Here is a 72,089-nt window from a genome sequence, read left to right as displayed (position 1 = left end):
ATTCGTTCTGAATCGTTGGGTGTTTAGGTACTTTTATGAGGTCCGGCATATTCGAGACCAACCGTACTACTATCTCATGACCAGAGACAAGAACTCTCCGATTGTTTTTTTCGAGGGGAAGCAGAGTGATGAAGGTTAGGCTGATCACCACTTCCGTGTGTTGGGTGATACATGGGGTGTTCGTCCTTCTGATGTTGACAGTGAGCCTGTGGGAATTCCTGTTCCCAGAAAACACACTCATGCTCCAACCAATAAGTCTCCTTCCTTACGAATTTTGCAATCACCATAAGAGTCTTTCGACTGAGTTTCTTTGCTATTTTTTCCTTAGATGACTCTTCCCCCTGGAATTAACTATCTGCAACTGATGTTGCTATGGTGGACTTCATCAAGGAGATCCCCAAGGAACGGAAGATACCTTGGGTGATAGTTCCTGATCCCACCCATCTTTTTGAATATTTCAACATGTCTGCTGAAGAATTGCTGCAACTTGCCCCCGGCTTTTCCCCCTTTGGGATAAACACTGTGAATTATGGGCGCACAACTCTTCCTCCTCTTATGGATTAGGATGCTGGACTTTTTCCTCCCCCAGTTCAGGATGAATCCTCTTTGATTACTAGAAGAAGAGGAAACTGTAAGGAGAAGAGTTCTGTGGCCGCTTCTAGTGATGCTGCGACATCGGGCTCAGTTCAGGAGCCTGCTGTCAGTGATGATTATGTGATCACTGGCGGGAGAGGCCCTGAACTGCCCCATGAACTACTGGTGGCTAGTAATTTTAAAAGGGAAGTACATGCATCTAACCGTTCAAGAATGAAGAGAACTGATCCTGCTCCTACTTCTGATGTTGCCCCTATCTGGCAGGAAAATGAAATTTCATCCTCTCACTGTGAATGAAGGAACACTTTTCAAGGTTCCCGATAGTATTCCCCATCCTGGTAAGTCTTTTGAGAAAGTAACTGCATCCCTACTAGTTCTAGATCCTCTTATAGGTTCTGAACAAACTGGTGACAATGTCCCTCTGACTGTTGACCCTTCCCTCCCTGATAATCATAAGGGGAAGGGCATTACTGAAACAACTGTTGTAACTGTCGCTCTCCCTCCCCCTCGATTCAGTGATAGGAGGAGGGTGATTGATGACATTCCCTTTCGCCACAATCTCCAGATTCTCCTGAAAGGGAGATGATCGTGGAGATGAGGCGTTGGGGACGAACTGATGAACTACATGTTACCAACAAACATTCTATTAATGATGTTGATATCGCACTTGGAGTTCTAGAAGTTGCACGACTTCCTGTTAACATGGCTGAAGCCAACATGGCTGGGAGCCTAGACTTGTCCTTTCACCGATTTGTTGTTCACCTTGCCAAGGTAAGACTTTTCCTCTTTGTTCAATGTTCTATTTCTCTCATTGTGTCACTTACACACTCTGTATCATTTTCCAGTTAGTGAATAAATTTTTAGCCATGAAAGAGCCTATCTTTGCGGCCTCAGCTGGTATAGCCACTGATGACATGGCTACTGGTGAGCTGATCTAGGCGAAAGAGGCTGCTGAGAAAAGAGCTGAGGAGCTGCAGATCCAGGTTGACCAGCTATTGGTCAGAGAGAGGAAATCTAATAATGGTTTCAAGAACATGAGAGATACGATCTCCAACCTCCGGGGATCTCTAGAAAAAGCCCAAAAAGGAGCTGCTGATGCTGCCACTTGGAAAGTGAAGTTCTTGGAACTACTCTCCCACTTCACCACCCTGTAAGCAAATCATGACCAGGTCCAAGGGGAACTTCACCGTAAGAACACCGAGATGAGAACCCTTGGCCAAGTCATTGCCCATGCAAATGAGGTCATGTCAGGATATGAGAGGGCCCTAAAAGAAAAATGTCTTCGCTCTGATAAGAAGGATGGTGACCTCTTGGCGGAGACCTCTGAGTTCTATTCCCAAGTGGTGAAGGAGGTGAAGAAGAGGTCAGCTAAAAATGTCATTCGCTTTGCTCTGAGAGTGCTTGATGTTTCTGAAAAGTCTTTTAATGCAACCAAACAAGTTAAGTTTGAGGAGGCTATTGAGGATACTGGGTATTTTTTCCCAGTTAGATGATCAGGGGCATGTAACCAACCCTTTCATCCTATTTCCTGATCTAGACACCAGTATCTCTGCTATTCAAAATGAACTTATGTCTGATGCCTCCTCATCTTCTAAAGAAGATACCGATGATGATATGCCTCCCATTCAGCTTTCTTTTTTGCCAGTACCAGCTTCAGGTCAGTGTTATGTTCAGCCTTCAACCATTCCAGCTAATCTAACCACACAGTCTGTTCTTGAGAGTGAACCAGAAGTTCTTGATGATGGTGTAGCAGCAAGCACTGATGGTGAACCAAAGTTTGATTCTACCGCTGCCTAACAAGCTAAGTAAAGACTTAGCTATTCAGTTCATGATTTGGAAAACAATTTTTTTTAAACAATTATTCTATGGGTCTGTAATATTGAGTTATGTAACTCACATACCATTTACAAACTAAGCTCTGCATCTCTTCTAGTTTATGCATGCATACTACTTACTTACTGAACTCTGCAGCTCTTCTAGTTTATGCATATATTTAAAGCATTTTATGTTATATGACATGTACTACTATGCATACTCTACCCCTGATGCTCCCAAAGTTCATTTAGAACAACAATAGGTGACCCTAGTAGGCTAAACAGATTAAAATGAGGCATAACCAAAATCTAATCAGGATATCATGGGAGTCATTCAAGTTAACTGTAATTAAGAGTTCGATCGCAATAGAGACATATGTCTTTGCGAAAGTAATTTGGTGCCATGAGCACGACACTGTGTTTAATAACGACAGGTCCTATTTATTTAAAAAACTAAATAGGGTATCACAAGAATGACAATGGGGGAGTCTTCCTCAGCGCCATCATGCCGATGTTCCAGGCCAATGATTGCGTGCTAGGATCTGGATCCAACCCAAATCTTCCCAGCAACCTTTATGTTTGATGTTTTGAAAGCTCTAGGAACTAGCATATAGTTCAGGCTCTCAAGAACACTATCTCTTGTTCCAAGTCAAACTGGTGTACAGTTTACTGAACAGTTAGTGTGGTCAGATTCTCTAAAGGCTTAACCCATCGAGAATAATCGCAGTTTAAAAGAATTGATGTACAGTTCCAACTATATGGGGATGAGAGAGGAACTGGCATATAGTTCAACTTCCCCATACTCATTATCACTAGTTTTAAAGCAAATTGGCATACAATATTCTTGAACAGATAGTGAGAAAATAATTCCCTAAAGGCTTAGTCCATTGTGGATAATCAAATAAAAAACGTGCAAGGAATAAATTCGATTGCAAGGTGAAGAACTTTATTGATGACTGGAGATAATAAACAATGCATAACAAAGCATGAAATAACAATTTTATTGATAGTACTTGCGAAGGTGCTGTGTGTTCCATGGTTTGACAAAAATGTCACCTTCGACAGTGCGTAGGTAGTAAAAACCAGTTCGACCAACCTTGTCGATGATGTATGGTCCTTCCCAGTTGGGTCCAAGCATGTCATTGGGCTCTGGGATCTCGTGGAGAACCAGATCTCCAGATTTGAAAGATCGAATCCGGACTCTCTTGTCATATGATCTTTTCAGAATCTGCTGGTTGGCAGCTAAGCGCAGTGCGACACCTTCTTGATTTTCATCTAGGAGATCCATTTCGCTACATAACAACTCCTCATTATCTAGGGTGTGCACAACGTCGGACTTTTGAGTGGGACTTACCAGTTCGGGAGGTATGACAGCTTCAGTTTCATAGGTCAGTGAAAATGGAGACTCACCAGTTGATCGTCTAAGTATAGTTCGATATGCCCATAAGACCTTAGGTAGCTCCTCGACCTATAAATCTTTTGCGTCATCTAATTTACACTTCATGTTATCCAAAATAACCCTATTAGAGGCTTCAGCTTGACCATTGCCTTACGGATACCTTGGAGTTGAAAGTAGATGGGTAATGTGAAACTCCTCACAGAGTTCAACGACCAATCCTCCAGCGACCTGTTGCCCATTATCTGAGATGATAACTTTGGGTATGCCAAACCTGCAGACAATGTTGTTCCAAATAAACTCTCTGACATCCTGTTCTCGAATGAAGACCAGGGGAACTGCTTCTATCCACTTGGTGAAGTAATCCATTGCGACCAGTAAGAATCTGACATTGCCGGGCGCAGGTGGTAGAGGTTTTACAATGTCAGTTCCCTGCTGTGAAAATGGCCATGGCCTTGCCAATGGGTGTAGTTTCGTTGTTGGAGCATGGATAAGCGAAGCATATCGTTGACACTTTTCACATTTGCGGGCGAAAACCTATGCATCCTTTTGCATATAAGGCCAAAATTATCCTTATCTTAGGATCTTGAGAGCTAGCTAGTGTTCTACCCCCAGCGTGGTTGCCACAAATTCCTTCATGAGCCTCTCGCATAACCTGTTCAGCGAGGTCTGGGGAGAGACATTTGAGATGAGGTCCTAGAAAGGACTTCTTGTATAGATCATCTTCAACGAGGGTGAATCTCTGTATCTTTGCAAGCAGACGCCTTGCTACATTCTTATCCTCAGGGAGTGTTTTGTCTTTGAGGTGGGACTTGTATGGATCCATCTAATTTGGAGTGGTGGCTGAAATAACACAAACTATTGTAATTATGAGTACCCGGATGTTGGATTTCTCTTGAAACTTTATAGGGATGGAACGAGACTCGCTGTTGCCCAACATCGAGGCAACATACGCCAAAGCATCTGCGTGCCGATTTTCGGATCGAGGTAGCTGATAAAACTGAATGTTCTCAAACTTGCCCTGAATACCCCGCACCAGTTCTAGGTATTTGGCCATTCGTTTGTCTTTGGCCTCATATCCTCCATCAACTTGGAACACAACCAGCTGTGAGTCACTAAAAACTGTGAGGTGTGTTAGGTGATAACCGGTAAAAACAAAACTAGATTACTCTAACTTCATTCTTTTGGTATCAATTATTTATTTCCTACTCTCACATATATATATTAATTCAATATATAGAGTACGGAATCGTTCCACTCTTAAACTAGCAAGACATAAGTGAATTCAATTAATCAAACACAAGGAAACAATGGTGAGAACAATAAGAGTAGTGTTGTGATTTATTTAAACTAAAACTAATTATAAATTAAACTAATTTAACTAAATAATTAATATGTGAATTTAATGAATCGGAAGAACATAGATGAGGGAAATTCCACCATGTAATTCGATTGGCTATTAGTTAGTCATCGAATCGAATATTGATCCATAGTGAATACCAAGTCCTCCCGAATCAAGGTTCCACTAGCATGAGAGTTTAGCTCCACCACAAATCTCTTTGATGACAGCTCTAAACTCTAGTTCATCATTATGAGGTTTATTTCTAAACACTCATAATAATGAACTTGAAATTCTATTCTAAATAACAACTATTCTAACAAGCAATCATCCTCACATGACTTCTTTAATCTCCTCTAATGGAGTTTTTAGCCTAGTTTCATTGGATGAACAATATCAAAACAATAAGATGAAGACATTAAATTAAAGTGACAAGAATTGAATATTAAACTAAGGGTTTTTATTGAAGGATTTAATGGAGGCTACAAACTAAATTATTCTAACCTAAACTAAACTACAAAAAGAGAGAGAGAGAGAGAGAGAGAGAGAGAGAGAGAGAGAGAGAGAGAGAGAGAGAGAGAGAGAACCCTAAATTATTCTAAACTAAAGAGGGAGTAGCTAATCTTTATTTTAGTCTTAACCCTCTTTATATAGGAGAGGGTTAGGTTACAATTTCGTGCATGAGCTTTTAGGCTAGGTTATGGACCCATAAATCAAGTCCATAACCCAATTGGATAAATCCAAGACTTTCAATTATGGTCATGTTACGGTAGCACGCGATTTCACCAACTTATACTACTCTGATTGAGTCAAGGCCTAAACTATTGGAAAGAGCTTTTTGAGCCGGTCATTTTGATATAAAATGGGTCTAATTACGAAACCTGAGTCCAAATATATGGCCTTTTGAAGTTCTGTTGATTTTTCTTCAGCTTTCTAATCCGGTTTGACTTTCACTTAACAGCTTTGACTTGGGCTTTTTAAAGACTTTTTCTCCATGAAACTTGGGCTTTCTTCATAGAACTTTCATAGTAATCACTTTAGCTCCTTTTAGCGCCTACTTAGTAACGAATTGATATTTATCCAACTCCGAAGCCTGAAATACACAAAAGCATGATAACAGTACTAACTCTTACTTATTAATCACATAATTGGTCTAAAGCAATATTGTTAAAGGGGTTAAAACTACAGTTTTGGGCTCTTATCAAACCACCCCAAACAGCATTTTGCTTGTCCTCAAGCAAATATGAGAAATTAGAATAAGTGACCAAAAATGGAGTTCTAACTAATCTCGTTTCGCCGAGTGTGATTGCATTGACCATATGCAACAAGGTCTTAAACCACTAGGAATTTCCTAGTAGACGAGTTATAGCCTCATGAGAGTTTTCCAGTGAAAGTACTCACAAACTTCATCTATACTACAACGACTAAGAAATAAAACTATTGTTTCCTTATTTATGTCTCAATGATCTATACATCTCATTATTATTTAAACAAGAATGATCATTCTAAAACTTAAACTAATACATGCATAATAATCAAATCATCTTAAGATAAACAACTATATAATGAACTATGATATGAAATGCAATGGCAGGTCCGTTTCTGAAACTTTTGGGTAGCGTGCCTAAGTAGGTTCTCACAAGGAATATGTCAAAACACATAACACTCTGATTTTTCCACTCAAGTTTGCTAACTCGTGTGTGCAGTAGGCACATGTTTTCTCACAATCTCAATGACAATCCAAGGAAGCCGAGGTTGATCAAACACATCTACCACTTACTATCACACCAACCTATTCCTAATTGAGCTAGATGTCTTTATTAGGTGATACGGGAAGTAGGTGTTGGTTAAAGAATGAAGGAAATGGATATTCAAAGGCAAGTCTGAGAAAGTAGGGTCTTCATATTATGTAACTAGAGAAAACCTTGTTCTTTTGCTTCTACACTTTGTTTCCATCTTTAGCCTTTTTATTTTGACTTTTTGACTCCTTTTATTATATTTTTTGGAGTTTTTATTTTATTTTTATTTTTATTTTATTTTCTTTGGATGGAAACTTCTTTTCTTTTTCTTTTTCTTTTTATTTCTATTTCCTCACTCTCGTCCTCTAAAACAATATAAGTTTCCTCAATGGCATCATGGTCATCCGAAACAAGTCCTACAGAGTCGTCTTCAAGAATTTCCTCATCTAGGTTATGTGTGTAGTTAATATAATAATTAATGGGAGGGTCATGGGAAGGTAATGGTTCATGAAATTCATGGCAGGTCTTAACTAGGTCGAATGGTTTGGTTATGGGAATAGGTTGTTCTACTTGTGTGTCGATCTCTAGCAAGGTTGAAAATTCTGTGTTAGGTGAGGAGATCATGGAAATCATTTTGGCTAGATTTTGAAGCATAGTTTGGGTTTCTATATTTTGTTCTTTAAACTTTTTTCCATTATTGGCTATTTGTGGGAAATTTGGTCTGGGAAGGGTGGCGAGCTAGATGGGTGGGTGATTTCTGGTATGGTGGAAAGGTCTTGCGTAGGTGAGGTTAGCATCAATCTTGTCCGTTCTAGGTTCTAAAGTATTATTTTGTTTTGGGCCATTATTTTATCAAATGTTGTTAGCGGAGGGGAAACTTGGTGGTGTGGTTCTGGTTGGTACGGTGTTTGATAGTCATAGTTATTGGCGTTTGAGTAACTCTGGTTGATTTTGTACGGTGTTGGGTTAGGTTGACTCCATGTATAGTTTGGATGACTAGAAAACTCTTGATTGTATTGGTTACTATGAATGTTTGAAAATTACAGTTCATAATTATTATTATATCCTATAGTAGGCTCAAACTTTTGATATGATGGGCAATGAGAAGCCCAATGGTAAGGACTACCACAGCATGAACATGGTGAAGGGTTTGCATAATAATCATATGATTGTTGGTCTACATATTGATATGCCATATTGGTTTTACAAATATATTATAGGACAATTAATATGCAACCAAAACTCTTCTAGATAGGCATGTACGTTGATGTTTACGATAAACAAGCCTGATTATACTAGAATTGAAACTCCTCTGACAGAAGAGGCAAGGAGTGGAAGAAGGAGTACATGAATACCTCCTTGCTACACGTTTGAATAGCGTCTTGTATACGCGATCTCAGTATTTGTATAATGTTAGAAATACTGAACAACTTGAAGAAATGAAAATTTGGACTGACGGAAAAAATCTCCGGAAGGGTCGCTTCTTAAATGGCCTTGGTAGGTCAGCTCTGTCTAACTTAAGTTCAGTGGTGGTTGGTTGGCGGCATTTGGAAATAGGCTACCTAGGGCACGGGTTACGCTCATGCTTGACACAATGTCTAGGCGGTTGAGCGTAGGGCGCGCTTGGAAATAGGCTATCTAGGGCGCGGGGCGCGCTCGTGCTTGACACAATGTCCAGGCGGTTGAGCGCGGGGCGCGCTTGGAAATAGGCTATCTAGGGCACGGGGCGCGCTCCAAAAAATTTGAAATTTTTATAGTAGTTTGCTAAGATGTCTATCAAGTAGCTTGTACAAGTTCAGATCAATCGGAGCTATGAAAGTCCTTCTACTGCCCTTCAAAGTTTGTGAAATAGTTTTCGGACAGAATACAAACAACTGAAAGGTTAACCAATCAAAACAGAGAAAAAAATCTTCAAAATTTTACTGGAGACTCCTAACAGATCATGGCTATTCCTGTAAAACTTTTAGAGCAATTGGAGTTCTATAAACCCTCCTTATCGGCTGTTGTTCTAGAAATTAAGTGTTTGCAAAACTGTAGAAACACACTAGAAACACTCCACTAGTTAGGAGGTCAAAACAAATAAAAAACTCATCAAATTTTTACTGAAAACTCCTGACTTAGGATAGATACTCTGGTAAAAAGTTTAGAATTTTTGGAATTGCCTAAGCAACCTTACTCGTCTATTTTTCAAGAACTTACGGTTTGAAAACTGAAATGCAGCACTATAAAGATCATATTTGTTCACAAGGTAAAACAATTAGGACAAATCTGAAAACATTACAGTAAATCAATAACACCTTAAGGATTGCGCCTGTAAATTTTCAGAATTTTTCGAAATTTATAAATACCTTTACTACAGTGTTTTCCTCTGTGAATCCGCAGCCCCTATGCCTAAAACAGTGAACAGTTTCGAAAATTCAAGAAATAAGAATGAAAAATTAAAAGGGTGGGTGGGTAGAGAATGGGGGATTGGCCCTTGGATTCAAGAAATTGAATTCTTGTCTTGAACGAGATTAAGATGGCAGCGACGCCATTTGATAACCGGTAAAAACAAAACTAGATTACTCTAACTTCATTCTTACGGTATCAATTATTTATTTCCTACTCTCACATATATATTCATTCAATATATAGAGTACGGAATCGTTCCACTCTTAAAATAGCAAGACATAAGTGAATTCAATTAATCAAACACAAGGAAACAATGTTGAGAACAATGAGAGTAGTGTTGTGATTTATTTAAACTAAAACTAATTATAAATTAAACTAATTTAACTAAATAATTAAAAGGTGAATTTAATGAATTGGAAGAACATAGAGGAGGAAAATTCCACCATTCAATTCGATTGGCCATTAGTTAGTCATCGAATCGAATATTAATCCCTAGTAAATACCAAGTCCTCTCGAATCAAGGTTCTACTAGCATGAGACTTTAGCTCCACCACAAATCTCTTTAATGGTGGCTCTAAACTCTAGTTCATCATTATGAGGTTTATCTCTAAACACTCATAATAATGAACTTGAAATTCTATTCTAAATAACAACTATTCTAACAAGCAATCATTTTCACATGACTTCTTTAACCTTCTCTAATGGAGTTTTTAGCCTAGTTTCATTGGATGAACAATATCAAAACAATAAGATGAAGACATTAAATTAAAGTGACAAGAATTGAATATTAAACTAAGGGTTTTTATTGAAGGATTTAATGGAGGCTACAAACTAAATTATTCTAACCTAAACTAAACTACAAAAAGAGAGAGAGAGAGAGAACCCTAAATTATTCTAAACTAAATAGGGAGTAGCCAATCTTTGTTTTAGCCTTAACCCTCTTTATATAGGAGAGGGTTAGGTTACAATTTCGTGCATGAGCTTTTAGGCTAGGTTATAGACCCATAAATCAAGTCCATAACCCAAATTGGGTAAATCTAAGACTTCCAATTCTGGTGCTATGGTAGCACTCAATTTTACCAATTTATACTACTCTGATCGAGTCAATGCCTAAACCATTAGAAAGAACTTTCCGAGACGGTCATTTTGATATAAAATGAGCCTAATTCCGAGGCCTGAGTCCAAAGATATGGCCTTTTGAAGTTTTGTTGACTTTTCTTCAGCTTTCTAATCCAGTTTGACTTTCACTTAACAGCTTTGACTTAGGCTTTTTAAGGGCTTTTTCTCCATGAAACTTGGGCTTTCTTCATAGAACTTTCATAACAATCACTTTAGCTCCTTTTAGCGCCTACTTAGTAACGAATTAACATTTATTCAACTCCGAAGCCTGAAATATATAAAAGCATGATAACAGTACTAACTCTTACTTATTAATCACATAATTGGTCTAAAACAATATTGTTAAAGGGGTTAAAACTACAGTTTTGTGCTCTTATCATTAAGCCCAAGTTGAGACTCATTGTGAGGCCAGCAAGTGTCACCTCATACTCTGCCTCATTGTTAGAGGCGTTCTAACCTAATTGGATGGATTTCTCCAGTCGTATGTTGTCAGGAGTAACTAACACAGCTCCCACTCCCGCGCCTCTATCATTTGAAGATCCATCCACAAACAGTCGCCATCCGGAACTCGACTCCCATGGGTCTGGACGGGTATTTGGAGATTCAGGCAGGATGCCATCATCTGAACTGCGGGTGGTTGAGTTGCACCCAGTGTAGGTCATTGGAAAATCTCCTAAGAATTCTTCTAGTGCCTGACCCTTCTCTGAGATTCGTGGGACATAGATAATGTCATATTCTGACAATTGCATGGACCATTTAGCTAACCTCCTTGACCTGTTCGGCCTTTCCAGATTTGATCATAACTGGTATTCTGTGATTACCCAGATAGTATGGGACTGGAAGTACGGTCGTAATTTCTCTGCTGCAAAAACAAGGGCTAAAACGACTCTTTTGAGTTTAGGATATCTTGTTTCTACTGGTAGAAGCGTTCGGCTCAAGAAATAGACAGGTTTTTTAACCTTATTTTCATCCACACGTATCAATACAGAACTGATACCATAGTCAGATGAACAGAGATAAAGACCCAAGACTTCTCCCTTAACTGGTTTGGAAAGGATTGGTGGTGCCCCCAGGTACGTTTTGAGCTGATCGAATGCTTTTTGGCATTCTTCTGTCCATGAAAATGAGGTATTCTTTTGTAGTAACTGAAACAGAGGTTTGCACTTATCTGAACTCTTGGAGATGAACCTGTTCATAGTTGCTAGCCTGCCTGTAACTTTTTGAACCTCTTTCATACTTTTAGGTGAAGGCATTTCTATGAGCGCCCAGATCTAATCTGGGTTTGCCTCGATTCCTTGCTTAGTAATCAGATACCCTAAAAACATCCCTGATGAGACAGCGAAAGCATATTTCACAGGGTTGAGTTTCATGCGATACTATAGGAGAACGTCAAATGCACGTTTCAAGTGGGAGAGATGATCTCCCCGTTTCAGGCTCTTGATCAAGAGAGCATCTACATACACCTCCATAATGTCACCTATCAATCTTTCAAACATTTTGTTCACCAAACGCTAGTACGTGGCCCCTACATTTTTCAGTCTGAACGACATGACCTGATAACATTACAAGCTATCCTCGGTTATGAAACTTGCATGCTTGTGGTCTTCCTCATTCAATGAGATATGGTTGTAGCCAGATGACCCATTTGTGAAAGATAACAGTTCATGTCCAGCCGTTGTATCTACCAACTTGTCAATCCGCGGTAGAGGGTAACTGTCTTTTGAACATGCGCGGTTTAGATCCGTGACCCATTCGATACATATTCTCCATGACCCATTCTTCTTACGTACTGAGACAATATTAGAAATCTTGGTGGGGAAATTGATTTCCCTAACAAAATTAGCTGCCTTTAGTTTTTCAACTTCAGCTTTTACCGCTTTGGATATGTGAACACCTATCTTTCTTGGTTTCTTTGAATGACCAAGCAAACACGTCTTTGTGTTCTCGAAGGAAATGTATTAGAGCCTGATGCTCTTCAGAACTCAACAAGGTACCGATAAAAGTGGTTTTTGGTGAGCTGCCTCCGACAATTTCCACTTCCTCTAACGGCTCCAGTGAGGGGGGATCTTCTCTCTCTCTTAGGACCAGGTCCGGGAGAGGTGGATCTAACTGTAATTGCTATTTGGCGAGTTGCCCCACCTCCATTGGTTCAAAAGGGAGTGGGGACTGCTTTGGCAGCCACATGATCTCCTCTGATTGTCTCAATTGTCCTATTATACGGGAACTTTAGACATTGGTGATAGGTGCTGGGAACAACTCTGAGTCTATGCAGCCAAGTCCTGCCCAAGATCATGTGATAGGGTGTGTTAGCTTTTACGACAACAAAATGTATGATGAGAGTTACCGGACCAGTAGCTACAAGTAGTTGGATCTCCTCAACTGTTAGGGCTTTGTCCCCGTTGAATCCATATAGGTTGGAGTTGGTGGCGACCATCTCAGAATCAGGAATCTATAGCTTTTTGAAGGCGTCATAGTATAACACATCCGCTGAGCTGCCTGGATCAACCAATATGCGATGCAAATCATAATCTTCAAAAGGAAGTGTCATAACAAGTGCATCCTCATGTGGGCTCTAGATGCTACAACAGTCAGCCTCAGTAAAGGGGATAAGTGGATCTTTGTGGGGTACCGTATTGACCTGTGCACCCGTAGTAAGTTTGCTGTTCATGATCCTTATTTGCTTGGCGATGCACATTTGATATCGCGCACCCTTTTCAGTGACCTGCCCACTTCGTTTGCTTGCCTTTTTGAAAATCATATTTATCTGGAGGCGGCCATTGAGCAGTCCAGTACCTGGGGGATCCTGAACTGACGTGCTGGCCTCCTCAAGTTGTACTGCATTCGCTTGTTCGTGTGTTACAAACTGCTTCAAATATCCCCTTTCAATCAGATCCTATAGTTCATTTTTCAGGGTCCTGCAGGCTCTGGTGTTGTGACCCTTACTCTTATGGAACTTGCAGTAGGTCTTTTGGTCTCTGGTACCTAGGGAGTCTGGTTTAACCGGAGCTGGCCATTTGAGGTAACTCTGATTCTTGATTGAGTCCAGAACCTCATCTGACATTTTGTTCAAAGGGGCGAAGTTTCTGTTCATCAAAGGAAGAGCTTATTTAGCTCCTTCCACACATGGATTCTTCTGTGGCTTTCCATATGTACATCGGCTACATGCATTCGCATCCTGCGGGCATTCGTCCCTTTGATGGGGATTCACCGCCCGACGGCCCGCGATGGCGATCTCTCTTCGGTTTTTGGGGGGGAAGAGTTCCCTTCTCGAGGGGCTACAGGAGCTATCCGATTAGCCTTTTTTGCTTCCTGACGTCTGTTCAGGACATCCTCCTCCCACCCCGCATGAGTCTCAACCATGTCTAGGAGTTCCTCTAAATCACGGGGTTGTTTCCTGGAGAGGGATCCGAATAAGGCATTGTTTTCATCCAACCCTTGTTTGAAAGATATTATGGCAGTCTGTTCATCGCAAGACTCTATATCAGCGATATTTGAAAGATATTTGAAAGATATTATGGCAGTCTGTTCATCCCTCCCCCCCCTTCAGGTATCTTGTGCTCTTCTTCTCTCACAGCGACGCTGCGCATGGTTGCGCCACCCTTTGTTTTATTTGCTCCTTCCATCACAATGGTAAGAGTTTTTAAACTAAATCAGTCATTTGGAACGAATGTTTACTGATAAGAACCCAAAACTGTAGTTTTAACCCCTTGACAATAATACTTTTAGACCAATTATGCGAGTAATAAATAAGAGTTAATGCTAATTACGTGCTTTTATGTATTTCAGGCATTGAAGTCAATTATGTGTAGAAATGTGCCACTTTGGCGATATAAAGGAGCAAGGGTTGGTTGCTAAGAAGTTCTGTGATTAAAGACCAAGATTCAAGGAGAAAAAAGCCTTCGTAAAGCCCGATCAGAAGCTGAAAAGTCAGAGTCAACGCGGGCAGAAACAACACACAAAAGTCAGCAGAACTTCCGAAGACCATATCTTTGGACTCAGGCCTCGAAATTGGGCATACCTTATGTCAAAACGATCGGATCGGAAAGAGATTTCCAATGGTCCAAACCTTGACCCAATCAGAGGAGTAGAAGTAGACTAAAAGCCTATTAAAGTCAAAGACAACTGAAAAGGGCCTTGTGGAATGAAGAAATTGGGCTTTGGGCTCAATTTTCCGGCCCAAAACATGAACCCTCAGCCCATGCACGAAAATGTGGATCTGGTCTCCTCCATTTCCACACACAAGACTTAGCTCTTAAGTATCAATTAGGTTAGGATAGAAAGTAGCCATTAAAACTTAGTTCTAGATCTAGTTTTTCAATTAATTAATTAGTTGTTATTCTTGTTTTAATTTCAGTATTGAATGATTGTTATTTAGTTGTTAGATCAATAAAATATTTAGTTCTTGATAATCTAATTTCGTTTTCCATTAATTATTAGCTTCAATTCTTAGATTTACTTATTTGTCATTATTAGTTTAAATCAATTATTGCATGAGTAGTTTCCATTTGAGTTTAAATAAGCAAAGTTCCAATCTTTTTATGATGTATAGTTTTAATTCATATGGAAATTATAGTTTGATGAATCAAGGCTAAACCTCCATTAGAGAGGTTTGATGAAACCTTGATGAAAAATTGATTGTGTAGTATAGAATCATTGTAAGAGTCTATTCCACTCTAGAAGGTCGTTGATTTGCCATGAGAATGGGTTGGACTTCCTCACATGCTAGTTATGAATTGGTAGGAATGCCATGTATAATTAGGGATTAGAACGACCAATTCTTACCGTAAGAACGTAAGAATTGGATTACAACAATCTATGTTAGTTTATTAAGTTGGATTCAAGGTGGATTCAATTCCCCCCTAATTCTTATTCTAGATTCAAACTTTAGTATTCCGTAGCATTTCGTAGTTGAATCATTATAATTATATTATCTTGTTAGTATAAATTACATCGTAGAATAATTTGTAAAACTCTCATTGACTTTGGTAGGATTGATAGTCATAGAAAACTTGAATGCTAAAGAACTAGGAGTGGAACGAATCTTCTATTCCAACTCTACTTCAATAGTATCGAGAGTAGAAATCTTTGATAAATAGTATACGATAAAGTTTTAGTTTTACTTGTGTTTGAATTACATCGTTTATTCGTAAGTAGAGTTTTATTCAATTTTATCGGATTATCAAATGGCGTCGCTGCCATCTTAGTTCCCTTTAGTATTGTTTTCTTTAGAATTGTTAGTTTTCCAAAGTCCCATAACCCACCCACCCTTGTTTGATTCTCACTGTAGTTGTCCATTTCAGCACTGAAAATTTTCCTCGAAAAATTACACATAGCGCGACCCGCGCCCTGGGCAAGCTAAATTGGAGCGCCACCCGCGCCCAAGCGCTGGAACTCAACTTTTTGGCTGAGCGTGACCCGCGCCTTGCCAAGGCAAAACACGAGCGCCCCCCGCGCTGAAGCACCTGGACCTTGAGTTTTTCCTTACGCGCGACTCGCGCCCTACCAAGGTTAAATTGGAGCGCCACCCACGCCCAAACGCCTAGAACTCCAGCTTGACTGAGCGACCTTCTTATTTGTCACACCCAATTTCGGCGAAATTGGAAAAACATTATTTGTCCCCGACTCTTTGATCTCCGAGGTGTGACGCACTCTCCACTCCCAAAAACCCATAAACAGTTTAAAAAATATGCGGATAATTAAAAACCAATAAAATTTTTAACTTAAACAACAGTCATCTTCATTACCAAAAACAATTTACAAATGAAAATGCAAATAACATTATCTCAACTGAAAATCTATATCACCTCGAGGAAAACAAAACTTATCCCGAGATCAACGCTTAACGCAAAACCACAAGCAAAGAACCGATCTTCTTCAACACTAAACCTGTCAAGACTTATCAACTATGTTCATTTAATGAACACACCCGATAAACAAACATGCAAATCGGGTCGACATTATAAAAATGCTTTGGTGTGAGTAGCTCTAAAACAACATATACCTATACAAATATATACATAATCCATACGGGCAGTTAGTTCCTCCAACCGGAGGCTCTTTAACTTTCAACGACTAATATAACATACTCAAGTACAATAATTAAAGGCGGTAGTTCCTCCAATCGAGGCCTTTAACTTCCCACTAACCACACAACAAACTATCGCATCATAAATAAGGCATGTAGTTCCTCCATCGAGGTTTTTAGGTTCTAACTAAACAAATAACCAACCAAACATATTACCATAATTAGATTATTTCAGGCTTTCTTTGCGTGTCCCTAAAATCACGTCGTATCTATGTCTTACCTAGTTTCCCTGGCTACCACAATCACTACCCAAAGCCGAACATGTACATCCACATGCCTCCCCTTACATAATGAACCACTCCGTGCGTAATCACCCTGAGCGGGACGCCGCACACCAGGTAAATCCTCACACGGAAGCAATTATGTAAGTACTGCCACTATTCGGCATAAAAATATTGCGCATCATCGTTCTATTTTGCGAACGGAATAATCAAGCCACTATTCGGTTCGCCAGAGGACGCCCGAAGGCCATTCAGATTAAGCGAACGCCGGAAGGGGGCGCCCGAAGGCCATTCAGATTAACTGAAACGCCAGAAGGGCAAATCACATGAGTTGTGGTAGTCAGGTTCTAGGATTTTCGTTACGTAATTTATTCAGGTGTCATACGTTAATGACTCATAAACATTCCACTATATCACGTGTAGGTCAATTACCTTATTGCACTAAGCCATAATATTTAGAAACATCTCAATTATATCTCATAACCACTTTCATTCTTTCACGTGCCAATATATTATTGCACTACACCACACTCCCGTGGGCAAATATTCACCAATACTATATTAGCATCTCACATATAAAATAATGGAGTGTATATACATTTCTCCAAGATATTGCATTAATATAACTATCCCAGCATATTATATTATGTCACAATGCTTCCACGTATCGCATACATCTTTATTATAGCGTATTAGGAATATAATGTTTCCTAACATCTCAATATCGTCACGTGTCAAAAATACACAACATCAATGTCAAATCTTTCTTAGATAATGACAACCAAATATATACAAGCTTCCACAGCATTTTATTACTACATTTGTCCATATAATATACAATATAAATCGTAGCACAATTAAACAGTCCACAGTCCACAATCAAAGCCCAATATATATATATGCTTTACACACTACTCACGTTAAATCTAAATTAGATAATGACCAACCAAGTTATACAATATCGATAATATTTTATTACTATATATATCCATATAAACAAACATATGAAAAACTGGAAAAGTCAACATTCACAGTCAACGGTCAAAGTCAACGGTCAACAGTCAAAGTCAACGATCAACGGTCAAAGGTCAACACCTCATGGTCAAGGTCAAACTCAACATGTCATGGTCAAAGTCAAACTGTCCTAGTCAAAGTCAACATGTCATGGTCAAAGTCAAACTGTTATTTCCGTGTTCGACAGGTCCAGGGTCATAGCCATGGTTCATGGCTAAGGTCAATGTGCATGGCTCATGGGCTCATGGCCAAGGTCATGGTTCGGACCCAACTGGCCAAGCCCAAACCTTAAAACCCGAAAGTCTAAAAGTCCACTTATTTATTCTACCTGACCCAATTGGATCGATTTTAAGTCCTAAGGACTGGTCCCAAGCTATATTAGAAATGGGCCCAAAAACTTATACTGAACTGGCCCAAAACATAATTGGAGAAGGCCCAAACAAAACTTAATTAAACTGATCCAAAAATACAAATGGGTTCGGCCCACAATTACAAAAATTAGAACTGGCCCATAACAGCAAGTTATCAACTAATAGGAAAAAGGGCCCAAACAAAAATAGAAATGAACTGGCCCAATACTTTAGAACATAATCGGGCCCAACCCTCTAAAATAGAATCCGGCCCAACCAATTAAACTAGCTAAGCCCAAGGCCCAAAGCCCAAATCGGTGAATAGTTCACCTTCTTCCTCAAGCAGTTCTCCACCACCACCAAATCCGGCCACCACACCTTCTACACAACCACCCATTTAAACTATGCGGTTTTACTCCAAATGAAAAACCCCACATCTTTAATGAAAGCTAAAACTCCATTCTTGTGATTTAAAATCGTCAACCCAAAACTAGATCTAAACGTTTTACTGCCGCCATTAATGGCTTCTTTCAAGCTCAAATCGACAGCCCCCCACCACTCTACAACACTCAATCAAACAACAACCAACACAATATTCAAAAACACAACCCACACAGTTCAAACTACCAACAAAATTGACCAAAAATAGCCCCACCACCGATTCGGCCACCGCCATTACCACCTCCAACCAAGCTTTGGCAGCCCCGACATCACACACTACACAACCCAACAACACCCCGCCCAAACCTCAACAACCAACATCCAAACCAATCAACAAAAGTAAAAAAGCGGTTTTGAGCTCGCGCCATTACCGACAATTGCGAAGCTCCAACAGGTTTTGAACCGTCCCCACCATTCAAACATAAATATCTACACCCACAAGTATGGTTTCAAAACCAAAATCGGGAGAGTTCAAATACCAAACGATTTATGTGGTGACGCCATTGATGCTATGTCGAAGCTTCGGCGGTTTAAAACAATTCAGCGGTGTTTTCTAAAGGCGGTCTAAACACATTTTAACAACTAGAACTACCGGGCGATTAACAATAACCGAATAAATGAGCGGTAAATTCTAGTGAAAACATAGGACATAAAAGCGGTTTACGTATTCGGTGAAATAGCAAAATAGCTACTCACCTGTATGAGCGGCTCCTACTTAATTTCTCCGAGTCCGAGCCGTCTGGCTCCACCCTCCGTAAATCCGGCTTTCATCTCGCCTCCATTTTAATTATTTTATTATTCTCGAACCCTATTTTCTAGAAAAATGTGTTTATATACTTGGGTCCGAAACCGAAGCCCAACATGCACTTCGGGCCCGAAAACCAGCCCAACGGTCTCAAATCCGGTCCAGCGAATTTTGAAAATAAATAATTAAATTAATTAATTAAATAGATAAAAACGTATTTTTAAAATACGGGCGTTACATGCGCCCTCTGTTGAATCTGCCCGATTTCCACAGGTTTGTTTCAAATTTCCATTTCTTCATAGTTTTCAGTGTTTTAACTTGTTATACACACTGAGCACGCATAAACAAGACGATATTCATAAGCGAAGCAAGGAGGCATTCAAGTACTCTTTTCTTCCACACGCATCTCCTGTTAGAGGTTCATACTAGCATATCAGGATTGTTTGGAGTGTTGTTGTATTTCGTTAAGATTGGCTTAACCTTGCATGAGATTAAGGTCAGGCCAAAGAAAAACGCCTAACGTAATCAACCGGCAACGTCAACAAACAAGCCTTTCTAGTATACTATTCGCTACACTTCTAGCTAATATACCACACACACCACCTGAAATAATGGCTGAAGAAAGAGAGTCTCCTCTCTCTGACTTTTACAAAGCTTTGAACGATAGCCCTAAATCTTGCATCGTTCTATCAAACCCGAGAGGGGATTTCGAATCCCCAAATATATTTAATTTGTTACCCGCTTTTTCACGGGTTAGACCATGAAAAACCTTATCAAATTACATCGTGGGATTGACCAAGTCCTTATTACATTCCACCATCCTACAGTTGGTGTTGAACAAATTAAACTAAGGGTATTTCCTTTCACTTTAGTCAATAAGGCGGCGTCTTGGTTAACTGCTCAAGTGCCAAATTCTGTGGACTCATAGGTTAAATTTGTTCAACAGTTTATGGAACATTTTTACCCACCACTGAATACCGATGAAATGCTTTCCAAGATTCATTTCTTTTGACAGAATCCTCATGAATCATTTTCAGAGGCTTGGAATCGTTTCACCGATCTACTTATAGAGTGTCCACACCATAACCTCGCGAAAGACACGCTAGTTCGTGCCTTTTTTAAGGGACTGTTACACCACCACAAGGAGGTGCTTAACATAATGAATGGGGGTAGTTTCCTAAGTAAGGGAGCCTCAGAGGTTTATAAATTTTTAGAAGATCAAACTAAGCGTTATAATAACAGGGGGGTAGTGACAATATCTCCCACAACGCTAGTTCTTCTACAACAGTAAAGGCCGCCGGTATGTTTGAGATGAAACCCGATCCAGAACTTAAAAATTTAATCGAATCTCTAACTAAAAAGGTAGAGGCTATTTCTTTTCAACAAATGCCTATCCCCGTCATGAATGTCAACTCCAATCCATGTCTTTTCTGTTTGAGTCCAGAGCATCCCGACTCCTATTGTCCTCTCGCCTATGAACAACAACAATCACAACAAGATAATGTTTGCTCAATTAATAGTTTTCCTATTCCTAACGCCCCTTGGAGACAACATCCCAACTTCAGTTGGAGAAATAATCAACAAGTAACACCTCCAGGGTTTAATAATCAAAATGTTAGGCCAACAAACAATTATAACCAAGGCCCACCACGACAAGGTCAAGGACAAGGTCAGGATAATTATAATTATAGCAACCAAGCTCAACCACGACAATGACAAGTTCAGGGTAACTATAATGATTATAACAATAATAATTATAATACTAATAAAGGTATCATTCCGGTAAATAATAACTATCAAAATCCACCAATTAATAATCAACGTGACATAGTTCCTGTCACACAACCTATAGCTAACACTCCTCCACAACCGGATCGTTTGATACCTTTATGCAATCTAAACAACAGATTTTACAAGCCATCCAACTTTCCTTACAACAGTTAGCTCAAGAGAAAGTACAACCCAAAGATGTGTTTCCAGGTCAAGCGATAGCTAATCCTAAAACAACAAACACAGCCTTTGAGGTAAATGGTAATACTAGTACGGAAAATGAAAACGTAGGTGAGCTAAATGTCATCACCACTCTCCGTTCTGGGAGAGTGGTTGAGAACAAAGTAACTATGCCTATAGTTACCCCACCAGTTGTCCCTACACCGGAGATTGAACTAGATACCGTAATAGAAATTGAAGAGCCTACCCCTATAGACAGTTAAACCACAACCTAAGAAATAGAAAGCAAAGGTTAGACATCCAGTTGATCCATATGCTAAATATAGAGAGAAACCACCATTTCTCCAGAAATTAGCTATGTTAAACAGGGATACAAACTTCGATGAGATTAAAGAAGTTTTTAAAAATCTAACGATAAACTTACCTTTTCTGGATGCAATTAAAAAATTACCTCACCATGCTAAGTTTCTCAAAGAGTTGTAACCTGAAAGGCGAAGACAAATATTCCTAAAGGCGCCTTTTTAAGCTGAGCGGTTTCTAATTTTAACGAAAACACAATGGAATCGTTAAAGTATAAGGACCCTAGTAGATCCCTTGTACAATGCACCTTAGGAGATTCCCACCGACGGCGATCGCTTTTTTACTAGACACGGGGCGAGTGTTAACTTACTCCCATATTATCTATACAAACAAATAGGTCTACAAGAGATGCAACCTACTAAAATGACGTTGCAATTAGTGGATCGATCTATTAAGTACCCTAAGGGTGTGGTTGAAAACGTGCTTGTTAAGGTCCATAATTTCTACTATCCTACTGATTTTGTTATCCTCGATACAGAAGTCGCTAACAACTCTGTTCCGATCATCTTAGGGCGTCCCTTCTTGGCGACTGCCAACGCGCTTATAAACTACCGCGATGGTTCGATGTCCTTGTCTTTTGGCCATCTTTCGGTTGAGGATAAATGTTTTTAAAATAATGAAATAGTTACCAGATTCGTCTATAGATGGAGAGGTTAGCATGATCGAGAGCTTAGCTCAAGATTAGTTTAATAACACGTTTCAAGAAAACCATATGCATAAATTCCTTTCTTTTGGAAGTTTAGATTTTATTGATGACTCCTATGTAGAGGAAGTCAACACCATCTTCGAGTCTACACAAATCGTAGACCCTTCGGTTGCTCCATATATAGAGTTTGAAGACCTGCTGCCTAAGCAAGTATTCATTACTCAAGATGAGGACCCTCCAAAAGCATTTATCGATATTCCTTCCACCCCGGTGCTTAAACCTCTTCCTCCTGAGTTAAAGTATATTCAACTTGATTCGGATGGTAGTCATCCGGTAATTATATATTATCTGTTATCTAAGGAGGAAGAGACACGGTTGATCAGGGTGATTAGGGAACATCGTTCTGCGATTGGTTGGTCCCTAGCCGACATTAAGGGAATTGACCCTAATATATGCACTCATCGTATCCATTTGGAGGATAACGCAAAGACTTCTCGCGAACCTCAGCGTCGCTTGAACCCTACCATGAAAGAGGTGGTCAGGGAAGAGGTCTTATGGTTACTCGATGCGGGTATCATATATCTAATCTCTGATAGCGAATGGGTAAGTCCCATTCATGTAGTTCCAAAGAAATCAGGGATTACCATGGTACGTAATGCCAAGGGTGAATATGTTGCCACGCATGGTCCTATGAAATAGAGGATCTGTATTGATTACAAACGTTTAAATGCAATGACACGAAAGGATCATTTTCCTTTACCCTTTATAAATCAGATGCTTGAACGCCTAGCTGGTCATGCTTTTTATTGTTTTTTGGACGATTACTCTGGCTATTTCCAAATTATTATTGATATTGATGACCAAGAAAAGACTACCTTCACATGTCCTTTTGGAACATACGCCTATAAACGAATGTCTTTTGGCCTTTGTAATGTTCCTAGTACCTTCCAGCAGTGTATGCTTCATTTATTTAGTGACATGGTAGAGTGTTTCATGGAAGTATTCATGGATGATTTTTCTATCTATGGAGACTCTTTCACTGAATGCTTGTCTAACCTGTCTAAAGTTTTGACACGATGTGAAGAGAAGAGTCTCGTTTTAAATTGGGAAAAATGTCACTTCATGGTAAAAAAAAAAAGGCATAGTACTAGGTCACATCGTATCTAGTGATGGCATCGAAGTAGATAAGGCCAAACTAAATAAGATAGTGACTCTACCTATACCACGGACTGTCTGTGATATTAGAGTATTTCTATGCCATGCAGGTTTTTATAGGCGCTTTATCAAAGATTTTTCGAAAATAGCTAGGCCGTTAACTAATCTGCTTTTAAAGGATGTCATCTTTGATTTTAATTTTAACTGTAAACAGGCTTTTGAAACTTTAAAAGTTGCCTTAACTTCGGCACCCATTATACAGCTTCCCGATTGGTCTAAACCTTTCGAACTCATGTGTGATGCTAGTGATTATGCAGTTGGTGCTATCTTGGGACAGAAACTAGAAAATAAATCGACTGTTATTTATTATGCTAGTAAAACTCTAAACGATGCTCAAAGGAATTATACAACTACTGAAAAAGAATTCTTAACTGTCGTTTATGCTTTAGATAAGTTTCGTCCTCATTTGGTTGGTTCTAAGACTCTAGTTTACACGGACCATGCATCCCTTATGTACCTTCTCGCAAAGAAAGATGCTAAGCAGAGATTAATCCGATGGATTTTTCTCTTGCAAGAATTCACATTAGAAATAATAGACAAACGAGGGGTCGAAAACGTAGTTGCCGATCACTTATCTAGACTTACAAACGACGATGATAGTGATTCTGACTCCATACCGGACTCTTTTCCTGATGAGCATCTGTATGCTATTTTTTCTGCACCATGGTATGCTGACATTGTGAATTATTTAGGGTCTGATGTTATTCTTTATGATTGGTCAAGAAATGAATGTAAGAAGTTCTTGGCCAGAGTTAAGCTATACTACTGGGATGAGCCCTACTTTTTCAAATATTGTGCGGATCAGATTATTCATCGTTGTATTCCCCAATGGGAATATAATGAGGTTCTCTCATTCTGCCATGACAAAGAGTGTGGTGGCCATTTTAGTGGTATGAAAACAGTTGCTAAAATTCTTCAATGTGGGTTTTATTGGCCTACTCTCTTTAAAGATGCCTAAGTGCATTGCAAGACGTGCATTCGTTGCCAACAACTTGGGTGAATCACGAAGCGTAATATGATGCCATTAAATCCAATCATGGTGGTAGAAATTTTTGACGTATGGGGCATTGATTTCATGGGTCCCTTTCCAGTTTCCCATGGTTTCATTTATATTCTAGTTGTCGTGGACTATGTGTCTAAATGGATAGAGGCCATGGCTTGCCGTAACAATGACCATAAGACAGTTGTGTTTTTTCTTAAAGAGTATATTTTCTGTCGATTTGGCATTCCCAAAGCCATCATTAGTGATGGTGGAACACATTTTTGCAACAGAGTTGTTGCATCTCTCGTGAAAAAGTATGGAGTTACACATAAGGTAGCAACTCCATATCATCCACAAACTAGCAGACAAGTAGAAGTTTCTAACAGGGAAATAAAAAAGATATTATAAACAACTGTAAATCCTGATAGGAAAGACTGGTCAAAGCGTCTATCTGATGTCTTATGGGCATATAGGACTGCTTTCAAAACTCCTATAGGTATGTCTCTCTTTAGACTTGTATTTGGGAAACCTTGTCATTTGCCCGTTAAATTGGAGCACCGCGCTATGTGGGCTATAAAAAGCCTTACCTTCAATTTTGATGAGGCGGGTGTCAAGCGCAAGTTGCAATTAAATGAGCTTGAAGAAATCTGTAGTGATTCTTATGATCTCGCGAAGGATTATAAAGCTAACATGAAACGTGTTCATGATAAGCAAATCTTGCGCAAAGAGTTTGTGGTAGGTCAAAAGGTCTTACTTTATAACTCCCGTCTACATATTTTAACAAGGAAATTAAAAACCCGTTAGTTTGGTCCTTTTCTGGTTACTGAAGTCACCCCTCACGGGGCAATCACCTTGGTAAATCCCAAGGACAACAGTATCTTTCAAGTCAATGGCTAATGGTTGAAACATTTCCACGAGCTTTTGTCCCCTGATGTAGAGGAAGTCCTTTTACAGGACCCTATCTATGCGGACTGACCTTTTCGTTGGTGTACTTCCTTTCATTTCCATATATTGGTAAGTGCACCATTCAGGTAACCGGGCCCTCCCTATGGAGTGTGTGGCTGTAAGTACCGGATTCTAAGTCCACAGTTAACATAATTCACGTTTTCCACTCTTGCATGTTCTCGGTTTTTGAGTCATGTTCTTCTATGGTGTGAATTATGCATTTATTGCTTTCTTGTTTTTCTTATATTAAATCTTTTTCATAAAAAATAAAAATTGTTAAAATCATAAACATAGTAATTTAGGAAGTCTCGGGAATCTAACTTTAAAAGACCCACTTTTAAAACAATTTTCTAAACTCTGTGTCTAAAATTTGTTTGGGGGTGGGGTGTTCATTTCCGTCCTGGATTGTTTAACTTTCCAATTGTGTTGTTTAGGCCGTTTAATTGTATTTCGATTCGGGTTGACATTATCTATGAAATTAAAGTTTATTCGTTCGCATTACTTACGTCATGCACGCACTTCGAGGCATTTTCTAACTTCTTATATGTTATCCACTATCAGAATAGAGTATTTTATGGTTCATTAGATTGGAAATTCTCTCCTGATCATTTCCATATCTCATTCGCAAAAATTGGACCGGTAACGAAGCGGCAATTTTAGTTTGAAGTTGCGCTAAAAATCGAATTTTTTTGGAATTCGAATTGGGCTTTGGCCCAATCCCACAGTACAACCCAAGAACGCATCGCGTTCTTCTTCCTTACCTTTACCACTGCCATTAAATCTTTTCAACCTAGAACCAAAATTAAATTAAATTAAATTTAAAAAAAAAACTAACTTAACCCATAAAATTCATTCCCCAAACTATATATTCTTCTCCAACTCATTCCCCAACAATTTCCACCACCACCCATGGCTTTTTTTTTTTTTTTTTTTTTTTGTGTAAGGTTGTTTCAACTTGTTCCTACACCTCCTATAAACCCCCAAATCATTCTAAAATATCAATGGCTCAAATACGTTGGATTTTGCCGGAGCACACGTTTACTGTCGACCACTTCGCACCGTTTTACGGTGACGAGATGGTTAGGAGAGATTGGAGTGGCTTGTGTTACTCGACAGACGATTTTTACCATGAAGATTTGGTCCGACAGTTTTATAGGATGAGGGAGTTAGATGGAAATAGGATTTTTGTTAAGTGGGGGGGGAGGAGAGAAGTATCTTGGGTTGTTGGTGAGATTTTAGGCATTCGCTAGAGACGCCATCTCGATGCCACATTACAGAATTCCCAATTTACTGAGGTCGAGCCTTTGATGAACGCGACTGTTTTGGAAGGGAACTACAATGCGAGCTCGCATTGTGTTCGCCAGTCGTCTCTCAGAACCAACCAGCTGGCTGTAGCTCAATGGATTGGTAGGAATGTCATAAGGAAGGAGAAAGTCAGCGACATCTGTCTAAACTGCCTTTATATTCTATGGATACTCCAGGAGTAGAAGTATGAGTTCTGTATTTTAGAGTTTTTGAGTAACATGATTAGGGGAGTTGGGAAGAGTATTGCACCTCTCCCTGTTTTGATAACGAAGATCATGATGACCTTGAGAGTGACTCCGACGTCTGATAGGATTTGCCTGAAAGAGCACCGAAATCCTCATATTTATACAGAGTGTATCCAAAGAGTTTGGGTGTTGCCTGAAGATAGGGTAGTCGAAGAAGATGAGGATGACACTGCATGTTTTGATGTCGATGCCTTGGAGAGGTGTAGGTCGGATGCAGAACGCATGGCTGTGATTCATCGTGGCATGCATTCTTTCAATAATATTTGTGAAGACCTCCGGACTCGGCAGGCTACCATGCATCATAACTTCGAAACTCGTGCCCAACGCGAGGATGAGCGGTGGGAACAGACGAGGGCCGATATGGAAGCTCAGCGCAAGTTCTGAGACGATTTGCTTGCATGCTTTCCACCCCAAGGGGGTCCTTCTTCTGAGGAGCAGTCTATGAGGCACGAGCGTCGTCGCCCTTGAGATCGGATGGCTCACGGCCCATCGAGAGCTTTCGGGAGGCATCACCTTCCCATGTCCCTTCCACTACCAGCAGCGAGTGGTTTAGGAATATTATGAGCTGATGTTGTTTTGTATTTGCTTTTTATTTAGTTCGGATGTTAATTTATGAATTCGTATTTAAATTTGAATTTGGTTGTTAAATGTTGTTTGAATTTCAGTTTTAATATAATATGGTTTTTTTCAAATTGTGCATTGTTTTTATCGTTAATCCCACCTTCCCGAATTGTTTGGGGGTGGTATTATTTACTCTAGCATGATTTTTTATATGATCCTCCAGTTTAGAATTTGTGTTGGAGTGAGGGTTGAGAATATTGCCGATATGGGCATGGCTATGAATAGATATTGTGGTAGGATGAAATCTCGATAAGTTAGGCAGTTTCTATCCTAAATTGAACCTAAAAGATATTAGGGTTGTTTTAGAATCAAGAATATGAGTTGTTTCCGTTTTCGGTTTTGGAATTTTTTTTGTTTTCGGCAATTGCCTTAAAGCTTTTTGGCAACTTCCCGAATCGTTTTAGCAACTTAAAATCTATAAAAACTTCATTCATTCTACACTCACAACCCACACTACACCTCACTTCCATCTCTCACCTTTCACTCCCACGTTTCCCATTTTTCTTCACCATTTTAGCAACTTCAAGAGCTTCGAGGAGTGCCGCCCCCGATGGAGCTTATCTGGCATGCCTCTAGGCACTACCATCCAGAATTCTATCAGAGAGCGACCCGCGTCCTACTAAGCCTAGGGTTGAACGCGACCTGCGCCCACAGCATTGGAATTCCAGTTTTCATCCTGAGCGTGACCCACGCCCATCACAGGCAAAAAGTGAGCGCCACCCGCGCCCAAGTGTCTGGAACTCGAAAATCACCAAGGCTCGCCCCGCACCCTACCCAGGCATAGGTTGAGCACACCCGCGCTTAGAACCCTGTGGCCAAGAAAAATTCCAATTTTTTGTGGGTTGTTCCAGGATCGTTACAGCTGTTCTAAAGAGTAGTTTTGTGATGACTTCTCCTATAGTAATACCGGAGCAGTCTTTCGAACACTTGTTGGGGAGCGAGTCTTATGGACATTGGTTTCGCGAAAGGATCATGCAGTTCTGATGGAGGCATCTTCTGGTAAGTGAAGATGACTCGTATTCACCTAAGCTTACTGAATTTCTTTACAATAATATTAAGTTTTATTGTAACCAAGATGGAGAACAAGAATTCTCCGTCACGGTTGATGACACACCCCTAGAATTCAATAAGTTTGTGGTAGCATTAGTTTCGGGAATACCAATACCTGATCCTATTCACACATGGGGATATATGACCGATAATGCATACCTCTATGACCGATAATGCATACCTCTATGACATTCCCCGAGTATTAGTGGCTAGTATTAAGAGAGCCCAAAGCATGCGGTATAAGTATCTTCTTATGCCTGTTTTGGTTTGCCGCATCATGCTCAGTTGTCTACCTGAATTTTGTACCCAGTTCACGGATTGGAAAAAGGTTGAAGTCATGAGACCCACCAATTGGGTGGTTCGCTTATTTCGAGTAATGACTTGACTGGGATGGCAGGTGCAACCTCATTTGGTTGCTCCTTACACCCCATCAGACATAGTAACACTAGACAGGTTAGCACAAGTTGGCGACACACACGGCTTGGCTTGGCAAGTTATCATGGCATGGCAGGGATGCGAAGGAACCTCCTCTCTTTGGAGAGGGAAATGAGGAAAATGCTTAAACGGGAGTTAAGGTTAGTTTTTATTTTAGTTAGTGTCTGCTTATGTCCCAAGCAATTTATTTCTCATTAACCCCATTACGGGTGGAACTCTTATAGAGGTGTGTCAGTTTTTCTTTTCTATATATTAGTATGTTTAACCTTGTTTTACAGATGATCCAGAATTTTACGCGTTTCAATGGTATTTCTCTAACCTATTTATTTAAATACTTTGAGGACAAAGCATGCTTCTTTTTTTTGGGGTATAGAAAACGTGTAATTAAGGCATCTGTTAGGATATATATATATGTATAATATGTACTTGTTTTCTAGTTAAAAATTCAAAAAATTTTAAAAAAATATTAATAAAAAGTTATGCTATACACTTAGGAATATTGGTATTGTTTCCTTCTTTAATCCCTTGATAATCTAGAAATCTCATGTAGCTTTTGCATTAGAATAGTTTTTAGAAACTTAGGCTAATATGTAGGTAATAATCCTTGCATCTATCTATAAATATGTTACATGAGTATCTATGATTGTTAGCAGTAAGTTTCTGAAATCTAGGCTAGGTACTTATTCTACAAATCCTGTGAGAATATAGCCTAAAGCCTTATCTGAGTGAACATTTGAGAAATGACACAAGGGAGAAGTAAAATCCGGATAGAAAAATCACACGTCCACTTGCTTGATTATTATACCATATCCTAAGCGAGAATTTAGGCCTTATTTGGATCGATATAGCCAGAAATTCAAACCTATGAATTATTTTCCGCTAGTCGCTCCTCTGAGTCTTTCTTTAGCCTTTCATAAACCGCAAATCCTCTACCCTGTTACAAAAAAATAAAAAATAATAATAAAAAAAAATGAACCTACCTAATTCTTTGAATAAGTCTGAGAATAGAGATGAAGAATAGAAAAGAGAAGAACCTTTGAAATCAAGAATTTGTTAGTCGCTTCAGATAAGAAAAGTAAGTTTCCATCCAAATAAAAAATAAATAAAGAGTTAGAACTCCAAAAATAGAATCAAGGAGTCAAAAGCCAAAGAAAAAGAAAAAAAATATGGCTAAGGATGGAAACAAAGTGTAAATGCAAAAGTAAAGAACAAGGGTTTCTCTAGTTACATAATATGAAGCATCTATTATCTCAGACTTGTCCTTTTTGAATATCCATTTCCTTCTTTCTTAAACCATCTCTTAATCCCCGCAACACCTAATAAAGACCTCTAGCTCAACTAGGAATTGGTTAGTGTGATAGTAAGTGGCAGATGTGTTTGATCGACTCTGGCTTCCTTGTGTGTCATTGAGTTTGTAAGGTAAAGTGTGCCCATTGCACACTGGAGTAGCAAAACTTGAGCGGAAAAATCGGAGTGGTTTTTGTCTTGACATTTATGTGAGGATCTACTTAAGGACATTATTCTGAGTTTTCATAAATGGACCTGCTAGTTCATCTCATAGTATTACTCATTGTATATATGTTTATTCGTAGATGATTGATTATTATGCATATATTAGCTTAGGTTTCGACTTGATTGTTCTATATTCATTGCTAGTGAGATGTATAGATAATTGAGCCATAGATAAGGAAACAATAGTTTTATTTCTGAGTCGTTGTAGTATAGATGAAGTTTGTGAGTACTTTCACTGGAAAACTCTCATGAGGCTATAACTCGTCCACTAGGGAATTCCTAGTAGTTTAAGGCCTTGTTGCATATGGTCAATGCAATCGCACTCGGCGAAACGAGATTAGTTAGAACTCCATTTTTGGTCACTTATGTTAATGCTGTTTGGGGGTGGTTTGATAAGAGCCCAAAACTGTAGTTTTAACCCCTTTACAATAATACTTTTAGACCAATTATGCGAGTAATAAATAAGAGTTAATGTTAATTACGTGCTTTTATGTATTTTAGGCATTGAAGTCAATTATGTGCAGAAATGTGCCACTTTGGCGATATAAAAGAGCAAGGATTGGTTGCTAAGAAGTTCTGAGATTAAAGGCCAAGATTCAAGGAGAAAAAAGCCTTTGTAAAGCCGGTCGAGGAAGTTGAAAAAAGTCGAGTCAACGCGTAAACAACACAACAAAAGTCGTGAGAACTTAGAAGACCGTATCTTTGGACTCATGCCTTGTAATTGGGGTTATATTATGTCAAAACGACCAGCTCGGAAAGAGCTTTCTAATGGTCCAAACCTTGAAAAAATAAGAGGAGCAAAACTGGACAAAAAGCCTGTTGAAGTCAAAGCCAACTGAAAAAGGCCCTATGGACTGAAGAAATTGGGCTTTGGGCTCAATTTTCCAGCCCAAAACATGGACCCTCAACCCATGCACGAAAATGTGGATCTGGTCTCCTCTATTTCCACACACAAGACTTAGCTCTTAAGTAGCAATTAGGTTAGGATAGAAAGTAGCCATTAAAGCTTAGTTCTAGATCTAGTTTTTCAACCCATTAATTAATTAGTTGTTATTCTTGCTTTAATTTCAGTATTGAATGATTGTTATTTAGTTGTTAGATCAATAAAATATTTAGTTCTTGATAATCTAATTTCGTTTTCCATTAATTATTAGCTTCAATTCTTAGATTTACTTATTTGTCATTATTAGTTTAAATCAATTATTGCATGAGTAGTTTCCATTTGAGTTTAAATAAGCAAAGTTCCAATCTTTTTATGATGTCTAGTTTTAATTCATATAGAAATGATAGTTTGATGAATCAAGGCTAAACCTCCATTAGATGGGTTTGATGAAACCTTGATGAAAACTTGATTGTATAGTGTAGAATCGTTGTAAGAGTCTATTCCACTCTAGAAGGTCGTTGATTCGCCATGAGAATAGGTTGGACTTCCTCACATGCTAATTATGAATTGGTAGGAATGCCATGTATAATTAGGGATTAGAACGACCAATTCTTACCGTAAGAACGTAAGAATTGGATTACAACAATCTATGCTAGTTTATTAAGTTGGATTCAAGGTGGATTCAATTCCCCCTTAATTCTTATTCTAGATTCAAACTTTAGTATTCTGTAGCATTTCGTAGTTGAATCATTATAATTCCATTATCTTGTTAGTATAAATTGCATCGTAGAATAATTTGTAAAACTCTCATTGACTTTGGTAGGATTGATAGTCGTAGAAAACTTGAATGTTAAAGTACTAGGAGTGGAACGAATCTTCTATTCCAACTCTACTTCAATAGTATCGATAGTATAAATCTTTGATAAATAGTATATGATAAAGTTTTAGTTTTACTTGCGTTTGAATTACATCGTTTATTCGTAAGTAGAGTTTTATTCAATTTTATCGAATTATCATTTACTTGCTTTCATCCCCACAGACGGCGCTACAAGATGTAGGGGAATTTTCGTGTATCCCCTGATCTTCCTCTGTGCCTTGTGATCTAGAAGCTTTTACTGAGTAGAGAAGTGATGAGATGATTATGAGTTTAGGGTTGAACCGCCTGGCGGCTGCCTACGTATCTCCTTTTTTATTTAGGAGAATCAAACCTTATCTTGCGTAGTTCCTAAGAGCGAATCCCTATGGTTTATATATGAAAAGCTTTGAGAGTCCTAGGGTTAGAGTTGTCATCACCGCTTGTGAGTTCCCTACCATCTTTGGACTCTACCTTCCTATTAGGAATTATCTTCTTATGGAAGTCTGAATCTAGACCATATCTTATAAGATGTAGGTTTCCTTCCTGATCATAATGCCCCATCATATATGGAAAGATTATATCTAAAAGGTAACTCTTAAAGATATTCCATCACGATCCCTTCCTTATCATCAAAGATCGCCCTCTTCAGTTTCCTTATGTTCAGGAACTGTCCATATCGATTAGTTCCTAACAACTTGGAGAACTATTATGTTTAAAGGCGGTCAGTCACGTGCCTGACACATGTTCACTAAAGACTCGCACTAAGCACGAGATCACTTATTCAAATAACTGATCCAGTGGTCCTCGTCTCATTCTAGACATCTATAGTCTTAGGTTATTTCCTATACACGTGTCATCTATCCAATGACGGGAAATCCCCTTACATGTGGTAGCCTAGGGGAAAGATCTTCTGGCATCATGTCAGAAAACTTGGCTAGTAGTTGTTGCACTTCTGCTAATAAATCGGAAGTCACATTGCTAGTTACACTGGTTCCATAAGGCATTAGAGCATAGATTATAGCTCCACATTTAATCTTAACTAAAAATCGGGACATAGAAAGTAATGTAGTACTATTGGCTAACAGTGCAAGAATGGGTCATTCCCGACGAGGTGCCAACACAATTTTCTTCCCTTTCATGCTGAGGGAATATGTATTTTCCGCCCATCATGAACAACACTGCGATCATACTGCCAAGGTCTATCTAATAATACATGACATGCATCCATACCTACAACATCACACCAAGCATTATCAAAATATTTCTTGCCTATCGAAAAAGAAATTAGACAGCGCATATCTACTGTTACCTCAGTGCCTTTACTCAACCATGACAATTTGTATGGCTGGGGATGACGATCCGTCTTCAACTGTAATTTCTGGACAACTTCTTCAGACACTACGTTCTCACAACTATCACTGTCAATGATCATTTTGCAGGCTTTATCGGCAACTGTGTAGGTTGTGTGGAAGATATTGGTTCTCAACCAATTGTCTCCTGATTCACACTTGGGAGTTAGTAGACTCTTATGAACGACCAGATTCTCACAGCCATCTCCATACAACACATCATCTTCATCATCGTCATACTTAGGCTCTCTCATCTCCTCAGTGTTGTCGGCTATACTTTCCTCAATTAAGAGATTTTTATCCTTCTGAAAACTAGGAGGTTTCCGACAAGCATTTGATTTATGACCCTGTTCACCACATCTGAAACACCGAATAGTAGAACTAAGATTACCTGTCAATGGTTGCTGGGCTGGACCAGGTTCTTGAGGGCGAATTGGTCAACTTCTGGGCTCCCCTTGGAACATTGGTCACCTGTTCTATTGCTTCTCGACAACAAGTGCACGCTGGTATGCCTCAGAAACGGTCCACATTGAGTGAAGGATGAGGACATCATGTAGGAGTTGGCGTAATCCCCCTAAATACCGCGCCACTGTTTGTTCGTCTGTGTTAAATAAATCATTATGGACAATCAATTGATAGAATTCCTCTATATATTCATCAACCGATCTTGTGCCTTGCCTCAACGAATGAAGTCGTTGGAACAAGGTTTGAGTGTAGCCAAAAGGAAGAAAGTGACCCTGCATACTCTTCTTCATCTTCGCCCAATCAGTGATCTTGGGCTTGCCTTGCCTATGACATGACCGCTTCAATTGTTCCCACCACGCAGATGCTCAGCCCTTGAGCTTGATGGCGACCAATTTCACTTTGACACGATCTGGAACTTCCTTATAATCAAATATACGCTCTAGTTCATTCAACCAATCGATGAATCCTTGCCTCTGCAAGTCTTCAATCATGACATTCTGAATGTTACGATCACGGTGTTGGACTTCCTCGTTCTGAATCTGCCCACGACGACCACGACCATGCCCGACCAACAGCCATTGAAACTGATGAAATCTAACCCCAGGAAGATGAAAAAAGCTCTGATACCAACTAAAGCCAAACAGAATAATGATTATCCTGTAGGTTAGTAATAACAGATAATAAACATGGAAGAACACAAGAGTTCTGCCCTAAACATAGAGAAAATTGTCTCTAATGTCTATTAAAGTTTAATAAAATCAAGAATGATCCAATATTAGCCTCCAAGTTGGACTTTATAGCTGTAAAACATTCTAATTCCGAATATTATTCCTACTAAAATTAACTAGATAATAACAGAAGTAATCTACCAAAAATTTAGCCCAAAACGGACTCAGATTTATTTCTGAAACGGTAAAAGGAAAAAAAAAATCTAAAACAATAAATTTGGAAGGGAAAACAGTAGATTTTGACCTCGAAAATGGCTACCACAGAGCGTATCTAAGTGGTGACAGCATGCGCACCGCCGAGATCTTTCCGAATTGGAGTCACACGCCTGATTTTGACAACCGTAGCCAAAGTTATGGCCAAAATACCAAAACACTTACCCAATTAGAAAAATATCACGATTATTTGTCATCTTTGCGCTGATCCGCCAACTCATGATACTTTAGTGCCATCAAAGTACAATCTGTCAACTCAGCATCATCTAACTCGGATCCTGCCTGCATCATATACACTGAGAGGGGTTATGCATACAACGAGGTTAATTTAGCAGGATCACTTAGATCGTGGGACTAGGGGTGGCAATAGGCCAGGAAGTGACAGGATAAGAAGGTTCAAAGTCATCATTCCAAAAGAAGCAAAAGACGATATCACGTCATCATTAGTCATTCAGTCCTGCACTCTGGGGTTCCTGCAGTGACTGGTGATACGCCCCTGTACTGTAACTAATGATCCTATATTCCTATAAGTTGCTTCTTTCCAAACAGACGATTCGTTTGCATATTATATATTCTACTGAAGTGTAACTTAAACAAACTTCTGTTCGTCTAACCGAACATCAAAAATTTGGCCAAGATATGTCTCTATGCTCTGAGAAACTTCACTTTGCTCCTAAATCATCGCAATTAAAAAGGGGACTCACCTTGTTGTCTCCTGTTATATAAAAGTATGTCGACCTGTACTTAGCTTTTACGCACTAGCAATACACACTAGTTATACGCCCGTAATTACATGCTTATATAAGTATATGTATGAAGTAAATGATGCACATAGACTTAAAAAAAGGCTACCTGCTAACTATGGATCTTCAAGTTTTAATAAGGAGCTCAAACCATTATCTTGAAAGAGAGAAAACCCCACACACTTTCTAGTTTCTACTATGTTATGGTTAAGTAAATACAAGTCGCCTGTGTGAATGGAGTAGACGCGAGAGCAGTAAGCATGTACTAAGTAAATGCAGCTGCAGCCTGCTCCTACGATGGAAGATGCTATGTGAGCCCGAAATCAAACATTTTAAGGACCCCAGTACACAAATACGCATTTTCGTACAGGAACTACCCTACCCCTCTAATTCCAATAAGTGTAAATTAATGGAATGTTTTTTGCAATCTCTCAAGTACCAACTCTAAAGAATTTCATTCCAAACATATTTGTGACACCAACACATTTATTTAGCTTCCTTACATGGATTAAAGCATCATGATAGTAATCATCCTTGAACACTAAACAGTGATCAGTTCTAACAATAAGGATATTTGGCTCAAAAAATGCATTATCATCACGTCATTTTGACACTTTCAATTCCATATCTTGATCCGAAACCTCCATTGGAAGCTATTCCCCTAGGTATGCGTAAAACACTATTAAGTTATTTCTTTCACTCATTGCATATTTTTCTGTAAGTTATGTTGTTGTGTATTTAATCTCTAATGACAAAAAGGTAGTTCAACATATCTGACTCGTGCCCATTCATCAAAAATCATTTCCAGAATCAGATATTTTCTGTCAAAACCATCTTTTTATATTTTACACCAAACGGGGTTTACAGATATGCCCCATTTCATTCTACCAACTAGGCCACTTTCAACAAATTTTTGAAACAGAGGCTATCTTTTTAATTCATCATTTCATCTTCTTCGGCAAAGAGAGTACTCGAATTCTTCACATTCGGAAAATTTTAGTTATCTGACATCTCGTGATCCTGTTGAATTTTACCAACAGCTTTGACGTAGTAAAAGTAAAAGATATAATGAACTACCTGTCCTAGTTCAACTAGTTCAGTCTGTTCCATTAATCACACATTCTGACTGGGCTATCGAGCAGGCCCTTTCTATCTATATTTGCCGAGTTCCTCCAGCAACTTTGGTGAAGCGGATTGCTGGAACAGCAGCTTGCAAAAGAAACTGTTGTAGCAATGAGGTTGCTACAACCCTGCATTTAAATGATTTGGACTACTTGATTGAATGCTTGGAGCAACCTTTCCTTGAGGTTGATCATGGCTCTTACTTTCTGTGCTGGGGCGATTGGGCGGTCAAGGCGAAATAGACAACTGCCTAGGGGCGCGTCAGGGACCACAGTCAGTAAAGACCTTTCAATTGTCGTCGTCTTGATGCCTCTTACTTTTTGTGCCGTCATGATCATATATAAAGAAGATTGCAGCAATGCTGGAGAAGGTGCAAGATAGATTCAACTTTTGCTTTTCCCCGGTCAATGTTAGAGACCCAAAAGCGATGTTCCATCTGCAAAAGTTTGCTCAGTCGTACAGCCAAAACCTCCCCGGGTCAGTATACAAATGGGAATGCCAAAATATTCTGCTCGTAACAATATGGAGCTCTTGGATCTTGAAATTAAGCATCAAATCTTGTCCATGTACTTGTGGCTTTCATTCCATTTCAAGAGGGAGACATTCCCGTATGCAGAGAAAGATGCATCAATGGCAATAGATTTCAAAGTTTTGTCTGTTAACATAATCCCCATTCCTCATTTATTTTTCTTTCATTTATCTGTTTATAGAATTTTATTTTCTTTAACTTAAGTTGTCCGACTTTATCAAGGACTCACTACAACAAAAAGTAGCAGCAATAGCGACCACAGGATAGCCTACCTCATGGGCACGCTATTTCCACCGGCAATAATAGCGAACCTAACCTGCTCGCAATTAAAACAGTAGCGCACGTAACCTGCCCGCTATTTCAACTCTTCCCAAATAAAAAAAATAGGGTGCCGCAAGTGAAACCAAAAAATGAAATCACAAGCACAAATCACTCCCCGGGTTTCCAAACTTTTGAGACCAGAAAATCGAGAAAGAGGATTGCTAGCGTCCTCACCTTTCAGGGGTAGGACCATCCTATCTCTAATTAAGACAAGAAAAGGTGACCAGAAAATGTTTAGACCGGGTGGTTTTAAAATCATATTTTAAGTGGAGTTGACTTCATATAATTAAACAAGAAGCAGGAAAAACATAAATGGATTAACACCAACGAGATTCCAGAAGACAGATAATGGATTTTTTCTTTTTGATGTTTCAACTTGTCTTCTTTAAGTTGTTTTAGTTTTTTTCCTCTTGTTTATTCTATAACAATTATCAATTTTCTTGTAATAAATTTTAGCCTTCCATATTTAATCATATTCTTCCAAGATTCTCTTTAATTCATAGTTCTTCCAAAAATATAATATTCTTACAACAATAACAATCTGCCCACCAAAGCATCTGAAAATTGAACAAACAAGAAGTCAAATAAATGAAATAAGTAAATGTAAACCTTGAAAAGGAATAAAGGAAGTGATTGCTCTTTTATGCCTGACCAGATCCAATAGGAAAAACAAAAGAACCTTACTCAGATGGAATTCAAGCGATAACTGGCGGACGGTGCAAAAGGGGAGATCATCACCTTACCAGTTCTGGTGGCCCGTATTTGAGACTTGGGAGAGGGGCACTGTACTTTTGTTTGGAGGAGATGACAGTGAGTCAACTCACTTGTTGATATTTGGTCTTTATGGAGAATCTTTCGGTGGATGAAAAGAGAAACTCTAGGAAAGGTCAACAAGTAAGTTCTTTTGTCACATATAGAGGTAGAATGGTCCTACCCCTGAAAGGGGTGAGGACGCTAGCAATTCTCATCGAGAAAACCCATAAAATCAAGTGTCGCTATTTTCTTTTTCCTCTTTTTCACTCTTTACCCCTCACATAAAATCGAGAAAACCCATTTCTATTTTGTCTCAAAAAAACAGGAAAGAGAAAACTCATTTCTCATAAGCCAAGCGAAAACGAGGCGAGTGAAAATTAGGGATTTCAGATTTGATTATTTGGGATTTCAATGGTGATAAATTGATAATTAGGGATTTCAGATTTGATCATTTGGGATTTCAATGGTGATAAATTGATAATTAGGGATTTCATATTTGATCATTACTAATTTCTTACTTTTTTATGTAGATCAAATTGAATTTCGAGGCAGATCGATCTGTTTCTTCATTAAATTCGAGGAGATTTCGAGCTGTTTGTGTTGATTGATTATCTGCTGTGTAGGTAATATACATATTTCATATTTATTTCATTTCATTATTGATTTCATTTGGTTATTGATTTCATTTTGTTATTTTGATACTAATATTGCTAGTTCAAACAAGAGTAGTGAGAGCATGTTTGAAACAGTTTAACTATATGCTTAGTATTGCATGGATTCATTGACATTGGTAGAATTGTTAGTTGTTTGAACTTCGAACTTTTGTTTGTTTGACTTTGAAAATTGAATAGAGAGAGAGAGAGAGTGACGTGAGAAGATGGACAAGGAGTGGATGTCATATGACAGGTAAAACAACACCTTGCGTCAGTACCTTCTCACTTCTTAAGTAGTTAGGTTGTTGATTCCTGTTTGTTACTTGTAGAAACACCAATGAGTATAAAGTTGGGGTTTGAGAGTTTATATTGTTCGCTAGGAGGAATGCTTTGAAAACTGGAGAAGACCTAGATAATATCTTATGCCCTTGCAAACAGTGTAAGAACCTAAGGCGTCAGAGTTGTGAAACTGTATGGGATCACCTAATAATTAAAGGGATGAATATGACATATGATACTTTCGTCTGTCATGGGGAGAAACCAAATAAAGTCATACCAAATTTTGAAATGTCAGAAACATATAACTTGTGTAGAGCTGCTTATATGGAGAATGAGAGGAAATTAGTAATTGATGATGATCAAACCAATGATGAGTTTAAGAATTACATGGAAAATGTTGAATCACCTTTATATCTTGGTTGTACAACGTACCCGAGATTATCAATGATGGTTTTATACAAACTTAAAGCTATCGCTGGTTCGGGTCTAACAAAGAGTTTTAATAGGCTATTGGACATATTGTGTGAAATGCTTCCAAATAACAATACACTACCGATTCTCTATATTAGGTGAAAAGGTTACTAAAGGAGTTTGATTTAGAGGAGAGGAAAATCCATGCTTGTGTGAATGATTGTGTTCTTTTAGGGGTGATCTAGAGCTTGCAAATACATGTCAAAATGTGATTATTCTCGATGGAGTAGATAGATAGATCGATAAGGTTTATAAGAAAGTTCCGAAAAAGGTGTTGAGGTACTTTCTTATAAACCTTATCAGTCTTGTCATCTACTTTCCATCGAGAAGTGTTGAGGTACTTTCCTATAATTCCAAGGTTTAAGAGGATGTTTGGGTCGGTTGAGAAGGCTGAACTTTTGAGGTGGCATTTTAATAATAAAAGTAAAGATGGCTATATGCGCCATCTGGTGGATTCCTTTGCGTGGGACAAAATCAATAAAAAATGGCATTCTTTCTCAAATGATCCTCGAAATCTTAGACTTGCTTTGGCTGCTGATGGAATGAATCCTTACCGTGGTCTAAGTTCTAAGTATAGTATTTGGCCAGTAATGCTAGTGATATACAACTTACCACCGTGGTTATGCATGAAAAAGGAATACATGATGTTGGCATTATTAATACCAGGGGATAAGCAGCCGGGGGATGAAATAGAAGTGTACTTACAACCACTTATAGATGACTTGCTTGAGTTGTGGAATAAAGGGGTTCAAGTTTATGATGCATTCACCAAAAGCTTTTTTTAGTTTGAAGGTAGTTTTGATGTGGACTATAAGTGATTTTCCAGCTCTTGGAAATTTAGCTAGATGTCTGAGCTTAAGGGGAAAAAACATGTCCCTGTGTGTGCCAATGAAACCTATTCATCTTTGGTTGCCTTTTAGTAAAAAGTTTGCATACATGGGACGGTAGGAAATTTCTTCCCAGTAACCATCCTTATCGGCAGAAAAAGAGTTGGTTTAACGGGAAGAAAGAACTTGGAGAAAAGCCAAGTATATTGGCTGGCACTAAAGTTTTTGCAAAGGTTGAGAACATTCAAAATGATTTTGGGAAAGTCAGGATAGGAATGAAAAGAAAGAAGAAGTGTGGACACATGTGGAAGAAGAGATCAATTTTCTTCGACTTGCCGTATTGGGAGGTAATAACTATCTTCGATTTGTATATAGTCCATATTTTTTTTTTTTCCTAAGTTTGTAATAGATTTTCATTTTGCAGTCTGATAAAATAGTTCTTCATTCTGTTTTTCAGCATCTAGTTTTGTTACACAACTTGGATGTGATGCATGAACAACTGAATTGAATGGCAGTTCTAAATGTTACTCAACTAGCTAAATGTGGGGGGTGGTTGTTGAGATATGTTTGATGTCGTCTATCTTACTAACCCTTCACGTATTTACCTTTCGAGCAGAGTATGGGATTTGGGAACTCACTAAATTGCCCTTATGTATCACGATCACGCCATCACGGCCAAAACAATGTGTAGATAATTTTGATCGTCATTAAATTAGTGTAGATAATGGTTTGAGCTTGAATTTATATGGTTTAAGAATATGAAGCATATAACCAAGAGGACTTTCAATTAGTGCAATGGGTATTTGCTTAAGAGCTCTGTTTCTTGTTTGGAATGCAGGTTGACCAATTGTGGTGATATGTGCTAGAACTATAGGCTGACCTCTGTGGAGCTTGTTGCTTGCTGACGTTTTAGGTTGACCCACTTCGGTGATTTGTGACTTGCTTGAACTGTAGGCTGACCTCTATGGAACTTGTTGCTTGCTAAAATTTTAAGTTGACCACTGTGGAGGTTCGTGGAAAAGTGAAGTATTGTGTCAAGGAACATAGTTGCAGATACTGTTAAACATTGTTTTTCAAGCACCGAAAAGCATTTGAAAGTCAGATTTTTGTTGTTGTTATGATTGTAGGATATATACATATGAGTGTATAACCATATATTATGGTCTTAGTGATTAATACAATTAGAATTTGAGTTTAAGTTATCTTTGCAAATATTTGAATTCCAATATTTGTAGTGAACAGGGTAATTCAGAAGCCACTACAGGACAAAAAAAAACCAAATAACAAGTCAGTGATAGCGTGCAGTGGAGTCATCTTATTAATGGCTTGCACTTTAAGCTATAAGTGGTTCAGCAGCCATAGCTTGTCAAGGATGCTATGTTTGACTTGGCAGCAAAGATAGCAGGAGCTTGCACCACAACGCTATTATAGATCTTTCATAGCTTTCTTTGGAAGCTATCGTTGCTATCTTTTGTTGTTGTGACTGGCCTTTTCAAACAACATGCATTCGAGAAAAATTGTGACATTATAAAATCTTCATGTGTTATTTGTGAGCACAGGTCCAAGGTTATAAAATATTTTCAACAGGCACACGTTTTTGGCAATGGGCTTGCTAGAGCCTTGCATTCAGAAGATTTGTACTACTTGATTGAATGCTTGGACCAACCTTCTCTGTAAGTGAACTGGGCGGTTGTGAACATTTACGGAAAGACAACGGCCATTTTCACTTCGGACCCTCTCGCTATAGCATTTACGAAGAGGTTGGTAGTACTTACTTTCTGTGCATTCCCGGTCCCACTAGTACTTTAACTTGGCTGGTAGGTCTAGGCGAAATAGGCAACTTTCTAGGGGCACTTCAGGAACCTCGGAGGCCTTTCCTCAAATTCCAATTCATTCAATTTAGTTTTAAAACAATGAAGAATATGGCAAAGGCATTACAAGGATATGAGAGCAAGTCCAATGGAGGGCTGCTAAAAAGGGTTGCATAGGCCTTTTAGCAGGCCCAGCCATATTTAGCGGTCCAAAACAAAAAAATTATTCCAATCACATTTTTTAGCAGCTGTTAAGTTCGGGAGATAGACGGAGATGGCATAAACTTTGCTGTCTGTACACTCCAAACGCTATAACGTACAAATCTCTTATCAATTCACTCCTTCAATTCCTCAATCCCTCACTCTTCTTCTTTCCTCACTCCCAAAAACCAAAAACAAAAACTAAATAGGGCCATCCGAACATAATTATTATGAACATTAGAAAAATAAAAGAATATAATGAGAACATTATTAGGAACATTATTAGGAACATTAGACAATCCTTCAATTGATGAAGCTATTTTATTATTCGAACTTTTCAAAGGTAAACATAACATTAGGAAAATAAAATAGAACATTAAAACGGAACATCAATCTTCATCCTTGTCATTTTCATCTTCATTCTCATCATCTGCCTCATCATCTTTATCTGCTTCGTCATTATCCTTTTCATAACAGTACGAGTCTCGAAGCCATTCATCATCTTCTTCTTCTTTTTCTTCTTTTTCTTTTTCTTTGTCTGTTTCTTCATCTGAATACTCACTGGTAGGGCAATCCAACCAGTGAGGCCATTCGGGGATAGCCATGAAAGCAACTAAAGAAAGGAAGAAATATGTGAAAGGAGACATTGTTTTTTTTTTTTTTTTTTTTTTAAATTATTTATAAAACACAAGTTAATCTCATATAGTTTGAGGATGGTTTTTATATAAGCAAAAAAAGTTGTAAAAACGATGAAACTTAATAGTGATTAGCAAGAAAATTATGAAATTTAATGGTGATTAGCAAGAAAACGAGAAAACTTAATGGTGATTAGCAAGAAAGCGAGGAAAGTTATGGGAATTAGTGGAAAATAAATTTCTTGGTTTCTCAAGTTTTGCGTCTGCCAGGTACAAACGGCAGAGTTTCTACCGTCCGTCCATTTAATTAAAACGGGAGACAGACGACATAGTTTCTGCCATCTGTACATAAATAACCAACAGACGACAGAAACTATGTCGTCCGTATCCCGGAACTTATTATGGCAACTGCTAGCGAAGGTCTTAACTTTGGATGGGTTTTTGACTCGTTCTAAATTTAAGACCCTTTTAGCAGCCCCATTGGAATGACATGCATTTTTGTGGCTGGAGTGCTATATTTGCCTTTAGCAGTCCATATAGCCCCCCCATTAGACTTGCTCTGAGGGGAAACTTTAGTGGTTTTGGTTGGAACTTGGAACTCCGATACTAACATGATAGAAAATGATCCACCAACAGTGTGGGAGGAAGCAATAAAGGTAATTACATTTTTTTTACCAAGTGTTCTTTAATTTCATGTTTTTATTTGTTTTAACTTTTAACAAATATATCAAAAAAGTGAGGCACTATATGATTATTTTTAGAAGTAGAGAAAGAACATGAATGTTACATGGTTGTCCAAAGCATGCTAGTTGTTGGTGTCTTGTCCTTACTTTCTAAACAATAGTAATTTCTAGTAAGCTTGTTAGTGCTGATGTAGTTTAAGCTAGGTAGTAGGAGCTAAGAGCATCTCTAGGTGCTAGTATAACCTGTGTTTTTCTTCAAATTTGAAGGAAAAGTTCAAAATTTCTCGGAATTCCATCTCTAGGTGGCTTCAAATCCGATCGCATCACCTACTTGTTCGCATTCTTGTTCGCAAATTTGGCAATTTGGATGCGGATGCAGAGCGACATTGGTAATGTCGCCCCAATTTCTTTTTTGACTTTGACCAGCACCACGCGCCAGTGGTACTATTGCGCGCCACTCCTAATGTCGCGTGGGTTGTTTTGGAATTGTACATGGGCGACACTCAAACTATCGCGCGATAGTGGTAATGTCGCGTGGATTGTTTTTAGCTAATGGAATTTGCGACCACCTAGAGTTGGTCGAAATTTGCGACCAGATTCTTCAAAAACTTTCTTCAAATTTGAATAGTATACTACCACCACCTAGAGATGCTCTAATCTCTAAACTCTATCGTATACTATAATCTGAAGGCTGATTTATACGGCCAACAGTATAACTTGTTCTAGGTTATTGATATATATCAATTCAGGCATACATCTAACAAAGTAAATATGCACTTTCGCAGGCCAATAACAAATCCAAGATGTGCAAGGATAAGCCACTACCAAGGTTATTGCAATGGGTCGAGGTGCTTGGTACGGTGACAACGTTGCATGTGGCAATATACAAAAAGACGATGTTGTAACGGATGATGATGGAACTGGTCCTACTGACATGGATATGTCATCACAGTCCCATGACCCGTTTCTCGGGGAAAGTAGACATATAATAAACTTGGAGGATGTATTTATCTAGTATTCAAAATAGAAATAAGAATGTAATTAGAAACTTATCAATGAGGATTGTGCTCGGCACAATTTCCTTAAGACGAAAAACGCCACCGGTATGGTTACTACCAGCCTCAAGCGCACGCCTCCCAGGATACAACAGTGGAAGAGCAAGTCACCAGCCAATGACAAACTTAATAGAAACTCTCAGAACTCCAAACATCTTTTTTTTTAGGAAAACCATTTCGAGAAGCTTTTTTTTAAGTGTATTTGATAGAACAAAAAAACCTTTTTCTTATAGAACCTACACTCGCGACTGAAGGCAAGAATCACTCCACTCCAGGAACGCAAGTGCGAGAAAAGTGTGATTTGGTTTGAAAGACCAAAAGAGATTTTTCTGCAAAAACAAGCCCATTACCTTGCACCCACACCCAATTGGGTAGATTTTGACACCTTTAAGGTTTTCTGGAGCTCCCACCTCCCGAGAGCCCCCAAACCAAGGCAGCCTTGTGTACGCACGAGCACCTCCTTATATCTCTCTACACTATCCCTCCATAAGGACACAAAACAATATAAACTTAAGAGACTTAAGTTTAGTAACCAATGTGGGACTAAAACCCCCCACATTAGAGAGTAGTTAAAGACATAAGGTCATGGGTTCAAACCTATAAGGACATAATTTCATTCAAGTTTCCAACAATCCCCCACATGAAAAAAAAAAAAAAAAAAAAAAAAAAAAAAAAAAAAAAAAAAAAAATAAAAAAAAAATAAAAAATAAAAAATAAAAAATAAAAAATCTGGAGTATGAAGAAGTTATGAATGGGCTGAAGGTGTCATTCTATTTGAACCTTCGCTTGGTGTTTGTCTGTTGAGATTACTAGTTGACCAATGACCTTAGTCTTGAACTGTTCAACATTTATGTAAGCCAAGTCAATAGGTAACACACATAACTTCAAAATCATCATAGAGTTCCCTCAGATGTGCTCGTATAGCCATGAGCTACCCAGGATTCATGAGTGCTATAGAGAACAAGCCTATAAGTTCTCATAGGAAGCGGCTTTACTTCCTCACTCATATAGGTGCCTCTATCAGGATTGTATTGTATCACTACACCCCACTGGAAAAACCAGCTATAGAAAGCATTAAGAGTATTCACTCATCTTTGAAAAAATACAGAAGGTACTACTACATCATAGAGATGGGTGCAGACTTTTCACTCTAGGTGTAGTACCCCCACAAATCATGCAGATAACTTGTTACCCCATTGAACTTTGATCCTGGGATCTCCATTCACAAAGGTTGGGTGTCCGTTATCAGTGATTTATATAAATAGGCTTAGTCTTTAATAGACTTTAGCTCCATCCCCCTCGATGTACTAAAAACCAATTCTCTAGCCAGGCCTTTAGTTAAAGGATCAACTAAATTTTCTTTTGACCTCACAAAGTCAATAGCTATGATCCCATCTCTTAAGAACTGTCGCACAGTATTATGTCTTCGACGAATATGTCGAGATTTCCCATTATAGGAATTATTTTTGGCCCTCAGGATAGCAACTTGGCTATCACAGTGAATAGAGACAGGTGGAACAGGTTTAGGCCAAAGCGGGATGTCCATAAAAAAAAATCCTGATCCACTCTGCTTTCTCACCAGGTTTATCTAAAGCTATAAACTCAGATTCCATAGTAGAATGGGCAATGCAAGTTTGCTTAGATGATTTCCAAGACACGGCACCCCCTGCCATAGTGAACACATAGCCACTAGTGGATTTAGATTCCAGAGAATCAGCAATCCAATTTGCATCACTGTACCCCTCAAGCACAGCTGGATATCTGTCATAATGAACACCATAATTTGATGTATATTTCAAATATCTCAATACTCTGATAAGAGCATCCCAATGCTCATTGCTGGGATTAATGGTGTATCTACTTAGTTTGATTACGACGTAAGCTATGTCTGGTATAGTACAATTCATAAGATATATGAGATTGCCTATAACTCTAGAAAACTCTAAAGGAGATACACCTAATCCAATATTTTTTGTCAAATGTATACTAGGATCATATGGTGTTCTGGTAGGTACACAGTCAAATTTATTAAATCTTTTAAGCATTTTCTCCATATAATGAGATTGAGTTAAAGTAATTCCATCAGAATTATACACAATCTTAACAGTCAAATTTATTAAATTTTTTAAGCATTTTCTCCACATAATGAGATTGAGTTAAAGTAATTTCATCATAATTATACATAATCTTAATGCCAAAAATGACATCAGCAATACCCAAATCTTTCATGTCAAAATGCTTACTCAAAAAAGATTTAGTCTTATTGACGGTCTCTAAGCTGGTTCCGATGATCAACATGTCATCCATATAAACAGATAATTACACCAGATTGTTTCTCAAATTTATAATAAATGCATTTATCTGCCTCATTAATAATAAAACCATTAGAGATTAGCACACTGTCAAATTTCTCATGTCACTGTTTTGGAGCTTGTTTGAGACCGTAAAGAGATTTCTTTAGTCTTCAAACTTTTCTCTCAAGGCCTTCTAATACAAAACCTTCTGGCTGATCTATATATATATCTCCTCTTGTAAATCACCATTTAGAAATGCCGTTTTAATATCCATTTGGTGAATTACGAGATTATGAGTAGAAGCAAAAGCTATTAACATTCTAATAAATGTAATTCTTGTTACAGGAGAGTAAGTATCAAAGAAATCAAACCCTTCTCTCTGTTTATAGCCTTTTGCTACTAATCTCGCTTTACATTTATCAATGGATCCATCTGCCTTAAGTTTCTTTCTAAATAACCATTTACATCCAATTGTTTTACAACCAGGGGGTAACGCAACCAGCTCCCAAGTGTTATTGGTTATAATGGACTCATATTCACTTAGAATGGCCTCCCTCCAAAAGACAGCATCAAAAGATGACATTGCCTCTGAGTATAGTAGGTTTGTGGATCATCCTCTACCAAGAAAGTTAAGAAATCAGGTCCAAAAGAGGTGTTCGTCCTGGGTCTCTTGCTCCTCCTGAGTTCAATTTCATCTTCAGCTGAAGAATCTTCTCGAACTCTAGGAGCATGTCTAGAAGAACTTGGAGTCCCTCCAGACCTCTCAATAAATGAGAATTTATCCTCAAAAAATACAGCATCCCTAGACTCAATAATGGTATTATCATCAATAAACTGATTTTTAGGTTTGAAAACTAAACATTTGTAGGTGCTGTTATTCTGTGCATACCCAATAAAAACACAATCTACAATTTTAGGGCCAAGTTTAGTCCTCTTGGGTGTTGGTATAGACACCTTAGCCAAACACCCCCACACTTAAAAAATTTATAAGACGGTATCCTACGGCAGCCAATGACAAACTCAATAGAAACTCTCAGAGAGCCCCCAAACCAAGGCGGCCTTGTGTGCACGCAAGCACCTCCTTATATTTCTCTACACTATCCCTTCATAAATACACAAAACAATATAAACTTAAGGTCATGGGTTCAAACCCATAAGGACACAATTTCATTCAAGTTTCCTAACTAGCTATGCTACTTTCGTGATGAATGGGGAATAAAAATAATTAGTTTGTGATCTTGTCTATTACAGGCGGTCATATGTTGATCATACAAGGTGTACTTTGTCAAAATTTTCTTTGGTTTCCTTTCTATTGATTGTGCATAACAAATACAACTGATCCCAAACATAAACACAGCAGGTAAAGCTACTCCGAGTGAAGGATCCAATTAGAACTCCAGCAATCCGCCCATGGGCCCTATGGTCCATAATCCAAATCCAGGACCATGGGTCATTCACTGCTCTTCAAGCACTTTGGAAAACCCGACAATGGCGCTTTCCCTCTCATAGCTCTAAACCTTACTCATGGTGGGAACCCACTAAAAACCCTCTGAGTCACAGGTATGCAAACTTTTCCACTCCATTCAAATACATATACCATTTCCTTCACTCAATAGTTTCATATATATTTTTTTCACATTTAATGGTTAAAGGTACTGCAACATCTCTGTTTAGAAACAATTCATCAAAAGAAAACATGTCTAGAATCAGAATGTTACTAAAGAACCAATCTTTACATATTCTAGAACAAAGGGGATGTTTGAATGTACCGAAAAGATCAAATATTTCACATTTCAGTACACAAACTAGTCCAGTTTCAATAAATGGGATTTGTAGAAACAGGGGGCGTCTTTTAAGTTCATCTTTTTGTGTTTTAGGACAAAGGGGGTATTCAAATTCTTCAAAATGTTTGGATTTTGGACATATTAGTACACAACTTTGTCGAGTTTCGACTAAATTAGTTAACTTAGATGGTGTACAGTTTAGGAAAGGTTTTAATTTAGTTCAGTTGAATTGGTTTTCGAGTTTGATTGAAGATAGTAGTGATTTTGATGAGGAAGTTGAAGATTGTGAGTCGAAAGAGGTGGAAGGGAGTGATGGTGATTCTAGTAAGAATGTTGATAGTTTTGGTCATGTGGCGTCTCGTGATCCTGTTGGATTTTATCGAGAGCTTAAAAGTATTGAAACCGGTGTGAAACGGACACGAAAGGATTGGGATACCCTAGTTGAGATTTTTCAGTCATTTGCGAGGTCTGGGTGGGCGTCAGACCAGTCACTTGCCATTTACATTGGCGCTTTGTTTTTTCCTACTGCTGTTCAGAAGTTTAGGTCATTTTTTATAAAGAGATGCCCTAATGACGTTGCTAAGTATTTGGTATCTGTTGGGCCTTCTGAGGAGTCTGAACGAATTCTTTTCCCTATTTTTGCTGAGTTTTGTTTGGAGAAATTCCCTAATGAAATCAAGCTTTTTCGAGATATTGTCCATTCTGCAGATCTTACAAAACCTCACACTTGGTTTCCTTTTGCACGAGCAATGAAACGTAAGATTGTATATCATTGTGGTCCAACCAATAGCGGTAAAACGCACAATGCATTACAGCGATTTATGGAAGCGAAGAAGGGCATATACTGTGGTCCTTTAAGGCTTTTAGCCATGGAAATATTTGACAAGGTGAATTCTCTTGGGGTTTATTGCAGTCTACTTACTGGGCAAGAGAAGAAAACAGTCCCTTTTGCTAACCATGTTGCTTGCACTGTGGAAATGGTGTCTACAGATGAGGTATATGAAGTCGCCGTCCTTGATGAAATTCAAATGATGGCGGATCCTTGTAGAGGTTATGCATGGACTCGTGCTCTACTTGGATTGAAAGCTGATGAGGTACATTTGTGTGGAGACCCAAGCGTTTTAGAAATTGTGAGAAAAATTTGTGCTGAAACTGGGGATGAGTTGGTTGAAAACCATTACCAAAGGTTTAAGCCTCTTGTTGTAGAGGCCAAAACTCTACTGGGAGATCTTCGAAATGTTCGGCCTGGGGACTGTGTGGTTGCATTTTCAAGGAGAGAAATATTTGAGGTGAAGTTGGCGATTGAAAAATATACTAAACATCGTTGTTGTATTATTTATGGGGCCTTGCCGCCAGAGACTCGGAGGCAGCAGGCTAATCTGTTTAATGATCAAGACAATGAATATGATGTTCTGGTTGCAAGTGATGCCGTTGGAATGGGGTTGAATTTGAATATAAGGAGGGTTGTTTTCTATACTCTTTCCAAGTACAATGGTGACAGAATAGTTCCAGTTCCAGGGACTCAGGTGAAGCAGATTGCAGGAAGAGCTGGTCGCCGAGGAAGCTGTTATCCTGAGGGATTGACGACAACCTTGCAGCTAGATGATTTGAACTACCTGATTGAGTGCTTGAAGCAACCTTTTGATGAAGTTAAAAAAGTGGGTCTTTTCCCTTTCTTTGAGCAAATTGAGTTGTTTGCTGGGCAGTTCTCAGATGTTACATTTTGCCAGCTTCTGGACAAGTTAAGGAACAATTGTCGTGTTGATGGCTCTTACTTTTTGTGCCGTCATGATCATATAAAGAAGGTTGCAACAATGCTGGAGAAGGTGCTGGGATTATCTCTGCAAGATAGATTCAACTTTTGCTTTGCCCCAGTAAATATTAGAGATCCCAAGGCGATGTTCCATCTGCGGAAGTTTGCTCAGTCATACAGCGAAAACCTCCCCGTTTGTATTCAAATGGGAATGCCAAAAGGTTCTGCTCGTAATGATACAGAGCTCTTGGATCTTGAAACTAAGCATCAAATTTTGTCCATGTACTTGTGGCTCTCATTCCATTTCAAGAGGGAGACATTCCCGTATGCAACGAAAGCTGCATCAATGGCAACAGATATCGCCGAACTACTGGGAAAGTCTATTATGAATTCTAACTGGAAACCTGAAACCAGGCAGGCAACAAAACCGAGGAATCCAAAGAAGGGCAAGGGATACAAGAGGCCATTGTCACTTGTGAAAGCATTTCAAAAGTAAGAATTTTGTTGATGATGTGTTACCGGTTTTTGCTGAAGTTATCCTTTTCAATGGCTGTTTTTAAATTGGTGCTGAGTGTATTTTTAGAGTTGTCCATGGTTCTTCTTTAGATATCATTAATGATGGTGGAGGACTTCCTACGCTCTCCTTGTTTAAATAGACTGTTAATATTATCATCATTCCTCCCTTATCTTTCATTGATAAAGATGACCCTATTTCCAGAATTTATATTTTGCTCAAGCTTTGTCTGTCTTTGTTTAGCCTTCTAGTTAAATGCATTCCATGGAATAAAGGGTTCCTTTCTGAATATATTGATAAATATGAAATTGTAAAATCTTTATCTGTTGTTTGTGAGGACGTCCACTGGTATTTCATGCTTCAAACTTATTTCATTTATATGGATACTAAGGATATCTCCTCTGTTTCCCTTGTCTCTTGATCTGACATCCCTATGTCCTCACCTTCTGACAGGAAAACAAGTGAAGAAACTTCTCAGAGTAATTTCTTAACGGGAGTGCCTGCATAATACCCTTAGAGGGATTCTGTGGTAGGAAGGGACCACCTCAGTTTCTTAGTAGAACAAGCAATAAAGTATTAGCTGCTGCTGTATCGGTTCATGTCTTTCTAGATGGATACTTTGTTAAAGATAGTCTAGCAAAGAGAGAAGTGTCCGTCCAGTTTTGTCGACGAAGAGAGCTAGATGTTACTATGTGCTGGGAAGTGTGGGGGAATGAGTTGGATGTATTTGCATGGTTTTGGTTTTATAATTATTATAAGTGAAACATTGTAAACTTGCAGCATTGTTTCGTTCTTCTTTTTTTCTTTTTTCTTTTTTTCAAGTATTTCCTATACAATAAATTTCATTAAATCGTCCGTGCAATTCTTTGTGTGGAGACCCAGTTGTTTCTGTTTTTCTTTGTTGGGTTATTGCAATTCTTATTCGGTTTTATCTTTTAATTTCTCAGATAGAAATACCGCTCTGATATTCTGATATGGTGAAGGCAGAACATGAGATATTGTAGGAAATTGATCGCTATAATAGGGTGAAGGCAGAACATGAGATATTGAAGGAAATTGAACCCAATGTACGAACCGGGGCATGGGTTCAATTTCCTCCAATTCTCACATTCGGCTCTAAACACCAGAACTTTTCTCCCTGCAGATCTTCTGATATGGATGAAGGTTGGATATGAGATGTTAGAGAAAAATGAAACAACTTAAAAAGATACAACTTCTGGTTTCAGTTTTTTACAAACTCAAATTCAACTTCGACATCAAGCTTTTCTTGAAAATCTGATAATCTGGTTTGAAATGTTACATACTGGAATTATGTTTTGGGCGTTTGCTGCACCAGTTACAAGGCCTTCCTGGCTAGTCTTTATATAGTAGTGCTTTGTAACAAACTAGCTAGTGCATACATATTACACGAGTTTTCGGTTGTGGGTTAATCTTCATGCATAGCATGAATTGTGTTGAGAGGGAGTTAGGAATTTGACTCAATTGGTTCGAAGTGTGACAACTCGTGCAGTCTGGATAGCACTGAAGTCAAACCCTCCAACCGACCAACCCAAACGGCGTTAAGCACTCGCCCATTGTAACCCCAAGTATTTTGAAATGATTTTCTGTCAAATTAAGTAGATCATTATTGGCACTATTTTAAAATGGGACCAACTTTGCAAATGGATTAGAGTATTTACCAAGTTACATTTACCTCTGGAAAACACTTGCTTAGATAGTTAGGTGGCTACTTAGACATCACTCTTTAATACAGTTCAATACCTAGTTTAATTAGTTGTTCACGAAAATCTATAGGATACACTCACGCTCTGAAAACAACTTGGCGACGTTGACAGAGAGATTGATTGCTGTAGGTTATGGAGTCAGTTTGGAAGAATTGGCCAAACGGTTCAGTTTTGGCGTGGCTGGCGTGGTGTGGGATCTTGTGGGCTTGTGAGCTAAAATAGCATAGTCTGGGATGGTGATATATGTCTTTGGTTTACGGTGTACCACATTGGCCTACGGTCTTGGCACTTATACAAATGTTTTAGTTGTTCTACCCTTGTTTGGTGCAGTTAGGGCTGGCAATGGGTTGGATCGGTCCGGATATATGCAAATCCAAAACTGATCCATTTTTCAACAATACAGACCCAGAACCGGACCCGACCGAACGGATATTTGAGTTATAGAACTAGAACCAAACCGAAAACTTTTTTTTGATTCTGGATCCGATCCGTTCCGAACCAATAAGCTCAATTTCAACCCGGTGAACCGAGTTTTTAATAATTGGATTCTAATTTTCATTATATAAATATTAAATTTTTTTTTTTTTTGCTAAACACAAAAACAAAGTACACAAATAAAAAAGGCATAATGAATGATTTGAAATCCAAATTTGTAAAAGAAGATTTTTTTTTAGATAGAAACTATCTTTTTATTATGTAAAAAAATATCGTAATATTACATATATATTTTGCATATCTTATTTTAGAACTTTAAATATTGCAATGTTGTATTGTATATATATATATATATATATATATATATATATATATATATATATATATATATATATATATATATATATCAAATATATATATATATATATAAAAAAAGCTAATAATTAGAAACACCTTCCTCTTTCTTCACTATATATTCTCTATTTTTTCAAACCGGGCATTAAAAGCTTCTATATATATATATATAAAAAAAGGTGCTAATAATTAGAAACACCTTCCTAGATTTGCTTAATTCTCCTAATATATTCTTAATTTTCTATAACCTCCCAAATCCCAATCTAAATATAAAAAAATATATTCTATATATATATATATATATATATATAAAAGCTTGCATGGAGATAGAGAAATGGTAGGATGAGAGGCATAGAAAACGTGCATCCATTCTAGTATATATATAAAAGCTTGCACCTTATCTCTTTCTTCACTATATCACTCTATTTTTCAAACCGGGCAATCTCATAGACTCCTAAAAAAAAGGAGGTGCTAATAATTAGAAACACCTCCCTAGATTTGCTTAATTCGCCCTAATATATTCTTAATTTTCTATAACCTCCCCAAATCCCAATCTAATATAAAAGCTCCGAAAGAACTGCCGAAGATAAATAAAAACCCTCCAATACCCTTCAATGCAATATTAGTAAGAACCAGATGTTCGATCTGCTACAGAACCGCAATTGTATATCGTGCTGGAATTAGTGCAAAATCAGATATTGAACTTTTAGTATTTTGAGATAGTGAACAAAAACTCAAGTGAATAACAATCATACCCCAGTGCCATCCTTGGTAGAATAGTCGTTTCAAAACACTGTTGAGGGTCTCCGCCCTCACACAAGAATTTTCGCACAAAAGGCATGAAATTATTTGGGATTCCACGGGGATCTTCACCTATATAGCCACTAGGATGAGCTCCAACTGGATTGAAATATCTTAGCAACATTATTTTCCATTCAGAGTCTGAACGACATATATCCCGACAAATCTCTTCAATGAAAAGCTGTAAAAATAAGCATTATCATCTTATTACTACGTCAAAAAAAGTTTATTGTGCAGATAAAATTATATAATGAAGTGTCTGCCAATTCAAAAAACACAAAGTGAAGCATGTCCTACTTTCCATTTGGTCTCTTGAAACACTACTAGACCGATCACTGGCAAAACTTACCTTTGTTTGTCCGTATGGATTTGAAGCACACAGGGGAAACTCCTCTGTACATGGAACCTCCTTTGGCCATCCATAAACAGTAGCTGATGATGAAAACACCAGCTGAAATGTATAAAAAATGTGAGGATCAACCAAATATAAAAGTATGACAACATCACAATTAAGCAAATATATATGGAGAATAAACAAATGACAGTTTTGCAAGCAAGTCATAGTTGAAACCGCGACTTTTAGTTACTCCATGAGGATGCCAAACCATAGAAGGATCCATTAGGTACACAGATTTCAATCTTGACAAGTTCCTTGCACCAATTTGGACGGTGGGTTCATATTATTTCATGTACTATAATTTATGTTGCACAAGTAATGATTTCATATAACATATGCAAAATGCGATTAAGACAAACCAATAAAATCATGAATCAAAACAAGTATTGTTAATGGAAGATGCAAAATCCAAGATTTATGTGTCAATAAAAGCCACAAGTTAGTTATTAGTTGATATTAATTATCTCTCAAGTATAACACAGTAGATCCACAGTGACTTCTTATTTCAGAATCTCAATTTCGAAAAGAGACCAGATATCCATGTAGCTACTGGGAAAATAGGAGGTGGCAGAATCCTTTCAATGTTCATACCTTCACAAGTATTAACATCACAACAACTTCTCATGAAATATATTCACCAAATTACAACATATATCACTTACTTATAAACAGACAAACACGCATTACTCAGAGCACATTGGATAAGGAATATACTGAATCAATCACTTGCATGACGTGTTCAATTCGCATATGACATGAGCATGAGAAAATACCTTCTTACACCCATGCTCAGCCATGACTTCCAAGAGAGCTATAGTGCCAATAATGTTATTATTATAGTAAAGCAATGGTTTCTGCACACTTTCACCAACTGCTTTTAAACCAGCAAAGTGGATGCCCTCTTAATAATGGTTCCTCACTATCAGAGTCTAAGGCAATGTCAAAAGGTTTGACTTATGTCAATCAGAGGCATTATGTGGGTATTAGACCAATCAAAATTCGAATGACATAAGTGAAAGGTTTACTGGATTCATATTTCAAATTCGTTTCTAAGCAATATGTCAAAGTTAGTGTCAACTATCATTAGTAGCTCACAGCAGGCAAGCAGGTTCTGCTGTGCGGACTGCGAATCTAAAAGATTGGGTGATAATGTCGATCAAGACTATCTTGACACAGACATGAATCTGTATGTTGTTCACACTTAGTCATTCTAATATATTCAGACAGATATGTTCAAGATACCCATCATGCAGGAGGGCGAGATTGCAAGGAATTACTTGATAGGACTTAAAAAAAAGAACAAGGTACGGCACTATAAGGGTTAATGTTTATCTTCATACGATGTCAAAGTTTATCTTCTTTAAGAAAGATTTACTTACTAAGTCTTTTGTTCAACATTAACTTCCTATTACTATATGTAACTGCATCAATTCCTTAAAAAGCCTTTCCACTTCAGTTGCCTTTCCACAGCTCCCATAGACTGATAACGTAGCATTATAAGTCCACAAATCTGGCTGGTAGCTCGAAGCCTCATGGTCGTCATAAATGCACTTAGGCGCACAGCGTGCCATTGGTAATGATTCTACATTGGTGCCACAAATTTGCAAGCTGATCCTAAGTAATCGTTGTTGTTCATTGGATTATGGAAGAACTACTTCGTTAGGATTGGGGAATTGCTGCAATTCTTCCTGAATAACCACGATTCTATTGTCGAGAGTCACTTTGAAAGTATTACCTAAACTCTTCCGACTTAATATGATAAAGACTATAAAACTACGAGCTACTATCTTTTCTTCATTATAGATTGAGACTTTCTTCGAACTTGATGCACAAATAGATAGAATAGCAACAAATAACATCTTTCTATCCTGCATATCCGTGGAACTCAATCTCATTTAGAAACATTAGAAGTTGTTTAGGAAAGGACTTTAGAATCGGATGCGCCCAGCCAAGAAAGGCCATGCCCCTGCCAAGTAAAAAAGGAAAGAAGAGAATGAAACGAGAACAGAACTTCATATTCTGTAACTCTCTAGGAGTCGTGTTTAACCTTGAATGCTATTAATAAATTCTACAGTAATAGACGCTCGGACTCGGAAAGTAATAACGAAAATGGCTTACCCAATAGCAAATTCCACAACTGCCACCGTTGGAACCAATGAAGCAAGTTGAAGAGGTTTTTGTGTTTCAGTCAAGAGTTTGCAATTCTACTACAGAGCAACAGAACAATATCAAAACAAAATAACTATTCACTGAGTCTGATAGGTCTAATAGAGGGAAATGAATATTCAAAGAGAGAAAAAAGATAGGAAAAATTCACCATAAGCTAGAAAATAATTCAACTAACCGAAACACACAAACTTGCAAAGTATCAAGACATATTACAATTCAAAACAAAAAAAAATGCCCTCCAAAAACAAAAAAAACTAAGACCAAGTTTCTAAAACTAACAAAGCAGCAGTTGGTATTTCTTAACAATATCCACAGCTACCTCAGCAGCCAGCATATGTGACTTTGCTATCCATTTCTGTGTTTGCAACAGCCACACATTTGTCTTCCAAATCCATACTCTGACATATTACTCCTGATGCAGGTTTACTACTAAACCTGTCGAATCAAACATCAAATATTCAATTCAGCCAGAACAGAAATTAGGAGAAAGAAAGATACGACAAATAAGTGATATAAAGAGAATAACCTAAGAATGTGGTTTAGAGGGTTTATACAACAACACACACACACACACAGAGAAATTGAAAGGGGAAAGAAAGCATATGACCAACCCAATCTGTAACACAAACATTTTAGGACTGTATGGACCTAGATATGACCACCAGTGAGTGAGTAGGGTACATACGTATGCATCACTAACAATGTGAAGAGACTCCATACAAATCATCACACACTACAAATAGGAAGCCCACAAGGAATAAATAAGCAAAATGCATGTTAACTACTTCTGTTCAATTGCCAAAAAAATTAACCAATTTCCCTGATGGAAGTGCGAATGGATCAATAATCCCTTCCAATTGCATAAAGCCATGTCATCAATATACAATACCCTTCTCTAATGCATTTGTAAGCAAATCCAACTATCACACCTATCCCAGGGCATGACAAATCAGTTAAACAACAAACAAAAATAAATAACCCTCAGCTAATCAATATCATAGAACAACACCCAAGGATCACTTGAAGAACTAATCTAACCATCTTCAAGAAGTTAATCAAAACAGGTATCTAAAATATAAAACAAAGGATATTAATTATACTATAAACAAAGCAAAAAAATTATATGATAAAAAACAATTACCTATCAACAACTTTTACTGCTAAATTCTTCTTTGTCTTTTTTTAGTATTCACATTCCGACCACTTGAAATTCCTTCATTATAAAGTTCTTGAATGCTCTTCATTTCTTCAGAGTTATTAAGGTTAAGAAAAACGATGAGGGAAAAACTTCTACACTTTCACCAAAACAAACTTCAGAATGTCACAACTTCCTCTTTTTTTGTATTTGAACAATTAAATCTCAGTTCACGTGTATTATGTAACAAAAAATTGGAAACTAGATCAAATACATTGAAGTAACCTAAACACTTAATTAAACTAGATGCAACTATACTTAACTTAACTCAAAAAATAATTAACGGAAAATCGAAAACTTTATATAAATGCATTGGGTTTTTAAAAAAAAATAAACAATGAGGCCAAAACCATTTTATGGACAACTCGATGTTTAGACGACTACACCATCACAAAACTCCAACGAATTAATAGACTATGGGCCAAAGTTTGGGCTTTCGTAAAATACATACATATTTAGAAGACTTTGGCTTTTTGACGTTGTTCGTACATTTTTTTGCTGGATATACTATTCATACATACAAAATACACTCTAACGCTTTGTTCAAACAATGTTACAGCATATTCAAACAACATTATGCAAAGTTGCAAATCTGTTTGTAATAATTCTTTGATTCTTCTTCCATCACAACTTAACGATTCAGTAAGTGCAAGTTTATACATCAACAAAAATGTCTTAATAAATAAACCAATGACACATTTTTATTAAAAAATTAAACTAAACCACAATTAAATGGGTTAATAGACTTTATTATGGGCTATGTCTAAGATGTATTATAGCCCTAAAAAGTGCACTATGGGCCTAAGCGATAAAATCGGACTGTATGTGTCAATTTCGTATTACAGATTACCAAATGGGCTTATCAATTAACTCCACATTTGTATACAACCCACATTTAATATAGTTTGGAAGTAACATTTTTTATACATAATAATAAAATGGAAAAAATCATATAAAAATGGGTCTCGTTCGTTGAACGGGTCCAGAAATCTAATACCAATTTTGCTGCTTATCTATAATTGGTATTTAAACAATGATTTATCCTTTAAGAAATGGAATTAGTCTTACTTCCTGCTATTTATGCTATCTTCTAAACGTAACTAACATCTAAATATGATGAATGTAGGCGACCAGTACCTTAAATTGTATGTGATTTATGTACCAGAGGTCAGCATAACAGAGCAAGGAGAAAGGCAAGTTTGTTATATTAGCAAGCGACGATTTATGGGATGTTATGTCCAATGAGATGGCTTGCCAGGTTGTAAGGCGTTGTCTAAATGGTCAAATTGGGAGAACATTTTCAAATTCCACCAAGGGAAGTGTTGCTGCTGAAGCAACAGCAGTCCTCGCTGAGTAGGTCTCTTTAAATAGATGAGAATGCGTCCAAGAAGATCACTAATTTCATTCAAATACGCATAGTAGCAGACTTCAATTCTGAAGAACCATTGCCTACATAACAAAATTATGCAGGCTCATTGTTCCGCATCCAGTGCAGCTAATCTATGGGCTCATACATCGTGAGCTCCCCTGTTAGAGATATGCCAGGGCCTAGAATGTATACCACAGAAGTACAGAGTTGCTACAAAATGTTCAATTAAGATTTCAGTAACTTCCTATCACCACGAGACCAGACCAAAAATCAATATGCATACCATTGAGTAGTTAATCATGTATATGGTTCACCCCTTCATGAAGGTAAACATAGGCAGACATGGGCTGCTCGGACAAAACATGTTACTGCCGAGATAACAAAAGTTTTCAGTTTGCTCATCTCAATGTTCATCAAAACATATGTTATTTTCTATGGGCATCGAGAAAATTAAAGTGTATGATATATCTGTGCCCATGAAAAACTTGATCAAGATTACATGTAACCACCTTCTCTTATAGTCAACATATAGCTATCAATTCTAAAATCTATAAAAGAATGTATGGTTTACGTCCATTGCTCATTTAAAATTTATTTTTACGAGTTGTATATAGTTACTAACTTACTATAGTTGCTCTATACCCAATGAAAATTATATATAGACCAAGAAGTGGCCTCCTTTTGAAATACAATAACTTTTAGCTAATTGAAAAAAAAAAAAATTTAAATGTGTCAACTATTTATCCAGATTTTGCCAAAAATCACAACTCGGTTAAGTACCTCAAGGCAAGAAGCATCTTGGCCCCTAAGAATGAAACAGTTGATGAAATTAACTCATATATTATTTCATCACTGCCAGGAGAGTTACAGAGTTATTTGAGTACAGACTCACTTTGTCCCATAGAAGGTTAGCACATCAAATAAATAAATAAATAAATAACTGTTTTACATTTCTTATAAGATTATTTAATTGTTTGGCAGGAAAGTTGATGAACAAGACGTTTTCTATCCTACAAAATTTTTGAATACTCTTCAATTTTTTGGAGTGCCAAACCATAACATTAATTGAGCTGAAAATTGGTGTTCCCATAATGTTAATGCGAAATTTGAACCAGAGTGGCAGGCCTTTGCAATGGAACTAGGTTGATTGTGACTAGGTTGGGATCCAAAGTTATTGAAACAAAAATTATAACAGGTAGTAATATAGGAGATCCAGTCTACATTCCAAGAATCATCCTGTCTCCGAGTGACACCAAGTGGCCATTTGTATTCAAGATAAAACAATTTCCTATCAGAGTGTACTATGCAATGACTATAAACAAGAGCTAGAGACAAACTTTCAACTATGTTGGTGTTTATTTACCACGACCAATTTTCACTCATGGCCAATTATATGTGGCTGTTTCAAGAACAACATCTAGACAGGGACTAAAATTTCTAATAAAAAGGGAAGACGATGAGCCAAAAGGATATACACAGAACATTGTGTATAAAGAGGTTTTTCAAGCAATTTGATTAAGGTACTGTTCTTATAATTAAACTTATCAACATCATAATACTTAATGTTTTTTGTAATATTCTTATTAAGATTTTCTGTTTGCGTTGGAAATTCCTTTGCAATTGATTGTAAGGCTCTATTACTATTTGATTTTTGCAGTGAAGAACTTACCACTAAAATTGTATATATGTTTTTTTGCAGAAATACCATGTGTGTATCTTTGGAATAGTCATTTGATGATCTTTGCATTAGAAGCCGGAGAGAAGATTGTGTGTTTTTATTTCCTATAGTAATCTTGAAAAAAAAAAAAAAAATAACAATAGGAAATTAATTAAGAATGATCTAATTCATTAGGTGAACTCATAAACCTCTTATTCCATGGGTTACTATTTCATACCAACTTTCTCTAATTTCTTTGTCCTGTTTCGTATGACACTAGGGTGTGCCCGTGCTGTACGGCACTGTAACCTCTTACTCATTTATATAGCCAAATAGCCCATCAATGTGTTGTCCCATCAAAAAGTAAATTGGATGTTGAATGGGATAGCAAACTGGATGCACTCCTCTTCAAACACCTAGATTCCGCCAAGTCATATTTTGCTGAAAATGAATAACAACCATTGGATGGGGTCCTTCGGGCCCCACACAGTTCTGTTTTATTAGATAGATTTATGAAAAAAACTTATGTTGTCTTCACTTTTTTTTATTGATGTTGACTGGACACTCAACATCATTCAGTGTGATCTAATGTAGGAACTTGGTGACTCTTGACCAAGGTCAATCTCAGGAATCAGGATTCTATTTTGTGGAAAATCAGACCATTCAATGGTGGGCTAGTTTGGCCAATGTTTGTGCAAGTTATATGCCTATTGCCTCTGATAAAAAATATGCCTATTGCATAAACTGGATCATTGGCACCCAAGGTTCTTACACAATATGCTTACTTTTGGATAAGAAGTATTGATTTAGTGTGTTTTGCTTTGGTAGTTGTTTTCGTGCAAGTTACATTGACATGTATATAATAACCTCTTTTCGAACTCGGTAAGAGAAACTGTAACAGTGTTTTTGTTTTGTTTTGTTCTAAGGGTTGTTTAGTTCATGACTGAAATTGCTTGATTAATGTTTGCCTCTTCGTAGTCTTTTTAAAGTTTCATTTGTGAGAATATGGGGGTGAACATATATTCATAAAAGGTTGCTGGCCTTATAAATGTGAGTTTGGTTGCAGATCGATATTTAAAGGGTTGTCGTTCAACTCGATATATGTCACACCAGTTGAGAAATCTCCAGGCTAACCTTGGCATAATGAGCGTAATCTTTACAGGTTTTGTAATCCCTTTTGATCAATTACATCTACTTTGTTATAAGGTTACTTGGTATCCTCTATGCTAAGTTGACAGTGTAAAACTATGGTTATTCTTCTTTTAGGCATATTTTTAGTAGATAGTTGTTGTTTTTCCTTTTAGGCATTTTGTTCAGCAGGAATGTATTAGTGTCACAAATTCAGGGGGATATATGATGTGGTGCATATCCATATAATAGCACAATTATCCACTAAAGAAAATTAAAAATCGTCATAGTGATCTTTATTCTAGCATTTAATTAGTACAATATGATATTAATTAGATTGATAAGATCCTATCAAACCAAACCTCATGAAAGCCACCTAAACATGTCATAGTATAAACATACTCATATATTGCAGTTCCACTTTTAGGAGATTGTGGTTGTGTTACCATATCATATATGTCTGGTATGGAAAGGTTTGTCTTAGTGTACAATATTTGCTTTCTTCTTTCTATGCCAATTGTTTTAAGAATAGCAACCAACGTCTTTTACTAAAGTCTAATATTCTGAAAATTTGACAGACAGAGTGTGATGTGATATAATTAGGCTGTAAGGCATTACTACCACACCCCTAAAATGTGTTACTTAAGTCTAGAAGACTAAAACTACTCATGCATGCTCAGCACAAAACATACTACGTTGGTGCTAGGATTAAATATTTCACCACATTAAGATGCACCAAGGGATACATGCTCTGCTCAAAATTACATAACAATTTATTCATTATGCACTTATGACAATCTACTCATATTAAACATATCTTTATCAATATCACTGCATACAAGGATAAAGACATGGGGTTTGGAAAAATTACTATGTTATATACTTATATGTTATATGACTATCAGTATAAGATTTTCTGAAACTACGAGGTTTTACCCCTACAAAAGTTTTTGAAAAAAAACGTACTACTATGCCCTCACACACTCTCGCCTCCCCTTTGATTGCATATCATGTGTTAGTTTTTGGTAGGGGGTCCACTTTGGGTTTTATCTTGAATGGTAAGGAAGTATTAGTGAGTTTATTTTCTATATTTATGTTTTTTTTATACTCAGATTTCCCATTATGTTTAGCTAATTGCTCAAATGAAGCATGGTTGAGAATACTAAATTTGGTAGTCGTGCAATATGAATTTTAAAACTGGCAGAACAGACTCAAGGGATACAAAGATAGCGTCAAATCACATGGCTACATTCGAGGGGCACAACAGATTACAACTATTTATGGTCCTACGAGTGCCAAACTATGAAGGATCAATGTAGAAAGTAATTGTGTGGTATACCATAGAGGATGATTAGACTACGCATATGGTGTTTAATATTTTAAAAATAATGTACACTTGAATGAGTTTTTGGTCGGAGTGTGTTAGAGAGTTTAATTTATACTACTAAAAAAATGGCTTTTTGTATCACTTTATTTTTAGGCCTCGTGTCACTTTCTACAAAAAAGTGACACACAGAAATTTGATGTGTCACTTTTTTATAGAATGAGGGTTGACGTGTTGCTTCTAGGAAAAGTGACACAACTAACTTAATTTTTCGTATCACATTATTTGAAAGTGACACTAGTGGTTTCCCTTGTTGTATCACTTTTTACTAAGAGAAAACAAAAACAAAAACAAAATAAAACTATGATCAAATTTTAAAAAAGGCACAATTGGGCCTACAAAACACAACACAACTGGACCTACAAAACACAAGTACTACTCAAACTCAAAGTGATTTTTTGTTTTTTTGAATGGCAATTTTAACTCAAAGTGATTTGGGCGGCCCTCCAAAATAACAACAGACTGAAGAAAGATAAAAAAAAAAAAAAAAAAAAAAAAAAAAAAAAAAAAAAAATAAAAAGAAAAGAAAAAGAAATAAACTGATCAAAGTCTGCTGGATTTAGACTTAGGGTTAGAGAGAGAAAAAAAGACCTGACCGGTGTTCGCCCTCCCAACTAACTCTGGTCACTTTTCTCACCGGCGGCAGCTGTCTTTCTCCCTGGAAGAGCTATCTCCTTCCCTCGTTCTCCCTCCCAACCCTCTCTCTCTTGTGCGCAAGAAGTTTAAGGTATTTTTTTTCTTTTTTTTTTAAAACTTAAATTGTTAGGGTTAGTCGAAATTAAGTTATAGTGTTTCACTCCCCCATTCTTCTATCTCCATCTGTTTCACTCCCCCATTCTCTCACTCTCTCTCTCATCACGACGAAATATTTCATCCAAGTGAAGGAAAGGAATTTAGATGTAGGGTGGTGTAGTTTTGTACACCAAGGAAAAGATTTGTGTTTAACGGCACGAATATATGTCAACTTTCCAATATGGCAAGTGATTTGTCTAATAATTCAAGTGATTTTGGTGAGATATGGCGAATTATGTGGATCCACCGAATGGAGTTCGGTCTAAAGGAAAACATTATTTCTCAATGTGGCAAACGTTGTTTAAGATCGACACGAAATATGTTCCAATCAAGGTGATTGGTAGAGGAGCTTATGGTATAGTTCGCTCCTCCATTAATCGAGAAACGAATGAGACGGTTGCGATTAAGAGAATTAATAATGAGTTTGACAATCGCATTGATGCACTCAAAACTTTATGGGAATTGAAGCTTCTTCGGCATCTTCGACATGAGAATGTGATAGCGTTGAAGGATGTTATGGTGCCAGTACAGAGGAGGAGTTTCAAGGATGTGTATCTGGTTTACGAGTTGATGGATACAGACTTGCATCAGATAATCAAGTCTTCTCAAGCACTTTCTAATGACCATTGCCAGTATTTTCTATTTCAGGTATGCATTTTATTTTATTTTCACTTTAAATGCTAGTGGTACTTACGTTATACCTAAGGGTGTTTCCATCAGATAATCTAGTTGTCCATCGTGCATTTCTTTCTTTCTCCATTTACTAATTAATCATCCAAAAAATGCAGTTTATTTTACCTTACTATAAGGATGAAGTTAATCCACATATACTGGGTGCATGTTTGAATGATAAATCATCTGCTATCTTAATCCTTGTTAGTCTGCAAATATATACTGCTTGTTAAAATGTTATCAAGATGGTAATACTGTATGGTAAACCAACAATCTACGCTACTTGTGCCGATTTTATGGTTCCCTTTTTTCTTAAGCTCTAGTTTACTAACCGTTTTGCAACAAAGAATCAAGATACATTATCTAAAGTTATCAATATTTTGCACTGAATCCACCCTATGCTGGCCTATTTCTTACATGGAAGAAGTATTTGAGGAAGTATGTCATAACTCATAAGTACATCTGGGAAGCATTTTATCCAGTAAACTAAAATGTTTTGACACTTGACTTTAGTTGTTGCAGGGGCTGAAGTATCTCCATTCTGCAAATATCCTTCACCGGGACCTCAAGCCTGGTAATCTTCTCGTCAATGCCAACTGTGACCTGAAGATATGTGACTTTGGGCTGGTACAGACCAGCAGTGGCAAAGAGCAATTCATGACCGAATATGTTGTCACACGCTGGTATAGGGCCCATGAACTCCTGCTCTGCTGTGACAAATATGATACCTCCATTGACGTCTGGTCTGTCGGGTGCATCTTTGCTGAATTACTTGGTCGGAAACCCATCTTCTCTGGTACTGAGTGCCTCAATCAGCTCAAAATGATCATTAACGTTCTTGGGAGCCAAAGCGAGTCTGATCTCGAGTTCATTGACAATCTGAAAGCCAGGAAGTACATTAAATCACTTCCCTATTCCCCTAGGTCCCCACTTTCCCGTCTATATCCGAGTGCCAGTCCATTAGCAATTGACTTGTTGCAGAGAATGCTCATCCCTGATCCTTCAAAGCGAATTAGTGTCACTGCAGCACTCTAACACCCTTTCATGCCCTCTTTATATAACCCAAACTCCGATCCACCTGCACAAGTTCCAATTGATCTTGACATAGATGAGGACTTGGGAGAGGATACGATCAGGGATGCTATATATCTGTTAGTCACATGTCCTGATGTCCACACACTTGAATAGTACTTTTATCTCTTTCACAATGTCACCAGGTTTAACACTTCTGTTCATTCTTGTGTAAATGCTGACATGCCGGTGGGATTCAGATTCCTGCCATTGTTGTGTAGGCAGTGTTTTCTTTGTACTTCTGATAAATTCATGTGGATTATTTATGTAATAAGTGATATATTCTTTCTTCTTTACCTTTTATTTCATCAAGGTTCAGTGCTCTGAACTATATATACGTTTTATTTTCTTGTAGGTATGGGGATTGAAGTCTTTGACATGGAGAAGCCTGTTGTGTTCACCTATGACGAAATTATTTTTTCGACTGATAGTTTCGCTGATTCAAATCTTCTTGGACATGAGACATATGGTTCTGTATATTATGCACTTCTTCGGTACCAGGTCTGTAGCTTTTAAAATCTGAATGTTTTTAAAATATAACTGGGGTTTATCGGTTTGGGGAAAGTCGGAACATATGTCTGATTCATGTATGTTAGCCAGTTACGTAAATTACTTGATTTTGTGACTGTTGGATGTTCAGGCAATACATCCCTTTCGTGGATTGTGAGGGTTCAAATTGCACTTGACACTGCACGTGGTCTGGAATGCATTCATGAGCACACCAAAATTCATTATGTCCATCGAGACATCAAAACAAGCAATATCTTAATTGATAGCGCCTTCAGGGGAAAGGTTTGACACAACCATAACAGTTTCTTGTTTAACTTTAATGATTATTTCATTAAGTTTTATTGACCCTTCTATTTGTATGTAGGTCACTGATTTTGGGCTTGCGAAACTTGTTGGAAAAACCAGTGAAGGAGAAGCTTCTACAACAAGAGTTGTAGCTCTAGAGTAATCTATTCTACACTAATATAGGCAGAGTTGATTTTGAGCTTATTAAAGATGTATTCACTAATTACTAACTTTCTTCAATCTTCCAGAGACTCAGATCAATTAACCTCGGTCCTGCTTTTTTCATTTAGCTCATCGGTAAAGCCTTTTTTTTTTAATATTTTTTCCTGCTTCTTTACGTGAAGTTTGAGTTGGTGGTTTGATTGGAAAATTTGAACTTTGATTTAAGAATCAGGTGGTACGATGTAGGAAGACAAAGTTTAGAACTAGAAAGGTCTTTTTGTTTTGTTCTTGTTTGATCAGACAAATTTATTGAACATGAGGTGGTATCTAAAACAGGTGCGTATCTGTTTTTGACTTTCTGTGTATATATCTTTCTTCTAATACATTTCACTAAGGTCATGGGTAACATCTTTTGCTAACGTGATAAGATGTGATAGAACCAGAGTTACTTACTACTGGACTCTCTTGTTAACGTATATTGTTCTTATAGATTTTTTTTTCTTACTTGTGCAATATACCGTACCTTTTTTGATTCACTTGCTCTTTAATTTTGTATAGTCATAGTGGAATGAGGAATTCGTGATGCAGATGCATGGATTGATTAACAGATGAATAGATGGCAGCTAGGTTTTTTGGTGTTGGAAGTGCGCACAACAAGTTAAGATATAGCTAGGATAGCGTTAGCGCCATGTAATTTTCTTTTGTTTGTTTTATTGTGATTTTTTTGTATTGGAATGACTTATTTTGTTGGGAATCAAACTAGATGATAAATACTTGGTTTGATCGATGAAATCAATAAAAGTTAATTATTTTGAATGTTGTTTTTTTTTTCCCCGAGTGGATGTTTCCATCATAAAGCAGGTTAATGTGATTTTGGTTGTGATGTTTTGATAATGTGGATGTTGTTTATGTCATAAAACAGGTTAATGAGATTTTGGTTATGACGTACATGATGCAGGTTGATAAATGAATGTATATGATCGAATAAAAAATGAGAAATTTTTAAAAAAAACAAACAAATGTACATTAGTGTCGCTTTTGGGAAAAGCGACATAATATCTGTTAAAAGTGACACAACTAACCACTCTTATGTGTCACTTTCTTTTTCATACGAGTTACATGGAGTTGATTCCCAAAAGTGACACAATAAGTAAAAGGCTTTTGTGTCACTTTTGACGTACTTGTGTCTCACTCTGGTCCAAACGTGACACAACTAGTATACTTAATGTGTCACTTTTGATGTACTTATGTCTCACTCTAGTTCAAAAGTGACACAACTAGTACACTTAATGTGTCACTTTTGACGTACTTATATCTCATTCTGGTCCAAAAGTGACACAACTAGTATACTTAATGTGTTACTTTTGACGTACTTATGTCACTTTTGGTGCAAAAAGTGACACAACTAGTATATTTTAATGTGTCACTTTTGGACGCATTACTTAATCTCATTCTCTGGTCCAAAACTGACACAACTAGTATACTTAATGTGTCACTTTTGGCGAAATTATGTCCCACTCTGGTCCAAAACAGATACAACTTGTGTCACTTTTGACAAGCATTGTGACACTCTTTCTTAAAAGTGACACAAGAGGTTATTTTTAAGTGTCACTTTTATTAACAAAAAGTGACACATTTAGTAAGGCTTTTGTGTCACTTTTGGTAGAACTTTATGTGTCGGGGGCTTATAGGTCACTTCAGAATTAGTTTCAAAAGTGACACAAGTGACTTCTTGTGTCACTTAAAAAGTGACACAAAAGCCCTTCTTTTAGTAGTATTATGACTACTGTTGAGATCATTTATTAGTTATGTACATGTGTTGCTCTGTATGTGAAAGAGAAATATGTAGTTGAATATGACGAATATTTGACATATTTTTGTGTTTCTGTTGATATGTTCAATGGCAGTTCATTTTTGTGTTTCTAATAATATGTTCAATGACAATTTTCCAAGGGAACCAATGTGTAAATCCAAAGGGTACAGTTTCAAGATTGTAAGATAGTATTGTACATAGTAGTCAGTCATGGTAGTATCCTTCGAACAAAGTGAGGGCAACTAAAGCAATGTAGCCCAGAAGCCCCAGATAAGATGTTACAAAGTTCTCTTGACTACTAAAATTTTGAACCATTTCTATGAAATCACTCAATATGTTAGTAGTGGAAATAGTGCATTCAATAAGGCATTTGTCATATATCCAATGAAGGAAACTTTTCAGTATCTCATGTGATCTGTATTGTTTCATTCATGACTGAGTGCCATACCAAACCTTTTAACCTTGGCTATTTAACTAAAACATAGAATGGGCTACCCTTATTTACACATAAACAACATCAATAATCTCTCCTCCCAACCCCTACATATATCTCATAGAGCTTACCGTTTGCAACATTGATCATGGACTTCCACTTGATTCAAAAGTTAATTGGTACTCTCTCTCATCTCCTTATACGTACAACCTTAAAATCCCTCAAACCATCAGAAAATATTAGTTTGACAAGTATAATTTTGTATTTAAAATGGTGTGTTATCATACATCTTTTCAATATGATCTTCACTTTCTGTAAGTAAAAATTACTTAAATATCTCATAAACTATGCATAGTTATGAATATTTTTCATAACAATTTAATATAACGCACCCGATCGTTGAGAGTTTATGTATGAGCTTAGTATGTGGTTCGTATAATAGATGATTGAAATTTCTAAACTAAAATTTGAGAATTCAAATCATTCGATATCAATGACGATTTCTTTTACAACAGTTTTTAAATATTAAAACAAAAATGGTAAAATATGGGACACATTGAATATTTCAAAAAAAAAATCGTTTTGATCAAAACTTGAATCATTCAAATATTTTGGAGTTCAAATTTTTGACACATAATAATTTTAAAAAATAAATTAAAAAAATAATATGAAAACGGTCCCCGTTAATATTGGACACATTAAATATTTATATAAATTTGTGTTTTCATCAAAATTTAAATCATTACAATATTCTATAGTTAAAACTTTTTAGTATATAATAATTCAAAAATTAAATTTATAAAATATTAAAAAAATCAAATCAATTATATGAAAACGGTCCCCGTTCGTTGAATGGGCTCAAAAACTAGTATAAATATATGGTGGAGAAAAATTAGGAAGAATAAGACTAAAAATTTTAATTGGATTAGGCCCATAACGGTTCGGTACATACTTAATCCAGAACCAATCCAATAAAAGTCTGGTTCTGATTTTCAAGACCCAGAACCGGTCCAATATGATAACTATCTGTCCCAGACCCGCTTTTATTGGTTCGGACCGGATTGGGTATCGGTTCTTACCAGACCCATTGCCAGCCCTAGGTGCAGCTCCAGGAACTTTAGCACAATATTAATCCTGAGTAAAGGAGGGAAAGAAAGGCCGAAGCGGATCAGTATTTTTGGCCAACAACTGGTATATGTATCCTTAGTCACAGAAACCGTGCGAAGTGCCCACCGTTCCCGGTCTCAAACCTCGCTCTCACGGTTTAAGAGTCAAATCGCCATAAAACCGCGCTCTCAAAATTCTGAAATTCGCTCTCAATTTTCCAAATCACGCTTTCCAAAATCTTAACAAAGAGCGTCTCTTTCCCCAAAGAAAAAAGTTAATGACTGCTTTAGGATTTGTGTTTTTGTCTATCTGCAAGAAATTTCAACCCAAAAAAAGTAGTACGAGGAGATGATAAAAAAAATTGGGAGGGACGTTTGTGTTTAAGGTTTACAAATGATATGGTTATGGCTTCTGCTAATGGTTTTTGGCGCAGAGAGAAAGCAGAGAAGACAGATAAATAATAAAAAAAATGGTAATAGAATGATGAGCAGTAGTATTCTCTCTGTTCTCTTGTTGACTTGTTGGTTTCTGTGCCGAATTAATGTGGTAAAGGGCTATAACTACGTAATAACAATCAATATTGTCAAAGTGGTTTTCAATTTCAATTTCAATTTTGAACTTAAAGTTTTGCAATGCTCACTATATGGTCAGTAATTCTATTACTTAATGAACGAAGACCCTGCATCCGGTTTTGTTCTTTGGTTCCTTGATCAATTTTTTTTAATCTGTTTTATTCTTTTATTAATTGAAAAATTATTAGTAATTAATATTTATGATTTAGTAACTCATTAATTAATAAATTATACTAGTGTATATAAGGCGCTCTATAGGCGTTCTCAAAATGGGAGCTAGCTTCTCAACTTAGGCACTTTCGCGCTCCCGTTTCCGCTCTCGCTCTCGCTCCCGCTTGACGTTCTGGTGACTAAGTACGTATCATGATGGCTTTGCAACAAGCGGGACCAAGTTGGCCAAGTTGACTACTTGTGAAAGAATTGAAAAAATTTCAACTAAGCGTCCATTTACGCTATGGAAAGGCAACAAACATTGTTTGAGATGTTGGTCATCTGGACGAAGTGGTGGCAATGGGATTGCATGTCTAGAACAAATGGGGTAGTTGGGCTACTGTAGGAGACAAGGGGATTAAATTCTTAGTATGTAACATACTTTTGAAACGTACGCTTAATTTTATACTCTT

General features: G+C 37.5%; 2 protein-coding genes, 1 long non-coding RNA gene and 2 pseudogenes across 3 annotated transcripts; 4 read left to right on the top strand and 1 right to left on the bottom strand.

Annotated features, from left to right (window-relative positions):
- The first annotated feature begins 38,698 nt into the window (after positions 1–38,698).
- On the top strand, positions 38,699–41,904 carry LOC147480429 (uncharacterized). The gene is made up of 3 exons (XR_015206567.1): positions 38,699–38,842; positions 39,007–39,099; positions 41,545–41,904. It is a non-coding gene; the product is annotated as an uncharacterized LOC147480429 (long non-coding RNA).
- Positions 41,905–48,778: 6,874 nt separating this feature from the next.
- Positions 48,779–52,311, top strand: LOC147480428 (DExH-box ATP-dependent RNA helicase DExH18, mitochondrial-like). The gene is made up of 2 exons (XM_086579963.1): positions 48,779–51,414; positions 51,890–52,311. Exons 1-2 carry the CDS (start codon positions 49,028–49,030, stop codon positions 51,942–51,944), a joined length of 2,442 nt encoding a protein of 813 aa, XP_086436089.1. The 5' UTR covers positions 48,779–49,027; the 3' UTR covers positions 51,945–52,311.
- Positions 52,312–54,571: 2,260 nt separating this feature from the next.
- Positions 54,572–56,718, bottom strand: LOC147480427 (UDP-glucose 4-epimerase 2-like). Its single transcript, XM_086578654.1, has 5 exons — positions 56,560–56,718; positions 55,921–56,046; positions 55,100–55,201; positions 54,705–54,931; positions 54,572–54,623 (listed from the first exon to the last, which is right to left on the bottom strand). The coding sequence occupies exons 1-5, from the start codon at positions 56,716–56,718 to the stop codon at positions 54,572–54,574; spliced, it is 666 nt and encodes a 221-aa protein (XP_086434780.1).
- Positions 56,719–64,635: 7,917 nt separating this feature from the next.
- On the top strand, positions 64,636–66,922 carry LOC147480426 (mitogen-activated protein kinase homolog NTF3-like; annotated as a pseudogene).
- A 19-nt stretch (positions 66,923–66,941) lies between these two features.
- LOC147480425 (lysM domain receptor-like kinase 3 pseudogene) lies at positions 66,942–67,542 on the top strand (annotated as a pseudogene).
- Positions 67,543–72,089: the final 4,547 nt, after the last annotated feature.

This window comes from Coptis chinensis, chromosome 8 (assembly GCF_015680905.1).
Source record: "Coptis chinensis isolate HL-2020 chromosome 8, ASM1568090v1, whole genome shotgun sequence".
Lineage (NCBI taxonomy): Eukaryota > Viridiplantae > Streptophyta > Magnoliopsida > Ranunculales > Ranunculaceae > Coptis > Coptis chinensis.
The sequence above is the reverse complement of the archived record's forward strand: the minus strand, read 5'-3'. Positions and strand labels throughout refer to the sequence as shown.

What these genes read in the sequence shown, in the direction of transcription:
- LOC147480428 (XM_086579963.1), top strand. Translation starts at nt 49,028, where the DNA reads ATGGTTAAAGGTACTGCAACATCTCTGTTTAGAAACAATTCATCAAAA. An exon ending in CTTGTGAAAGCATTTCAAAA is followed by an intron (nt 51,415 to 51,889) that starts GTAAGAATTTTG and finishes ACCTTCTGACAG; the next exon opens with GAAAACAAGTGAAGAAACTT.
- LOC147480427 (XM_086578654.1), bottom strand. Translation starts at nt 56,718, where the DNA reads ATGGCACGCTGTGCGCCTAAGTGCATTTATGACGACCATGAGGCTTCG. An exon ending in CTGAGCATGGGTGTAAGAAG is followed by an intron (nt 55,202 to 55,920) that starts GTATTTTCTCAT and finishes TATACATTTCAG; the next exon opens with CTGGTGTTTTCATCATCAGC. An exon ending in CTACCAAGGATGGCACTGGG is followed by an intron (nt 54,624 to 54,704) that starts GTATGATTGTTA and finishes CACTAATTCCAG; the next exon opens with CACGATATACAATTGCGGTT.